The sequence below is a fragment of the Nelumbo nucifera genome, chromosome 1 (assembly GCF_055504915.1).
Source record: "Nelumbo nucifera cultivar China Antique chromosome 1, China Antique-T2T, whole genome shotgun sequence".
NCBI lineage: Eukaryota > Viridiplantae > Streptophyta > Magnoliopsida > Proteales > Nelumbonaceae > Nelumbo > Nelumbo nucifera.
In genome coordinates, this window is record NC_142649.1 from 172,427,793 (window position 1) to 172,493,375 (window position 65,583).

The 65,583-nt window shown below is 38.3% G+C and overlaps 3 protein-coding genes across 3 annotated transcripts; all 3 read right to left on the minus strand.

Moving 5' to 3' along the window:
- Nucleotides 1–9,770: 9,770 nt before the first annotated feature.
- Nucleotides 9,771–17,706, minus strand: LOC104596431 (R3H domain protein). Its single transcript, XM_010257586.3, has 7 exons — nucleotides 17,419–17,706; nucleotides 17,085–17,152; nucleotides 15,955–16,063; nucleotides 14,474–14,556; nucleotides 11,943–12,101; nucleotides 10,927–11,028; nucleotides 9,771–10,404 (listed from the first exon to the last, which is right to left on the minus strand). Exons 1-7 carry the CDS (start codon nucleotides 17,483–17,485, stop codon nucleotides 10,252–10,254), a joined length of 741 nt encoding a protein of 246 aa, XP_010255888.1. The 5' UTR covers nucleotides 17,486–17,706; the 3' UTR covers nucleotides 9,771–10,251.
- Nucleotides 17,707–20,997: 3,291 nt separating this feature from the next.
- Nucleotides 20,998–22,300, minus strand: LOC104596430 (RING zinc finger protein). The gene has a single exon (XM_010257585.3). The coding sequence runs from the start codon at nucleotides 21,704–21,706 to the stop codon at nucleotides 21,260–21,262; it is 447 nt and encodes a 148-aa protein (XP_010255887.1). The 5' UTR covers nucleotides 21,707–22,300; the 3' UTR covers nucleotides 20,998–21,259.
- A 15,656-nt stretch (nucleotides 22,301–37,956) lies between these two features.
- Nucleotides 37,957–59,572, minus strand: LOC104596428 (uncharacterized). The gene is made up of 9 exons (XM_010257583.3): nucleotides 58,745–59,572; nucleotides 56,492–56,553; nucleotides 56,069–56,123; nucleotides 52,530–52,628; nucleotides 51,320–51,406; nucleotides 49,423–49,539; nucleotides 49,122–49,214; nucleotides 48,547–48,577; nucleotides 37,957–38,415 (listed from the first exon to the last, which is right to left on the minus strand). Exons 1-9 carry the CDS (start codon nucleotides 58,838–58,840, stop codon nucleotides 38,231–38,233), a joined length of 825 nt encoding a protein of 274 aa, XP_010255885.1. The 5' UTR covers nucleotides 58,841–59,572; the 3' UTR covers nucleotides 37,957–38,230.
- Nucleotides 59,573–65,583: the final 6,011 nt, after the last annotated feature.

Sequence of the window (65,583 nt, forward strand, 5' to 3'; positions counted from 1 at the left end):
ACTTTAAAATAAAGGACTTTTTACAAAAAAATTAATAAAGTTTAATAAATTTACAAAATCAGATACGTTTTGAAACATTGACGCACAAAAAATAATTCTTTTATGGCCAAATTGCCCTATCAAATCAGCAAATCAAATTGTCTCCCTCCTCCATGGCCGATCTAAATTTTGTTTGGAGCAAAAAGGAGGATGATAATGTTTTTCATTCAATTAGAATTTATAGATACATGACAACTTGCTTATGCCAACTGTAAATGATTCAACAAAAAGAGTAATTGCCTAACCAACTAAATCCCACGTGGATAATGATCCTTTTAGCTAGTAAATTTGGTCATTGACAAAGTGACAATCAATTTTGATGTGCTTTGTCCTCCCATGAAATATTGGGTTTGTTGTTATGTGTAAAGCAACTTTATTATCACAAAAGAGTTGCATGGGTTTAGAATGCTGAAGGCCTAAGTCTAAGAAAAGTTTCTTCAACCATATAAGTTCACTTGTGGCTACAGCCATAGATCAAAATTCTGCTTCAGCTGAGGAATGAGCCACTGTGGTTTGTTTCTTGGTTTTCCAAGAGAGAGGTGAATGCCTTAGAGTAATGAAATGTCCTATGGTGGAACGTCGGCTAGTGGGGCATTCAACCCAATCTGAGTCATAGTAGGCTTTTAAGACCAAATCACATTTGGAAGAGAGTAAGATGCCTTGTTCTAGAGATGCTTTAAGGTAGCAGAGGACATGCATGGCTGCATCTAAGTGAGATTGACACAAATTGCTCATAAATTGGCTTAAAACATGTACCAAGTTGGTGTCGACTGGTTGTAGACATATCCGAGATGGATATTGGTTCGTCCGGGTTGGGTCACTCCTAGCCCGGAGTTGGCAAGCAAACCGGCTGAACCGCTCATTGGATCAAAGGTGATTTGAGTCATTCATTTCCCTTTAAATAGGAAGTTGGTTCAAGGCAAAGATCACCATTTTCCTTCTACATCTTGAGTTTTTAGAGACCTCGACCTTCATCTAAGCCAATCCTTTAACCTTCAGAGACCTCGTTCACTAGGTAAAGACTACGACCTTAGCCATGCCTTACTCTGACTTCGGCCCCAAGTGCTACAAGCTCCCTGACTTGTCGGGCACCAGCTCGCCTTGTACCACCACATCTGTCAGTAGTAGAGAGAGCTATAGTAGTGAGTCTGAGGGCCCACCTCTGAGGCTTGAGATCTAGGTATTGAGGGAGAGGACTGCTCCTATAGGTGCTGAGTACAGCCGATGGGGTGATAACTCTCCTGATGAAAGTGTCGAGTTGACGAGGCCAAGGGATGGTGAAGGTTCCTTTGGGTCACCCAAGGTGGTGGAGGGCGAAGATGTTGAAGAGCCGAGCCCTAGGCTCGTAGCCGGGGCCGCGACCCGAGGTGTAGAAATAATGCACTATCCACGTTCTAACATGGATATAGTACTTAGCATAGAGCAACTGAAGGCTCTTGCTAAGAAGTACCACATTCCAAGGGTATATAGGCTAGAGTCCCCAACACTAGTGATCAGCCGTGGCGGCCAAACGAGGGTGAGGTGTGCATATATGAGCACCATTTCCACTTCGTTCTCAGGTTCCCCCTTCCACCCCTTGTCTCTGAGCAACTGAGGTGCTACAACATCTCACTAAGTCAACTTGCTCCCAACTTCATGAGCATGCTCATTGTAGTGATGGTGATGGGCTGATGGCTCAGATCCGAGGCGTCCGTGTGACTGAGAAGATCTTTCAGTGTATCTTCATTCCGAGGAGGGACTGTATTAATTTTAGGCCCGTCATGGAAGGGTGTTCAACAACCTGTTGGTCATCGTCTGTGCACAATTGGAAGAAGAAGTATTTCTTTATGTCTTGTTTGGAGGGTTGGTCATTCAGGTCGGATTGGGGGAAGCCGGACGTCATGGCCGAGAGGATAAGACCTTAGTACAAGGACGAGGGGGCCGAGGTGATGACCCATATCCGGTTGACCAAGACCATCCGAGCCAAGCCCTTGGTCTCGGAGGAAGCTTTGGTGTGGGATGGCCTCAGCCCAACCCGCCTTAGTTGGGGAGTTCCTGCTGTCGGCTTAACACGTCAGCTTTCACTCTTCATACCACATACTAATGTTCTTGTTGTGCTTTTGTAGAGATGCAAGGGAATACCCAGGAAATGTTGTTGCAGTCAGCCAAGTCCTTGAAGAAAACTCCGGGTGAGGGCCCGTTGAAGAAACAAACGTCGAAGGGAGGGGCGCCAATCGAGAAGACCCCTCGGCCGAAGGCGCTTGCTGATGTTGGAGCCGAGAAGGGGAAAGGGCTTGCCAAGGCCGATCAGCGCAAGGATCCCGCCACCAAGAGGCTAGTTGAGCCCCTTCACCCTCCAAGGGGTAAGAGGTTAGCGACGAAGGAGCGCCCTGCCGAGGGCAGTGAAGGAGGTGTGAAAACACCGAGGGGTCCCTACCAACCGATGGGGTGTAGCTATCTGAGGGCTCGACCATTGGAGAGCATCCCGTGCAAACTAATGCGACCAAGGAGAACGTTGAAGCCTGAAGGGTCATCCTTTGTTGCTCCTTCTATTTTTTTCTTTTTTACCTTGTCACACTTTGTAAGGGGATCGACTTGGTGAGGGCCCGTTGAAGAAACAAACGTCGAAGGGAGGGGCGCCAATCGAGAAGACCCCTCAGCCGAAGGCGCTTGCTGATGTTGGAGCCGAGAAGGGGAAAGGGCTTGCCAAGGCCGATCAGCGCAAGGATCCCGCCACCAAGAGGCTAGTTGAGCCCCTTCACCCTCCAAGGGGTAAGAGGTTAGCGACGAAGGAGCGTCCTGCTGAGGGCAGTGAAGGAGGTGTGAAAACACCAAGGGGTCCCTACCAACCAATGGGGTGTAGCTATCTGAGGGCTCGACCATTGGAGAGCATCCCGTGCAAACTAATGTGACCAAGGGGAACGTTGAAGCCTGAAGGGTCATCCTTTGTTGCTCCTTCTGTTTTTTTCTTTTTTACCTTGTCACACTTTGTAAGGGGATCGACTTCCCCATCTGCGGCCAAACTTTGTAAAGCTACAAAGATCACATCAATGAAATACTCATTTTTCGTAACTTGTGCCTTATTTTTTTTGCTTGTATTTCTTTTATTTATTTTTTTGTGCTAGGGGCCAATGCCCCGTTTCGAGAGGTCACAAGTAGCGAAAAAGGTAGTGGCTTATTACTTGGACATTCTCTTAGGAAACAAAGTTAAGGGAGTTAAGCCAAGGTCGAGCTGTGTCACTGAGGGCTCGGGGCCCCTTTCCTTAGTGGGAAGGAAAGGGAGGCGAATGCCTTAGCTCTCCTGGCTTGTTCATCCCCGTCAAGGTAGCTAGGTCGAGGTCGAGTTGTGCCACTGAGGATTCAAAGCGAGGTGCATGCCTTAGCTTGCCTGGCTTAGCCTTCCTTAGGGACTTGGGGTGTGAGCCTATGGTCAGCTGAAGCCGTAGGGATGTGCCTGGCCGAGGTTACGAGGTACTTCCTGTTTTAGCGAAGTAACTCTTTTGTTTTAGTGTGTTTGTTCATTGGGTAGCGGGCCGAAGTCTCTAGCCGATACCGTAGCCGAGGTCCCTGAGGTTCTCTACCTTAGCGAAAAAGGCAAGTAGGCGTATGACTCTTTGAGAGTCGCGTGCCATGACCGTCATCCACTCCGAGTGTATAACCTTGGTGAAGGTTGTGTGCTTCGACTAGTCGCATGGCTGAGGGGTCTTGGCAGTTGAGCACAGTTAGAACATTTACACTAAAGCTAAAGCCGAGGAGTCTGGCTTCAATCAGGGCAAATCCCGTTCCAACAACCTTTACAACCTTGTGTTGGGAATATCTCCATAGTTATGTGATTTATTTCATGGGAGGTATTCCCAATGCAAGGTTGCAAGGGGCTGCTCGAAGGGTGCAAGCACCGACTTGCCCTAATAGAAGCCGAACTCAAGCTGAGGGGGAAGGACCTTTGCACTTTTCATTGATAAGCCTTTAAAAGATTACATCACATTGGTAGTACATTTGGAGGTTCTTGGAGTTCCAAGTATGAGGAACCGATCTTCCATTCAAGTATTCTAACTGAAAGGTGTCGAGGCCAAGCTTTCCAACACCGAGCTCGGGCACCATGACCTTTCTGAGGACGAAGCCGCTTTCTTTGAAATGTCACTCCTTCACTCGAGAGTTGTAGTAACGAGCGACCCTCTGCTGATAAGCTGCAAACCTGAGTTGAGCTTGCTCTCGGACGCCTTCCAATAGGTTCAAATTATTTCTAAGTTCTTCATAATTCTCGGCTTCATTGTATGCCTCAGTTCGAAGTGTCGGCTGGCTGATCTCTGTTGGAATGACAACCTCGGTTCCATAAGTCAAGAACAATGGGGTCTCACCCGTAGTAGTCCGAGGTGTTGTCCGACAAGCCCATAGGATGCTATATAACTTGTTGGCCCAAAGGCATTTGGCTTCGTCTAATTTTGTCTTTAGCCCGTCCAAGATAGTTTAGTTGGTGACCTCGGCTAAGCCGTTGGTTTGGGGGTAGCCTATTGAGGTGTACTGCTGCTTGATGCCGAGGCTGGCGCACCATTCTCTGAACTTGGCGTTGTCAAATTGCTTGCTATTGTTAGTGATGAGCATGTGGGGGATTTCAAAGTGAAAAATTATGTTCTTCAAAAAGAAATTATGGATCATCTAGGCCGTGATGGTGGCAAAGGGCTCGGCTTCGACCCACTTAGTGAAGTAGCCAATAGCAACGACGAGGTACTTTATATTCCCTGTGGCTTGAGGTAAGGGGCCAACGAGATCAATTCCCCATTTGGAAAAGGGCCATGGACTGTTGAGAGCCAAGAGGGTTGTGGCTGGCCGATGGGAGATGTTGGAGTGTCTCTAGCATCAGTCACACTTCTCCACTAGCTCGGCTGCATCATTTTGTATGGTCGGCCAAAAATACCCTTGCCTTAGTGCTTTTTGGTCCAAGTCTCTACTTCCAAGGTGATTGTCGTAGATGCCTTCATGGATCTCTCGAAGCACATACTCACCCTCCTCCTAGCGAAGGCATTGGAGGTGGGGTAAGGTAAAAGACTCTTGTACAGTTTCCCTTCAATCAAAGCATAATGGGATGCCTGCCATCGGACTCATCTTGCTTCATTTCTGTCAGAGGGGAGTCATTCATGCTATAGGTAGGCAAGGATGAGATCCATCCAACAGGGCTCGGTTTGCACAGGGAGCACCTGAACTTCTTCAATGCTAGGTCCTATTGGATTCTCAACACAGACAGTGTGGCCAAGGGTTGGACCCAAAGTACTTGCCAATTTGGATAGGGTGTTGCCCTCATGTTCTTGGCCCATGGGACTTGCAGCAAGGCGAAGCGTTGAAAGTGGTGGGCTAGCTCTTGTACTTTGGCCAAGTACTTATCCATGTTGGGTTATCTGGCCTCGTACTCACCATTTACATGGTTCACCACCAATTGAGAGTCGATAAAGACTTCAATGTGTTGGGCTTCGAGGTCTTTGGCAAGTTGTAATCCGACGAGCAAGGCCTCATAATCGGCTTAGTTGTTGAACGCCGAGAAGTCAAATCTCAGAGCGTACTCCACCTTGTTACCATTTGGAGTAAGGAGTATGAGGCTTGCTCTACTTCCCTTAGCATTGGAAGATCCACCCACAAACAATTTCCAAGTCGGACGAGGTCCCTCATCTTTTATGGGAGCCTAGCTGAGGGCTTTGCTGAAGGTGCACTCTACTAAGAAATCAGCCAGGGCTTGCGCTTTGATTGTAGGCCTCAGTTGGTACTACAAACGAACTCAGATAACTCAATAGCCCACTTGGTCAGCCGACCCGAGGTCTCGGGTTTGGAGAATACTGACTTGAGGGGTTGGCTGGTCAAGACTATGATGTTGTGGGCTTGAAAATATGGTATGGGTTTTCTAGACAAGACCACTAAGGTGAAGGCCAACTTCTCCACTTTAGGGTACCTTTCTGGGCATTACAGAGGACATTACTGACATAGTAGATAGGTCTCTGCACTCCTCCTTCTCTCACCAGAACAAAACTGACGACCTTGTCTCCGGACGAGAGGTATAGGAATGGTGTGTCTCCCGGAAGCGGCCAAGTGTGCAGAGGGAGCGAGGTGAGGTAAGACTTCATCTCATCAAAGGCTTGTTGGCACTCTTTAGTCCACTATAAGTCCTTTAGTTTTTTGATGGCTCGAAAGAAGGGTAGGCAGTAGTCGGCCGACTTCGACATGAATTGGTTGAAGGCAACCACTCGACCAATGAGTCTCTACAACTCCTTGATTGATTGAGGTGGTGCCATGTCAAGTATAGCTTGAATCTTCTCTGAGTTAGCCTCAATACACCGCTGTGTGACAACAAAGCCCAAGAATTTGCCTGAGGTGACGCCAAAAGCACATTTGATGGGGTTAAGACACATGTTGTACTTCCTCAGTATAGCAAAGGTCTCGACTAGGTTCGAGGTGTGTTGGTCAACCTTCAAGATTTTCACAACCATGTCGCCCACATAGGCTTCAACGTTTCTTCCCATCTGGTGCTTGAAGACTTTGTTCACAAGCCATTGATAGATTGCACCAGCATTCTTCAGGCCGAAGGGCATGACCTTGTAAAAGTACGTGCCATGCTCAGTGATGAATGTGGTCTTCTCCTCATCCTCGGTGTGCATCTTAATCTGGTTGTATCCGGAGAAGGCATCCATGAATCTCAACAGCTCGTACCCTGTGGTGGCATCAATGAGGTAGTCTTTGGGACAGGCTAGGTGAGGTCTCTAAAGTCAATACATATCCGCCATTCTTGTTAACCTTCTTTACCATGACCACATTGGACAACCAATTAGGGTAATGTACATCTCAGATGAAGCTGGTGTCAAACAACTTATCTACCTCCACTTTGATGGCTTTCCAACGCTCTAGTGCAAAGTTCATATTTTTTGTCGAACTAGCCTACAGCTCGGGTTCACGCTTAGCTTGTAAGTAATGATTGAAGGGTTAACTTCGTGCATGTCAGCGACAGACCAAGCAAAGGCGTCGGCATTAGATTTGAGGAAGCTTACCAGTTCAGAAAGAGTGTCTGGAGGAAGGTTGGACCCAACGCACTCTTCTCGGGCTCGGCCTCGTCTACAGGTACTGAGATGAGGTCCTCGGTTGACTGGCCTCGGTTCGCTAGTTCATCCCTGAGATCGAGGCATTGAGCCCTTCCAATGGTAAAGCTTCTTTATTTTTGTCCTTTAGTACTTCCATATAGCATTATTTGGCTGCTTGTTGGTCCCCTTGAACGATTTTGACATCATGCTCGATTGGGAACTTCAAGGAGAGGTGGTAGGAGGAAATGGCCGCCTTGAGTGCATGAAGGGCCGGCCTCCTAATGATGGCGTTGTAAGGGGAGCCTATCTTCATGACCAAAAGCTCGGTCATCCTCGTCACCTGCCGAGGCTCTACTCCTACCGTGACTAGTAGGGTGATTCTTCCCTCCGGTTTAATAACAATTCCAGAGAATCCGACGAGTGGCACGTCAGCTGGTTGTAGCCTCTCTGGAGTCAGGTTCATCTTCTCAAAAGTATCGTAGAAGAGGATGTCGGTTGATGATCTGTTGTCGTTGAGGATCCTCTTCACCATGAAATTGGTGTTCGTCATCGACACCACCAACACATCGTCATGGGGGACTGAGACTCCCTTCAGGTCGTCATTCGAAAAGGAGATGGCCTCGTCTTTCTTTGTCTTCTTGGGATCCGGCCCTAGACGTTGAGTTGCTTGGCGTAAGCCTTTTGAGCGGAGGCCAAGGCTCCACCTGAGGTTGTGTCCCCCACAATGATGCCGATGACCTCGACCAAAGTTCAAAGTATCGACACGTATCGGCCGATACGTATCATTTTGGGACCCCTCCGATATGCCCCTATAGTGGGTGTATCGGGGGTCTAACCAATTCAAGGGGTGGAGGAGCCCTAAACCGGCCCCCCTGAAACGGTTTTAGAAAAAAATAAAAAAAGTAAAAAAAAAATAGTATCGATTCACCCGATATGCCCCTACCGGCATATCGGATGTATCGATATTTTGAACCTTGACCCCAACCAAGTTGTTGTGATGTTGTTGCTGATGTTGTGAGGACTCCTTCAAGTGGCCATGACGGATGAGGGACTCAATCTCGTCCTTGAGGTCATAGCAATCCCCTGTGCCATGGTCGGTGCTGCTGTGGTACTTGCAATACTTCTTTAGGTTACCCCTCTTGTGGTTCTTCTTCATCTTTACCAACCACTTCATATAGGCCTCCTTCCCTACTTGCATGATGATTTGCATTTGGGTGGAGTTGAGTGGTGTATATTTATTGAAGGACAGGACCGGCGACTTCTTGTCGGAGTCCTTGTTGTTGTGGCCATGGCTATGACTGTTTCTATCCTTCCTCTTCTTCTCTAACCCCCCTCGATTGGGGTTGACCTTGCCTTTCTGGCATCGCTGGCCGAGGCCTCCTCGGCAGCAATGTACTTTTCTGCCTTCTTCAAAAATTCCACTTTGGTCTTGGGCGGTGTCTTGGTGATAGACCACTTGAGGGGTCCCAATTGGAGGTCATTGATTGTTGCATGCATTGAGACTAAGGGGTTGATGTCTCGAACATCGAGTTCTTTCTTCTTGAAGCAATCAATGTAGGACCGCAAGCAAGATAGCTCAGACGAGGTCACAAGAGAGTTAGGGAGCTTAGAACAGTAAAAGCCAAGATAGCTTACATAATAAATGAGACACCTATTTATACTTGAGCTTGCTAGGAGTTTGTTAGCAGTGGATGGCCAAGATGCAATCCGGCCCATGTCACGTGTCACCATCATGGGCCTGCCATGTGCGCCTACATCAGTTGTTTCAAAGTCTGCAACAATGGATTTTTAAGCTGGGGTGAATTTACTATACCAAAGAATAGAAACAGGGACTTCTTCGAGTAAAGCTCCATTGTGATAAGTTAAAAGATAGGTTGTGGCTTGTAGAGTTGTTAGCTTTCTATCTTTGGAGCACAGATTGGGGAAGTTTAGATGAACAAGATTTGATAAATTCAGAGAATGGTTGTTTTGACAAATTCAGAGAAACCCATTTTCAAAAAACAAAGAAAGAGGATTTGATAATCAAAAATAAAATGGCAGTTCTATCGTGAACCGTCATACATGTCCTCATACCAGGTTTCTCTCTCTCGTTCTCCCCAACCCCTGTTTTTCCTGTTTTACCATTGAACCACCACCTCACGCCCACCATTGCAACAAGTTGCCGCTCAACCCGACACAATTTGGCAAAGCCCCTCCGGTTTACATTTCACGTACGAACTTGATTAAAATGATGAACAGAGTCGTTCTTCATTGGCTTTTGTGCGAATTTTGGAGCTAACAGGACGAACTAACGTCCGTCCCATTAGCTCCGCATGCATAAAAGGGTGGACTCATGCAGGATGAAAGGTGCCAGCTTTTGATTTAATTCTCCCAATGCACATTAGATGTATTTATTATATATGAAGATGAGGCGCTTGTGGGCATGCTCTATGGTACTCTAGATCTCCTGCCCAAGAGAACTCTGCCTATGTCTAGTCACAACACACTACTCCCGTGAAGTGAGAAGATGATGGGCTACCCCCAAGAACATTGAGTACCGAAAAGGAGGTCCTTGTGGAAAAATCATCAATGTAAATGTCAATCAATGAAAAAATCAGTTTGAGATTTAAAATTTGCATCGACCGTTAGAGTATATTGATTATCGATTGAAAAGTCAGCTGATTAGATAGTTTACATCGGTGTAAACTTTACATTGGAAACAAACATCGAAAAAAAATGAACAAGGTGTGAAGTTTTACACTGATCCACTTTTACACTGAAAATAAACACGTGTCCATGCAAATCGATGGTAGAGTTTTATGTTGATTCGCATTTACACAAAAACACAAAAGCAACTTTTAGGAGGGATAGCAACCCAAATTTGGCTAAATCCACATCACCTACAAATATGCAGAATGCCCAGCCAACACTCACATCGTTAGAAAACCCTCCAATCTCGTATGACATGACCCCATGAATGTTTCAATTATTTTTGAACCTAGGGACAACCAACATAGGGTTAGATAAAACAGCATTCAGTACCTTTCGGTTCGGTAGCAATGCAGAATAGCCTCATCAACGTACTATACGAAGTGGGCTGAAACAGAAATGTATTTTCGCTTCCAAAACAAATAAACACATCAATGCATGATCTTAGTTTACAATACAAGGTCACCCCATCCTAAGGGCAACGCAGTTACCAGATTCCAGCCTTGGACATTTTCAAGAAATGAGATAGAGTGATGTTCGGGAGCTCTACAGAACCAGATTTCTTCTTCTTAATCCTCGTCATCTTCAAAGCGTTTCCATCTTCTAATCTGGTAGCAGTCACCGAGACCAAGCCATAGAACTGTTGCATAAAAGCATCAGAGGATGAATTACTTAATAATTAAAATGTGTGCACAATGATGCTTGTATGGTGCTCCTAAAGCATTTATGAGCCCCACGGAAAATGTTAGGTACAAAATGTGCAATTGCAACTGTTTGGTTGAGTAAACCAACCCAGTAGCGAATCCCTAACCATCACCTTCAATGTGTTAAGCAAGCTAATCTGTTTCGACAATGTCAGATTCAATAAACCACGACCATAGGTCTCAACTACTAGAATGAAACGTTTTCAGTATGCTCAAAGTAAAGGACAAGGCTGGACAAGGCGTTGGATACAGAATTTATACTAAAAATTTAAGTACCCAACAAGATATGGCACCCTTATACAAGTATCCAGTTATCATAGCAATCAAAAGCAATACTAATAATATCTTAGAAAATTCCATATATATCAGCAGAATATAATAGCACTAGGACATCGTGTCATGCTTCGTGACCACAATGGTGACAGATGCCCCTGGCTACAGGTCATCAGAAAAGTTACCTCACAGACGCCATGTAAAAGCAATCTATGAAAGGGGTCTTGAACGTGTAGCACAAGCTCATCTCCATCTCCACTGTCCTTGATAAATGTCCGTATACATTCCTAACATGGAATGAGCTTCAGTAATGAATATTCCAAGAGATGTAAAAAAACTTGAAAAAAGTAAATGCAAAGCAAAATGGAATCTACAGAAATAGCTTCAAAGAAACCAATTGATGTTAATGATAGTCATGAGAAAATTGGGGAAACTACAGACCTGGGCAAAGGAAATAAAAAATCAGATCGTGAGAAGAGCATGAATGGACTATGTAAAGATTAGAAAGGAAAGTTCAAAGGTGAAATCTTGTGAATGAAGTATAGGAAAGCAAGACAATCCATGAGGACATCTTGAATTTACACCACTCTTCAAAGTTATCAGAAAGAGGAATAAGATAAGGCAAGGACATTTAATTGAATGAAGTAAAAATGAAAAAACAATAAATTAATAAACAATGATCTGAAAAACATCTGCATCATCCAGTAAAACTGATTTCCCTTTAGGCTGCATTTGGAAATGATGCGAACAGTGTAAATGCAAATATACATAGTGCATTTCAGTTCATACAAATGCAAAGTTGGGTTAGTTTTGCATTGACAAATTTACATTACCAAACAACTTTTAGTTGTAATAGAGATGTAAACACAAATCCCAATAAAGTAAATATGCCTTTTCTTAACAAAAGCCCACTTTGAATGCAAATTTACTTCTTTTTTTAGAATATAAAAAACATCTCATTTTCAATGTAAACATGTCTTGGAAATTGTGTTTTCTGTCATTGTCAATGCAGAAATGCATTCTTTCCGAACACTAGCAAAACTGAACCAGAGTGCATATTAACACTGAACTGGCATTTACACTCTATTTGCACCGTTTCCAAATGCAGCCTTAGGTAATACAGAAGGCAAATAAAAACTCATTAATGTACCATTAATTAAGGAATTTCAAAATTAGTTAGAGGATTCATTATTCATATTACCTCATAGCTCTCAATAAGTTCTGAAAGGAAGCTGCGCCTAAGTGCCTCTCTTGTTCGAAAATCTACTCTTTGCCACGCATTCAGTACAGCCATCTTATCAGCATCAACATGAGCTTTACTCTTTGTTGGACAACCTTTCAAGGCTTTGATCATGCAAGCCTACCATAAAAAAGGACAAGAGAGGGGGAAAAGAATTAAAGCATGTAGCTACATTTTGTGCCAGATATATGCATGGGCATCTTAACAAAAATATACTGCAAAGAATAGACAAATTTTCTAACATATAACAAACGTGTCAGATGTGATGCAGCAAAACAACACCCAAATTGCACCTGAACAATTAATATTTAATTTGAATAGCTTTATAGAGAGCTTTGCTGGCCATTGCTTTGACACAATGGTAAAACCTCATTTTGGCAAGTGTAAGAACATGGTTCAAATCTAAAAGCAGCCAATTTGTGGGAAAAATGCCAACAGTTGGGTCCACATCCAGTCCACCCTTCCCAAAAACCTTGAGAACCTTGGTGTTGGTGTGGGGCTTGTAGCTTGAGGATTAGACCAAATTGCTACATACCTCATCTTTAGGGGGTTTGAACTCTGCCACAGCTGACTCAAAACTCACTACCTTTCCATTTTATCTCTAGGTGTGGGAAAATCATGTTTGGAACAATGGACACAAAACAGTGTTATTGACAAAATGAAACGACCTAGCACAAACATATGCAAACACATATATAAATAAGCAGAAAAGTCATAGAATATTCATGTGGTAAGAAAATGGAAATTAGGGATTTGAATTATGAGAGGAAGTGGTTCAAATCTGAATAGAGAAAAGAAAGAGAGAAAAAAAAGAAACATTGCAGCATTAGAGGTAAAGAAGGAGAACGAATAAGATATACTCTTTTGGAACAATGGACACAAAACAGTGTTATTGACAAAATGGAACGACCTAGCACAAACATATGCAAACACATATATAAATAAGCAGAAAAGTCCTAGAATATTCATGTGGTAAGAAAATGGAAATTAGGGATTTGAATTATGAGAGGAAGTGGTTCAAATCTGAATAGAGAAAAGAAAGAGAGAAAAAAAAAAAGAAACATTGCAGCATTAGAGGTAAAGAAGGAGAACGAATAAGATATACTCTTACCCAAGGAAATTTAAACCAAACTTTTCATTCCATTAACTCCAAGGGCTCTAATTACAATGATTCTATTTATGGAATAAATGTAAGGGTTTGGATCTCTTTTTACAGACTCCAAATTCAACTAGGAAATTGACTTGAAACAACTATTAACCACTTCAACACTAAGGCAACATGATAGGTAACTACTCATAGGGACACAAAGATATGGACTTCAACCCTTTAAACAACTAAATGACATTCTATAATCCTATTATAATTTATAATTAAAAAAACTGAAAACAATTCTAAGATATACACAATAAATAAAATATTCAAATTCCATCACAATTAACTCTCCCAAAATATGCCAGATTTACAAGATCTTAATTTCATTGGATAGATAACTCAATAACCTATCCATTGACACCAATCGAGCAAAATGATCAAGTTTTAACACCCTATTAATAAAATGGTTGTAACCCTCTTAAAATGTCAGATTTTAAAGATACTTAATTTCATTGGATGGATAAGTCAATAACCTACACATGAAGTGAACAAGTTTTAACCTCTGAAAAATAGGCTGAAAGAAAAACGACATGATTGCAACTTCATTTCAAAATTCCAGAAACTCTCTAAACAGCTAACAAGGGATCTATTAGATACCTTTCTTTGGGTCAATAGATGAGCAATGGTGTGGTTGATTCATTAGCCAAGCAAATGGTAAAAAATAGGGACACTTGTATTGTGGGGACGGGGGGGTAATCGCTCAATGTTGTGATTGTTTTGTTTTTTGTTTTTGTAAGGGGTTTTCTTTAGCTAGGTTGGTCCTGTATGTTGGTTTTTTGTCAGCCTCCTTTGGGTTTTTGCATTGGGCTGTCTTTCTCTTAGGTGATTGCTTATCACCTTCCTTGTATCTTCTTTTCTTTTTTTTGTTTAATAAACTTTTTCTTTTATCTTCAAAAAAAAATCACTCAATATTGTGATGACTAGCCTAACAAAAGGGGCAAATCCTCATTGTACATGGCATTCTTTTATTTATTTATTTATTGTTAGATGGTACTTTATCATCATCATCATCATTATTATTATTATTATTATTATTATTAAAAAAGGGCTTTTTTCAAGCTAACCTGACTTAACCCTATTACTAAGACACCAACAAACTAGAAAGTAACTTTTAAAAAACTAAAACTATCAACATTCTGATGACCCAACCTAAAAGCTTAAGCTGTTAGATGAGGTCCCTGAATAAATTTTATTCTCTCACAAGTACAAGCGGCTTTCTTTCTTTTTCTTCTTAATTAGCTAGTGGATGTCACAAAAGTGTTTGCAACTATTATCACCATTAGATGTGAAATGTGAAACATGTTTCCAAGTCTCAAAGAGGGTAAAAAAGAAAGCAAACCTCTTTATCCATGTCAATGTTCCTGAAAGTGTCCCAGTCTCCCACATTTGTCATGCAAAATGGTGACAACGGCACATTATCACCTATAAGAATGAAATACAAATCAGCAATTCTAGGAAATAATGCTACAGAATATAAAACAGTATAAAGAACTATATTTATTGCAGAGAACAAAATTCAAGAGCTATACACTTGAAAATAATTGCACTCTGATAAAGATTCTACACATACAAAAATTTATTAAAATTTGGCCGAGGTGACAGTATAGAAAACTTATCATTCAAAAGCAATGCACCATCACAAACTCAAGTGGAATATAGCCTCTAGGATGGTGAATATAGACATTGAATACTTTGGCATCAGATGCATAAAGTTGATTAAAGTGAGACAGCCACACAGACCAAGGAACCTCTTAAACTGAAATAGAATGATCAGAGAATGTTTTTCCCAATGCAATTGACTGGCCCAAGTAAGACAACCAAATGACTAATTTAAAGACCAACTTACCAAGTTTGAAAAGAATGTCCTTTGACCTGAGAATGCTTTTTCCAATGTGTCTCATCATGTTATCATGAACCTATTCATCATTGACAGTATCAAAGGCTTTCTTGAAGACCTTTGACATTCTTCACAGTTGAGCCCCTTTTGACCTCCCATCTATAGACACTATACTATATTAGAGGATGGAGATGCTTAGGTGGCACTCCTTTTATATTTTCCTAATTTTTCATTTGAAAATTTCTAGCATTTGTCTCACACATGGGTAGTTGCATCTGAGATATTCTTTTTTGCTTTTTGTTCTTCCATTGTCAATGGCATAGCCAATCTTCCATTTCTCCTTCCCCTATAATCTCTTCCACTCCTATCAAGGATGATGTTGGAGTCCTAAACTTTAGGTAAAATTCCCTCCCCCTCTCTCCCTCTCAATTCCAACTTACAGATATGTCTGATGTCTCTCTATTAAACACTCCAAATTCCTGAGCTCCCTTCCAAAACTGTCTCCTCTAACTTGCTCCCAACCACCAAACCTCCTTTTTTTATCAGTAACTACTAGACTTCATTGCTTTAGGAAAAGCAATGAATTTACAAATTTCCCCCATGCACCCATGATGTTAGGCCAGCAAAGCAGACCAACCATTTTAAGCTAGTTTTTTACTTGGATTACAAATTTCCCCCATGGTAAGTGGTTCCCCAAAGCAAGTGTTCCCTGTTTGTTCCTAACAAGCTAGCTCAAAAAAAGATGCTGTAAGTTACTAGCTGGCAAGGCAAGCTGCAAATACATCTCTAATTTAGTGGAGTAGGAAACTAGTAATTACAGTTTTAAGTATTCTATGTTCATAAGTAAAACATGTTATAGAGAAGGTAGACGTATGCAAGACAACAAATATCAAATGGGCACATGAAAAAATAATCAGTTGTACCTGCATTAAACAACCAGTAAAACTAAAAACATAATAATGTTATTTGAGGTAAGATATTACCCCATGGTGGTGGAGCAAAGAGGCCTCTAATTTCTTCTGCATTCAAACGGGGAACAAGCTCAATCAACAGACGATCATTTAACCATCTGCGAGATCTCCGATTGCTAACCTTTAACAGGTACAAAAATTTACATTGTAATTTGCAGAAAGTACTTTCAATTAATTTAAAGTATGTAACTTCCATTCAGAATACCATCATCATCATCATAATAAGCTATCTTATCCAACTTAAGTGGGATTGGCAGCACCGATCCCATTCTTTAGTTCTACTGTCTGGTGTGGAGGAACTTTAGGCAGTATTTATGTTTAAATAAAGATAAGGATGTAATGAGAATAACATCTTAACAAGCAGTGTAAGCATGATAGTTTCCTGATATATCTATGTTTTTTTTCTTTAATGATTAAAAAAAAGAGTTTGTGTTCTCACTTCTCAAAATGAATATGGATAAAGTATGCTCAATTGTTTAAATTGATAAAGGACCTTCCTGAAAATAGATAAGGAAAATATAAAGGGGAAGAAGAGCTAAAAATATGTAAATATAACGTCTTATACAACACAAATACAACACAAAACTAACTTAAAAGGTTGTACTATTAAAGGAATTGTGCAATGTGTGTGTGTGTGTGTGAGAGAGAGAGAGAGAGAAAGAGCTATTGAATTTTAAAACTTTGGGAAGGAAATTGTTTCTATTCCTTTGGCTATAGAGTTCACAAATTCTTTCCTTCTTTTGCAACCCTGTGTTATCCATTGAACCATGGGAACAATGACGGTAAAAAAATTGCAAGGATAGTTTGGTTGATGCGTCAATTCATTAATTAAAGTGTCATTATAAATTAGAAAATTAGTTGCAAAAGACATAGCATGCATGAAGAAAAAGAAATTCCCTTGGCCTAATGATTTGTAAGAAAATGATTCAATTAAACTTTTGACACCAGTCATCAATTAGTTCCAACTTATCATAAGATGACCAGGGAAAAATTTGAAATTCAAGTAACAATAACTGGTACCAACAACAATATCCTTCATTAATTCAATCTAAAAGAAAGGAAAATATTACTGAATACGATGAAAAATCTGATATCCAATAACCAAAATTGACGCGAAATTTAACGAAGTAAACAAACATTACCCTTCCAGCCAAGCTCTCCAGAAGCTCAATCTTTTTCTCAATTAACTTTCCACGAGAATTAGCCTTCCCTAAAAAATTTAAAGAAGAATTACGAATTTATTACGAAGCATTGCACAATTAAAGAAAACATAATAGAATTTCAAACTTACAAATCAAACCATCGGATTCAAAATTATTCACATTCCCAAAATAAAGAACAATAAAAGAATTCGTAATTACAAACAACTTCATTCACTCCCACAATACATAAAATCGTAAAGAAAAGAAAACTTCCGAATATAAGATTATATCATAATAAATAAAAGTTAACAAAAAGGGGAATATGGAAAGATGCCTTTCGGTTGGTCAAAGATGGACAAGAGAAGGTCTTCCTCTCTTTGCAGAACTTCGGGGGTCGCCATGAAATCGAGAATAACTCTTGTTCTCTCTAGTTTTTGTGTCTCCTCTGCTCTCAAAACTCAGATGCGTTGAGTTGCGGAAAAAAGGATTTGAGGAGAGAAGGTTTTGATTGTTTGGAAGTTGGAAGCCTGCAAATTCCAAGCTGAAATTTTGGAAATAATAAAATGGAAGAAGCACACAGCCACAGATCCGCCAGGACCAAGAGAAAATAGAACAAACAGGGAATATTCTTGCGGAGGAATACAGTTTTATACGGGAAATAGAGCCCGAGACGTCTACAGTTCTACTCGAAATACTGGGCCAATTATGATACGCCACGTCAGTTATATTGCACGTGAGCACGAGCTTTTGTGTCTGAACTCTGGTCTCTGAAGCGTAGTTGGATTCCGGAGTCAACGGGACCTCTCTTATGGTTAAGTTTGACCTGATGGAAATGGATGGTAATGATTTGATCATGAGGCCAATGTCTATAGGTGTTCGTGCACCTTCAACTTGCTCTTCCGTATACAAGAGAACGAAGCCTAACGTATACAGGTATAATTCTTCGTTAACAAGAAAACGCGTGAATGGGTCTGACCACCCATAACTTACAATTTGTCTCGCAACTCAAGCATTGGGCCCATCATCAGATTAGTTGTGCTAAGTTTGAAGCTTAGCATATAAAGAAGATTATGGTGCCGTTTCGTTTGATTAATGTATGTCTTTTTATATGAATATATATTAAAAAAAGTGAAAAATCTTCATTTGGAGCTTTTCAAAAATAATTCAAACCATATTTTACACGTCTTTTTAGGATGATATTGTTTTATAATACAGCTGCATGAAAAGATGTGCCAAATGGTTATATATATATATGATTATACCATTATTAAAGCAAAAATTATACTTAAAAAACCCACATTAATGGTTAGGAATCATCTGATTATATTGATTAAGTTACCAATTGGGAATTTTGGATACATCATAATGCCTAGTTCCATATTCAAATATGGTATAGATTGCAAATGAAAAGATATACTTTAAGGAAACAATTCATAAAGTGCAATTTGAACCGGTGCCCAACTTGGAATTTTACATGGTCTAAAATGAGCTCAATAAGTAAGGGTGGACATGAATAAGCTATTTGCAATCATTTGAGCTCAGTTTATAAAAAGATCACTCGGCCCAAATCAAGTTTTGAGTCAAATTTTAGTCTAATATATAGGTTCAAATACTAATTGAGTCAAGTTGAAATAATATAAAGCTGGGCTCATGAAGAATGCAGGTTTATTTGAGCTTACATAATATTTTATCTTTTATATGTATAGTAAGAAATAATATTTATATACATATTTTTAAATTTTTATTTAAAATTTAGCTCATTGTTGAACTCGAGTTAAACAACATATAAAATTTTGAATTGAGCCAAATTTAAGGTAGTATTTCTAGCTCCGAGCTCAAATATTCCAACATTCAACATGACTCAACTTGTATCCACCCCTATCAAAACCTGAATTGGCCACCCCAAGCTTACTTATCAAAAAAAAAAAAAGACCCAACCCAAACTTACTTATCAAAAAATAGCCCAATCTAACCCAAATTAAACCAACATAGCTTAGGCACAACTGGTTATATATATATAGGAAATTGTCTAAAATTCACCATGTCAGTAAGTTTTTATTTTCCAAAACTCATCTTTCTTAGTGCACTGTTAATGCCTCTTAATAGAGGTGTCCATGTCAGCACAAATGACAATTTTCATGACCAAATTATCCTTGAATGGCGAGTTAGAGGTAAAGGCTCTTTTTCAGTTTTCAATTTTTTTTTTTCATTTCTAGTGTTTTGTTATAATTTTCAATGTTTTTTATAATTTCTGTTTTTTTTTTACATTTTCTATTTTCTACGATCTATAAATTTTCTTATATTTTTTGTTATTTATTTGCAATTTCTGTGTTTTTCTATAATTTTCAGTATTTTTTCTACAATTTTTATTTTCTAATTTTGTTTTTCAACTTCTATAGTTTCTATAATTTGAAAATAATTTTTTATTTTGTTTTCAATTTCTATAATTTTTGTAGTTTCTGTGTTTTTATGTATTTTATATTTGAAAATATTTTTTGATTTTTTTCTTTTTTTTCATGTCTAAATATTAAATATATATATATATATATATATATATATATATATATATATATGTATACATTTCATATTTTTCTATGAAGGCTAAAATGATAATATATTAACACCGTTAGTCTGTTTAACGTCAAGTTAGTGACATGACGAGTTTTAGACATTTTGAAAAGTTGTGGTGAGTTTAAGAAAAATGCTGAAAACTCAAAGTGAGTTTTAGATGAAAGAGAGAGAGAGAGAGAGAGAGTTTGGGGGTCAAGCCTTGATAACATCATTTTTACTTTGGGGTTAAACCTTCATAACATCATTTTTTGGAATTAATTCTTAACTATTGACCCATTCAATAATCCAATAAAAGTCATCCGGTTTCAGAAAACCGCTTAGATCAAAATAGCTTACTTCCCCCCACCACTAGATCACATTTCAAACCAATAAGCTTGGGCAGGTTTGCCAAGTTTTTAAGGTCATTTGGAGTTTATAACCCAATCTATAAATGGAATGAAAATGCATAAAAATACCATTATACAAATTTTACTAGTATATTTAAAAAATATAACATGTACAAGTTGAATTGAAGTTCAATCTTAATTTTCAAGCCGACGTTCAGTCGGAAGCCTGAAAATCCAAACCCAACCCCTTACGCTGCTGCGTCTGGTCAGGCTCAGATGAGGCCCATTCAAGTTGCTGGCCCCAGCAAATTAATAAGACTAGGGGTCCAATTTATGAATCAAAATTCCTCAAATCAGCTGGTACCCAACTTCATTTTGCTCGTGTTAATTATGTCAATGTTGCAAAAGTGTTACGGTTACGGAGTTCAAGCCTCAGGGCCTACATGGCTACACAGGTAAGAAGGACAAACAGCAATTCTCTTATTAACCAAAGTACCATTGGTATAATTGTCTTCTTCCTCGCAGCCACATGAACAAAACGCCCATAGGAGCAGCGCTGCTAGCTTGAGTTTCCTTAACTAAGTTAGCATTCTCATAGATGATAGAACCCCACTCAATATGGGTCAGAAAAGGGGCAATACAAAGGAGAGGGATCAAACCCAGGTCTATGATTGGCTTGTCTTCTATTCAAACATCGATTTGTAATGGTCTTTTCTGCGCGCATCCTGATTTTCGAGTCCAGCTGAATGATGGATCCCACCAGTCGGACCAATCTGCATTCTGATACTGATAGGATTGTTAATGAAGCATTTTACAGGCAAATTATGAATTACTTTTATGTGATTCATGACTCGATCAACACCATTTTTCATTAGATGAGAGTCCAGAGGTGCACGAAAACTAGAATAAATTCTGCATTAAAGTTCAATACCGGTAGAACATTTTGGTGACAAGATGGTGTTTTGCTGCAAAGATTGCTCAGGAGTGATCATCTAATTGTTGGTGAAATATAAACAGATTCTTTTGCCCAAAATAGCTGAGATGGTTTACAATTGGATGCATGGCACCAATTCTTTAATCTTTATCACAAAGAATTGCAATTAATCCTGTGAAATCTAGACACCTGAACCAAAGTTACAACATAAAACCTTTTATCTTATTTTTTGAAATATAATATCAAAAAAAAAATCAAAAGAAGAACAAGAAATCCCATTGGTTGTTTCATACTCCCAAGGAAAATACACCATATATTTAGATGAAAACACCACTCACATTCAATCAACATAAATCTGGCCTTGGTTTCTTGCGCACTGAGATGCAACCTCTCTGATGGTCCCTGAATATCCTGATCTCAGAGCAGTCCCTCAAGTCCTCAAGACTAATATACTGTTGCTTCACCATCCTCGAGAAGTCACTCACACTATCATGTATCCACACGTAAGGGTGGCACGTCTCGTCATAGTAATAGAGCAAGCTTTTCATCCCATCACCACCACCGCTGCTACTGCTCGGCATGTAAGCCTTGTAAATGCTCTTGCACTTGAGTCTCTTTGAAGATCCTGGCTTTAGGGTGCGACCTTTCTTCAATATAGACCCCACCCTTATCTGCAATTCTAAGGGCTTGTCGGTCAGGTTCCAGACCCTTGTGCCCAGTCCAGAGGACTGACTATGGTTGCGGCATCCATCGAAACACTCTCCGATTGAAAGGATGCCAAAGTTCGGCATTTCTTCTTCTTAGCTTGGAGAGACTAGACCTCCGATTAGTTTAATCTTCAATAAGAATTCATAACCCTTTTACTATAAAAAGGCCATTTGGGTAGATATTCTTCAAGTCTAAAAGGCACCCATACAACAAATTGCAGCTTAAACCTTTTACACTGAGATCCTTTAACCCGTTCATCAAGTAATCTGTAGGGTCCCCAACACCCCAACTTGTCTACAACAAGACAATGTGAAATAACAAACTGGGCTTTTGTTTTGCTTTGCTTATTAGAAAGGAAAAGTAGACAGTGAAGGCACACCCATTTATTATATTTTTCGGCCCTAACGGTGGGGTGCCTAATGATGTTGCTTCGACTTTCATCATCAGGGTTTCATGCTTTTGGAAATTGGAATTTCAGCTTTCACTATCAAGGTTTCATACTTTCCGATTACTCCTGTACAGTGTAGTGGTGTACAACAATTGTCTTCTTTGGATGTATTACTGTCCATTCAACCTTTGTAAGCTCGGATGATCTTGACCAGGCTTGAAGCACCCATCTTAAGCAAGAGGCTGTCAGTTGACTGGATTACATGGATTATTGGATTGGATATTTATGGATACAATTTAAATGAGAAGTAGATGTTTGAAGAAAAACTTCTCTACGTAATAACATATGGTCCAAGTCCAAGGACTCAAAAACATACTGGGCAGTAATGGTGGGAGCCTGGAGATTCATCATCTAGGATGGGTAGGTTGTGGGGATAGAGCATAATAGTTTATTTTGGAGAATTTTGTTGGCGTAAGCAAAGGCAGCATTTGAGCCCAAGACTTAAAAAGTAGCTTTGTGAACCTATAGCCTGTAGTGAATCTAATGCAGGTTAAAACGATAGAAAAAGCTCTCCACCATTAGAATAAATCAACAAAATCCTAGTCCAGGTATGATATAAGCAAGGTTTTTAAAATCGGACCGGACAGGGAACCATTCTCGGTCCAGTTCTTAGGTTGAACAGTTTGACCATCCGGTCTAAATGGACGGCCCATTCTGATAAAAAAATGACCAAAAACCATTGTTCAGGTTGACAGTTCGACAGACTGGGTCAGCGATTTACTAACCAAAGCAATGGTTTTTGGCCAAAAGACGGTTTTGGGGTGAAATAGAACCGGTCAGGTCCGACCATCCGGTCTAGTCCAATTTTGAAAACACTGGATATAAGTACCGATCAATCACTGCATTTAGTTTTCTATCTTGCCACAAGTCTAACATTACCCTAACGAGTCCATGCTTTTTGTAGTCATGGTTCAAGGTATTGATATTCACTGTGCAAGTTTTACATATCCAGAGTTTTGTTTGATCAAAATAACTATCATCTTAATTTTTTGGGTAAAATACAAAAACCTCCCCTGAATTTTCTGACAGTCATACAAACCTCCCCTATAGTTTCGTTTTAACAAATATATCTCCTGAACTTTTGAGAAATTCGACAAAAACCTCCCTTTCATAACCTTTCCAAACAGGAAACGTTAGACTGATGTACCCGTTTTTTTCAAATGTCCATTCTACCCTTTTATAAATTACTTGACATACAAAATTACTGAAATAACCCTATTTTAATTTGACAAAAACCTCCTTTAGTGGTTATCTTCTAATGTTTTTTGTCGAATTAACAGGGTTATTTCAATAATTTTGTATGTAAAATAATTTGTAAAAGGGTAGAATGGGTATTTGAAAAAACCGATGCATCAATTTAATGTTTTCCGTCTAGGAAGGTGACAAAAGGAAGGTTTTTATTGAATTTATCAAGCGTTCATGGGAAGTATTTGTAAAAATAAAACTATAGAGGAAGTTTTTATGGTTATCAGAAACTTTAAGGGAGATTTTTATATTTTTCCTAATTTTTTTTAGTGCTTGATAGGAGACTGACAGTCAAGCTGTCACATCATATAATATTATTTGAAACACTAAAATTTTTAAATTAAAATGTATCACTGACCTTGTACAATATACTTATTTTTGGTATTAGTTAGTGGTTATGGGAATCGAATCTACATGTATGCTAGAGAGCCAATTAATATACCAGTTAACATAGCTAACCTACTTTGAACCTTGTTTGTTGTACAGTCCAACAAATACAAATGCAAATACTTAACATCTTTATAATCCTAAAGGGTGCATCATATCAGTATTCGAAGTTATGAGAATGTGGTACGGGGAAAATGGCATGAAGGTCATACTCATTTAAGTATTAATGGATCTATGGTGACTGTCATGACTACGGCTAAAAGTTTTTGACTATCAAAGTAGGTCAATAAATTATCATTTAATATTCATTCAAACTTCTTGATAGTTTTATGGGCCTTCTTAGCAGTTTAGATCATTGATGTATATCCAATTATAATAGGGATTAAATTTGTTAGAACCATGAACTTTTCTCAACAAATTTTAAAAAATCCAAAATTATAAAGCATATGTTTTGTATGTTTAGATGATTTTCATCGTAGGAAAAGAATGGATGATCTATCAAACATTGGGAAAACAACAATTAGGAGGCGTTCTACAACATGAATGCCTTCGCTTTCATTCATTTTTGGAATCACCACATCAACATAAAAACAAAAACATGTTCTTGAACTTTGTTTTTGTTTACAAAGAGAATAATAAATTGGTTTTTTTTTCAAACAAAAAGACATATTTTTGGAACATTAAAATAATGGTTTTTAAAACAAAAATAATTTTTCTAATGTAGAAATTATATACTTTATAAAACATGATATTAAATGACCAGATGAAAACATATTTTTGAAATATTTTTCTATTTCAATCTTAAAAACAAAAAACATGTATATAATGAAGAACATGTTCTTTGTGTTTTTGTTTTGAGAAACAATATATTTTCAAATCATATGGTTTTGATTTATTTTTGAAACCAACAAGAAAAACAATTCACATTGTAGAACACCCCCTTAATGTGCCATTCAATGATTTTTGTTTTTTGTAGATTAGAAATATTATTAGTAAAGTTGTTATATGACATCTACATGTTCTGAATTCCTAATATTATTGATTGTGATGTATCTCTTCATATAAATCATTAAATTATGCATTTATTATATGATTGTATCTTAGTCATGGTTATTTCCATGTTGGATTTAGTGTTATTGATGTATTTATGATATTTGGAAGAACTTCTCCATCCTAATATGTCCATATCTTTCCACCATATCCATGTATGTCCAAAATCATCTTAATATATATTCATATTTAAGCCTTATCAGTACAATACATAATACCGATATTTTGAATCCCAAGATTCAATTTGAAGCATTATCTTAGAGATCTTTAATAAAAATTGAATTGCAGGGAATATATTCACCAGGTGGATCATTTTTAAATAGTCAGAAAATAAGGGTATTCTTCAAGATTAAACGTTTTTGGGGATACATACATATTTGGCAAAAAAAAAAAACTTTTATTTTTTTTCTTTTTATAAAAAACGGCACATCAGCTAAAAACAAGAATACGCTGTTAAATATGTATTACTTAAAATAAAGTGAAAATGTTTCCAGTTTTTATTACAGAAAATAATCAAGCCAATAAAAAGATTCTCTCAAAAAATACATATTTTCATTCTCAAAGACTGACAGGGCTAAATGCAATAAAGGATTTGTAACTGGAGATATGGTGGAGAGTGACTTGAGTCATTGTTCTCTTCATCGGACTCGAAGATTCTTCGTTCTTCCCTTATATTTTATCAATATAGAGGATGAAAAGGAGAAAAAAGAAAAGAGATGGACAATCAAGAATTCTTTTCCAAGAGAATTCTTGTACTAACTAATGAACCCTTATAGTTACAAGGAAAGCAATTCAGGGAATTAAACCCGGAAACAGAGGTAAACAACGGAAGTTCTGTATTGAAGCAATGCCATAATTCACTACAACGAAGGATTTATATTAATAAAGAAATAGACTCCTAGTAGGAAACAAATACTTTCGTGGCAGAATAACAAAAGGAAACTAATAAAAAGAAACCTAATTAGGGGTGGATTCGATCCGAGCCAAGCCGAATAGTACCAGGCTCGAGCTCGGTTCGAGCCAGAACCTTGAGCTCAAGCTTGGCTCGAGTAAAAAATTTATAAGCTCGAGCTCGGCTCGGTTCGAACTCGATTTTGAGAAAAAATATTTTATAAAAATAAAAAATTATATATAAAAATATTTTTAGTTGATATTTAAAAATTTAAGAATTATAATATTTTTATTATATATATTATTTTCTATAATTTTATTATATATATTAAATATCAAAAATTTACACACACACACACACACACACACATATATATATATATATATATATATATTCGAGCCGGCTCACAAGCCAAGCTCTAGTATGCTTGAGTTCGCCTCATTTAATAATCGAGCCAATGAATTGGGCTTGAGAGCCGAGCTCGAGCAGCTCGTGAAAAGCAAGACTCGTTGCCACCCCTAAACCTAACCAATAGTATTATCCTACTAATTCTAATTTGTACATGGCTTTCTCTTAGATTGTTGCTAATCCCACTTCTCTTGAAACTTTCTAGAGGTTTGTTCTATATCAGTAATGAAAGTACTGAGTTTTTAACTGCAAAAAGGAGACAAGTCCTTAAAATAAGGAATGCAAAATGCAGCCTAAATTGAAAAGATTTTACTTTTTTACACCATCTATATCCATTTAATGTAGGGGAAAGGAGGCTAGTATAGAGATAAAGAGATTTAGTCAAAAGGGTTATATCTATAATTTATATCTTGTTGCTTGTATTTTATTTTCTTTATAACTATCTTCTCTTGTACTCTAAGGACAATTTGGTCCTTTTACCTTTTTTAATATAAGGTTCTCTTCTAGGGTGTCATGCTCCACATTGGACACACCCACAAATTTGTTGTTGTCTTTTTCTCCTCTGTTTTACTAAACCTAGACCAGCCTCTGATATGGTATCAAAGCGGGCCACGATCTGAACTACTGAGATTACCTCTTTGTCTCTTAATTTCTTTAGCATTCAGGGGTCTTCCTAACAATACTTGGGAAGCCTTTTGTGCCCTAAGCCATATAATTTTATTGCATATGGAGGACATGGCTTTATATTCAGCTTCAGTAGAAAATTTCAAGACTATAGAGCCATGTCCTCCATATGCAATGAAATTATATGGTTTAGAGCTCTACTACATGATATACTACAAGAGTCACCGCCATTAGTTCCCCTCTTTGCAAATAATGTCAGTGCCAGATAACAAAAGGAAACTAATAAAAAGAAACCTAATTAGGGGTGGATTAGATCCGAGCCAAGCCGAATAGGACCAGGCTCGAGCTCGGTTCGAGCCAGAACCTTGAGCTCAAGCTTGGCTCGAGTAAAAAATTTATAAGCTCGAGCTCGGCTCGGTTCGAACTCGATTTTGAGAAAAAATATTTTATAAAAATAAAAAATTATATATAAAAATATTTTTAGTTGATATTTAAAAATTTAAGAATTATAATATTTTTATTATATATATTATTTTCTATAATTTTATTATATATATTAAATATCAAAAATTTACACACACACACACACACACACATATATATATTCGAGCCGGCTCACAAGCCAAGCTCTAGTATGCTTGAGTTCGCCTCATTTAATAATCGAGCCAATGAATTGGGCTTGAGAGCCGAGCTCAAGCAGCTCGTGAAAAGCAAGACTCGTTGCCACCCCTAAACCTAACCAATAGTATTATCCTACTAATTCTAATTTGTACATGGCTTTCTCTTAGATTGTTGCTAATCCCACTTCTCTTGAAACTTTCTAGAGGTTTGTTCTATATCAGTAATGAAAGTACTGAGTTTTTAATTGCAAAAAGGAGACAAGTCCTTAAAATAAGGAATGCAAAATGCAGCCTAAATTGAAAAGATTTTACTTTTTTACACCATCTATATTCATTTAATGTAGGGGAAAGGAGGCTAGTGTAGAGATAAAGAGATTTAGTCAAAAGGGTTATTTCTATAATTTATATCTTGTTGCTTGTATTTTATTTTCTTTATAACTATCTTCTCTTGTACTCTAAGGACAATTTGGTCCTTTTACCTTTTTTAATATAAGGTTCTCTTCTAGGGTGTCATGCTCCACATTGGACACACCCACAAATTTGTTGTTGTCTTTTTCTCCTCTGTTTTACTAAACCTAGACCAGCCTCTGACATGGTATCAAAGCGGGCCACGATCTGAACTACTGAGATTACCTCTTTGTCTCTTAATTTCTTTGGCATTCAGGGGTCTTCCTAACAATACTTGGGAAGCCTTTGGTGCCCTAAGCCATATAATTTTATTGCATATGGAGGACATGGCTTTATATTCAGCTTCAGTAGAAAATTTCAAGACTATAGAGCCATGTCCTCCATATGCAATGAAATTATATGGTTTAGAGCTCTACTACATGATATACTACAAGAGTCACCGCCATTAGTTCCCCTCTTTGCAAATAATGTCAGTGCCATCAAGATTACCTCCAATCCTATTTTCCATGAATGCACAAAGCACATTGAAGTTGATTGCCACTTTATTTGCGATCTTCCGATCTTCTTTGAGCTGGTACCATTTCTCTTCCCCGCGTGTCCTCTGGGTTCCAACTTGCATATCTCTTGACGAAAGCTATGACGCGGGCATGACACTTTTTCCTTAGGCTACGTTTGGTGGAGGTGTAAAATCGAACCAGGGTAAACTTTGCACCCCGGTTCGATTTTGCAGGCATTTGGTAAACATGCAATTTCCAATGTATTTATTACATCACTCACTCTCTCTCTCTCTCTCTTCTCCTTCTCTCTTCTTCTCTATCGCTCACTCTTCTCTGTCTCTCTCCTAATGTTCTTCCCCATACCTTGTGTCTATCCGCTCTGATCGTGTAAATGGTTCCATCAACAGAAACAACAACGACGTTTATGGCATCTTCGTGCGCTTTCGCAGACTCCAAGCAACGGAGATCCAATGCCCTCCATACTTTCAAGCACTTGTCCCAGAAAACGGAGTACTCTCGCTCTCTTCTTCTTCCTCTCTATCGCTATCTCTGCTCTGCTCTACTCCAACAACAAGGACGGAATAGGGCACCCACAAGCCAACGGACACGACTGCCTTGAGTCCAGTCTCAACCATGGCTTCCGCTTCCCACTCCAATGCAGTAGATTCACCGGCCCGGGGTGCAGATCCTGCACAAACCTTCCAGATTATCCCCACCAAGACCATGCTGGTTTCACCTGTGCTCCACCCTTCTCACATCTCCGACAAAGACCAACAAAAATGGAGGCAAGGAGCCCAATACGCTGCCGCTTCTGAATCCTCATCCATGATTCTAGCTTCTTTGTGTATTTCCCTTCCCTCCACCCCTCTCTTTCTTCCTCACAGAGCAAAGCAGGGATGGGACCCATGACAAGATTCAGAGTAGAGCAGAGTTTCTGTGTCATAGCAGAGCTGAGTTTCAGAGTTTCACTTTTACATCGGAACAACCAAACAACATGAGAGAAATTTTCTAAAATACTTCAGTTTAATTTTCCATCGATTACTAAACTGGGATCAAATTTTCCATCCGTGTAAATTTGAATTTACACCTCTACCAAACATAGCCTTATGGACAAATTGATGTTGATTCCTAGGCATCAATTTGAGGGGGAGTGTAGAGATAAAGAGCGTTAATCGAGAGGGCTATTTCTATAATTTACATCTTGTTGCTTGTTGTATTTTATTTTCTTCTTGTAAACTATCCTCTCTTGTACTCTAAGGACAACTTGGTCCTTTTACCTTTTTTTAATATAAAATTCTCTTCTAGGGTGTCGTGCTCCACATTGGACACACCCACAAACTTGCTGATGTCTTTTTCTCCTCTATTTTACTAAATATAGACCAGCCTCTGGCAGCTAGACCCCTTGTTTGGGTTAGGAGTCCTCTCATAGTCTCATCCCAAAGGTCGATGCTTACATAGACCTCTACTCATGTGGTTTATTTAATTTCAAGTTAAATGTTTAAAAAACACAATAAAATCCCTATCAAGTCTTAATTTTCTCTGATAAAATCCTTCGTAACTCTCTCTTCACCCATCCCCTCCCCCCGTAATGTTCAAGAGTATTGTATATGGAGCATAGCCTCAAAGCTCATATTTTTTTCTATTTATAAAATTCTACTAAATTATCAATAACATAGTGTATATAACCTCTTCCCTCCCCAATTAAATCATTATTTTCTCTCCTCTTAAATCTCTTTTGAATCCATCGTAATTCTAAGTGATGAAGGATATAAATTGGATGGGTTGACCAAGGTCAAAGCCCAAGTTGGCTAATTCAAACCCCACCACGACTTTAGATGGGCCCTAGTGGGTTTGAACAGGCTTGGACAGATTATACAAGTTTGAAAGTTTTTTTTTCTTTCTCTTTTTTCTTTTTTCTTTCTTTTTTATTTTATTTTCTTTCTCTTTTTTTTTGTTCCAATCAACCTATTTCGGAAATCTCATTGTAACATTAACTTGGTAAAAACGAATTAAGATAAAAATTCTGTGAGGGTGCTAACTTGGTAAAAATGAACTAAGATAGGTTGTTGAAACCAACTTAGTAATTCTTTACGCAGTTGGGCCGAATCTTGTACCACATTATCCTCCTCGAGTTGGAGAGAATCTGACCACGGATTCATGTTACTATCTGACAGATTGCCAACATATGGTGTTGCATTTCCATTGTGCTTCTCTAACTTTCTCATAAGTAATTGGTGGTGTAATCCTCTAATATGAATTGAAATATCTTCATAGCATCTCTTAACTTTTGAAACATTTTTCTTGATCTTCAAATAACTTAATTCTTCCTTTATTGACCATATTGGACATTGCAAAATTTCTTGCCAATAAGGATCTTTATAGACATATATGTAAACAATGTGAAGTTCAAATCATCCCCCCACAACGTCCCACAACACATTCCCGTTGTGTATTGGGAACATCTCTCGATGATGACATCATCATTTCTGGTATTATCATCGAGATGTTCCCAATACACGACGGAGATATGCTGTGGAACGTTGTGGGGGCTGATTTGATCTCGACAATGTGATCATAATCCCAAGATGATAAGTATAATCCCCATCATTTTGGAATTTATTATGAATGTTAGAAGATTCCCCCTTAGCAATTAGATCTTCATCAAAGATTGGAAGTTTGTTCCAATCAGAAAGTTTCTCTTCAATAGATATTGTAGAGGAGAACGACCATGCAATATTTTCGTTACAATCCTCAACAATATTAAAGCAATCAATAAAGCTATAAGATTTGATTTTACTTCAAACTCTGAAACTAATAACTTTACCATGGAACTCCATTCCATGAATTTATTTAGGTCTATACTTCCATGAAATTCCGTGAACTCAAACTTGAGATATGTTTCCCATCGCTTCTGTTCACCACTTGTAACTATAATTAGTTTTTGGTTGCTTGTAGAGTAGAAAAACCTCCATAAAACTTTGGGATCTCAAAATTAAAACCCGTTTCCCATTGTTTCTGTTCACCACCAGCAACTACAACCAACTTAGATACTTACCTTGATGATGAAAGGAACGAGTGGAGGCACTTGCATTGGAACCATTGTTCCCTATTTTGAAATAAGAATGTAGCAATCTCAACTCTTGAGCAAGTGTATTGACTTGTCTTTTCAACTCTGCCACCTCTTTTTATGTTTTTTTGTTGAGTTTTTGCTCCATGATGCGAACCACTTGTGTCTTCTTAGAAGCCATAATCCAAAGAATGATCAAACTTAAGCTCTTATACTAAATGATGCAGGTCGGAAACAAACCTAGTTCAAAGAAACTTCAAAGAAAAAAACCAAAGCCAAAATAAACAGGAAGAACAACTCTTCATCGAATACTTAAGAGAAAATCAACCAAAACTCTCCTAACTTTGCCCTAGCTACTCTTTATATAAATTTCTTTACACCCTTATGCCTCCTATAAAGAAGTTTCTTAATCTAATAAAACACTCATTATTATAATCCTACTAAATCTCTTTAAAAAAGAAATTTATAATTGAATACAAATTCAGAAATCTCATTGTAACGCTAATTTGGTAAATACAAACTAAGATAGAAATTATGTGGTGGTGCTAACTTGGTAAAAACAAAGTAAGATGGATTGTTAAAGTCAATTTAGTAATTGTTTACTCAACTGGGCCGAATCTCGTACTGCATCAATAGGGGGGAGGGGGGAAGACGGAGTTGGTCAATGTGGAAATTGACCAGCTTCCTTGTGTTCTTTTGTAGGGAGGTGTATGTGTATCCCTCTAATAAAATTTTGAGCCATTATTAATAAAAACACTTCCTAGAGAAGTTTTACCCTTCTCCTAGGTGGTTAAATCATATACCCATTAAGGAAAATTGGACAAACTATGCCCCTACCAATACACAAATGTGAGAACTCTTTTGAAAAATTATCTAATTTACCCAACTAACATTTTCCAACAAAAGAATTAAGATAAATGCATTTACCAAAGTAAACAACTTCCCGACAAACAAATGATATTAGAGTGAAATTGAATACCACTACAACCATAAAACTTAAGCAAAGCCATCCATGAGGATGTTTTTCCTTTTCTTTGGTTTTACTTCTTTTGAGGAAAGGGACAAAAAGCTGAGGAAAAACTTGGAGGATATCCTCTTCAAAGAAGAAATCAAGAGGCAAAAGTCTAGACATAAAGTGGGTAAAGGAAGGTGATAGGAACACAATTTTTTCATGCTATAGCTAATGGCATGAGGAAGAAGAATTTCATTTCTAAGCTCGTGATTAATGGTCTAACCTTAACCCAACAAAATGAGATTGAAGGGGGCTTTTGTGGACCACTTCAAGTCTATCTTCAGAAGGACTCTATTTAGCAGGCTACAGATTGAAAGTTTGATTTGGCCTAGGCTCCCTAAAGAGTCAAGGGTGTGGTTGGAAAGAAGATTTCAGTTAGAAGAAATAAGGGTTGCTATTTTCTCTATGGATAAATTTAAAGCACCTAGTCCTGATGGTTTTACGATGGCTTTTTATCAAAACTACTGGGAGATTCTTAGGATGATGTTCAAAGTGTTTTCTGAATTTTTTGAAAGAGGGTGAACAATTTAGGATTAAATTCTACCTTCCTTGCCTTGATCCCAAAAAAGGTAGGAGCTTGCATCTCAAAGAATTCAGACCCATCAGTTTAATAAATAGTCTTTATAAAACAATTGCCAAGGTGTTATCTCAAAGGATTAGAGAGGTGCTACCCTTAATCATCTCTCCAAATTAAAGTGCCTTTTTGAAGAATAGGAAAATTGTGAATCAAATCCTAATTGCAAATGAGAGCATAAAAGGCTTAAAAAGAAGTGGAAAGAAAGGGTTGGTGTGTAAATTGGATCTCGAAAAGACATATGATTTGGTGGATTGGTCGTTCTTATTGAAAGTCCTAAAGTCTTTTAGGTTTCAACAGAAATGGTGCAGTTGAGCGAAAGGATGTATTAGGGCATACCACTATCCTATATTGGTGAATGGTAAGATGGTAGATCACTTCCTGGCTATTAGTTGTATTAGGCAAGGGGACCCTCTTTCTCCTTTCCTATTTACCCTAATTGTTGAAATCTTAGGGAAGCTCATTGAGAGGGCAGATTTTAGAAACTTGGTGAAAGGTTGGAGAATAGGGAGGGATAGGGTCCCAGTAACCAATTTATAATTTGCTGATGACACAATTCTTTTTCTGTGACGGGAACAAGGTAAGTTGGGTTAGTAATTTAAAGCTAGTGATCAATGTATTTGAACAAATGACTAACATCAAAGTTAATTTTGATAAGAGTTGTGTGATTGGCATTAATTTGAGTGATAGAGAAGTGGAGGAAAGGGCCCAAATTTTGGGTTACGAGATTGCCCAATGGTCACTGAACTATTTGGGGCTGCCAGTAAGGGATAACCCAAGTAGAAGGAGCTTTTGGAAACCGATGATTGACAAATTCACAAAGAGGTTAGCCTCTTGGAAGAAAAATTACCTCTCTCTGGGTGGCAAGATAATAATGATCAAGTCAACATTGGCTAACCTACTTGTTTACTTTTTTTTCTATGTTTAAAATCCTTGAAGGAGTATGCGGGACTTTGAAAAAGTTAATGAGAGATTTCTTATGGGAACCAAGGGAGGAGAAAAGAGATCGTAGAGTCAGGTGGGATATAGTTACCAAAACCAAAAGTGATGGTGGGCTTGCATTAAGTAATCTATAGAAAAAGGACGAAGCTCTATTGGGGAAATGGCTTTGGAGATTGACTTTGGAGATGGGCTCAAATAGTTTTCAATGTTAATGGGCAAGCGACAGATGGTTGGGACATGGGAGTATCATCTAGGACTACAAGAGCTTCTCCTTGGAAATTTATTCATGCCATGCTTCTTTCCTTCTTTTAATCAAATACAACCTTTGCTCTAGTAACCTTGTGAAATTTTAAGAATATATTTGGGTGGGAAGCACACCGTTGAAAGAGCTAATCCCCTCCTTGTATTTCCTTTCGATAATTAAAAATGAGCAAGTCTCCACCTTTTTGACCATTTCTAATTCTATTGTTGATTGGAACTTAGGTTTTAGAAGGGCCCTTAAAGACTCTGAATTGAACCTTATTTCTAACCTGCTCAAAATCCTGGATGAGGTGGGTATTAATCCCTCTAGGAGGGACAATAGGATTTGGGTTCATTTTCCCTCGGATGTTTTTTCTTGCTCTTCCCTTTTCAAAGAATTAGCTCATTCCTCACCTATTTTTGGACACCCATTCCCGATTTTGGAAGTTTGGGGCAGACCAATCCCTCCTAGAATTAGTGTTTTTTATTGTGAAGCCTTCTTAGAAAAGTGTAACAGTTGCAATTTACTTCAAAGAAAAAGGCCTAATTGGTGTTTATCCCCACACTGGTGCATCCTTTGTAAGGAGAATAGTGAGACTTGTCATCACTTACTGATATCTTGCTCATTTATTTCAAAGATCTAGTGTTGGTTTTCCTCTCTTTTTGGTTGCAAGTGGACCCCTCCTTCAAATGTGCAAAGTTTGTTTCATTCTACTTCAGTTAGGGAGTTAAAAAAGAGAGGGAAAATCTTGTGGAGATGCATAAGAGCAGCTATCTATTGGACAGATTGGGAGGAAAGAAATCAAATGACCTTTCATGGGAAAGAAAGAAATAAGGATGCCATCATTGAATTAATTTCTATTAGGATGACTCATTGGGCTAAGACTATGAAGCTTTTTGAAGACAATTCGGAAGGAGACATTATCAAGAATTTGAAAGATGTGGTGTGGTCAACTCCAACAAAGACTTCATCTAACCCAATTTGGTCTCCTCTAGCTTAGGGATTCACTAAACTGAACTTTGATGGTAGCAATGAAGGAAATCCAGGCCCGTTAGGTATAAGAGGGGTTTTTAAGGATGAAAAGGTTGAATTATTGCCATGTATTCTGGTTCTATTGGATGGGGGATTCTCTAAGAGCTGAAATATTGGCTGCTTTGGAAGGAGTAAAAAGAGCCTAGAAGCTAAATATCAGAAAACTTATGGTGGAAGGTGATTCTAAAGTTGGTTATCAGTTGGCTATAGAATGACGATTTCAGTTTGTGGAAATATCTAAATGACAAAAAGAAAGTTAAATAGTTTACTCAAAACATGGAAATCAAGTTTCAGAGGACTAAGAGGAGTGCCAATTCCTTTGCAGATTAACTAGCCAAACAAGGGGTGGGAATAGTCAATCTATTCTGGACAGTATTGTAAATTTAAATGTACCTTTAGGGAGGGTTAAGAGATTTTACCCCTCCCCTTGTATCTTTTTCTCTTAATATCTATTAATGAAAGTTTATGTTAATTATAAAAAAAAATATAAATTATATATCGTTACTTATCTTACTTCTCATATTTCTTAGTTACTCAAAAATTTGTAAGACATTAGTTTAATGATATTTTATACCATTTTTAAAATCTTTCATACTCCTCAAAAACTTCCTTTGTTAGTTGGTATGTGCACAAGATTTGTTTTACCAAATTCTAGTTAACCCATGCATTATATCGATTCAATTAAGGTTTTAAATATCGATGTGATACACTGGTATCCGTCATGAGTAATATGGGATATTTATTCCAAATAGAAGTGTATCTTGTGAGTCGTGCATAACGACACCTGTATCACATTGTATTGGCCAATACGCAATGATATGCCAAATCTCTCTATTTAAAAACCAAGCATATAGGTGATTCAATAGATTTGATGGATTATCAATAGAATTGTATATCTATGCATCCCATCATATTAATTGTAATGTATCTTTTCATATACACCATTAAAATATACATTTCCTATCTATTTATACACTATTTGTGACTATTTGGTCTTAAATTTAGTATTACCAATGTATTTATGGAATTTGTACACATTTCCCTAATGCATCCAAGAGCTTCCATAATTTTTATCCATATCCATGCATTTTCAAAGTGTTTGTATATGTATCCATATCCGAGTTATCCGATACAATACCTGCTACCGATACTTTAATAATTGGGTTAAATCACTAGTTCATTATAAACCACATATGATAGGGTAGTTGAATGCCTCTCCTTTGTATAATACAATATTTTTCTTTCCAACTAATTTAGTATTGGTGAAAGTGCAATAATTACATTAATAGGTATATTGCTATCGATGAACTCTGAATGTAAAGAATGTTATTATGAATTCTAAATTATGATTTCTAAAAATTGTTAAATGTCCATTTTAACCCTATATATGAGACTTTGTTTGTCTATGTAATTCAATAAAGAAACAATATTAAAAATAATGACATTTTAATAGTACATTATAATTAATAATTTATTATTATAACATATTATAATTAATATTATAATATTATACTATATTATATTATCAATTTTATAATATTATACTATCATAATATTATTACCATTATAATAACATTATGTTACAATATTATATTAATATTATAATAACATTAATAATTTATTATTTTTATTATTAATTATTAGTTATTAATAATCAATAATTAATTAAATAAATATAAAATGATTAAGAATAATAAATTGATAAAAATTGTAAATAATTAAATATTTTTAAAGAGCTTAGAATTTACTAATTAATGAATAAATAATAATTATTATTAGATGTTTAAAATAAATAGTTAAATCATAATTTCAATAAACATATAATTAGCAATCATTACTACTTTATAATTTATAATTAATTATAAAATAGTTAAGTAATTAATTAATTATAAGTAAAAGTTAATAAAAGTAATTATTAAATAATTAACTAAAAATTAAATACTAATTACATAATTGAGTAATTAATTATTTTTCTTAATAATAATAAATAAAATATTTAATTATTATTATTATTAATATTAATATTATTATTATTATTTTGTGTTTTGGGGATATCATTGGAAAACAAAATAAAATTTGCTACTAACAAAAAGTTACAAGATTCCTCTTTAAGAGATAAAAAGTGAGAGGAAACAAACGCCCATTTTCCTCTTAAAGTTGTAAGATTTCTCTTGAGAGATAAGAGTTAGAAGAAACGAACAAGCCCTTACTCTAGCATTAAAAAACAATTCTTCTAATCAGCCCAAGATTCTCAAATTTTCTTTGTTGTTCCTTCTTTACTCCTAGTATTTTAAAAGAATAAACCTGTTAGAGAATAAAAACCTATTCAGGGACCTCACCTAATAGCTTAAGTTTTTAGGTTAAATGGTTCTTTAAGATGGTATTATTCAATCCTCACGGCTCCCCATTAAGCTTAAGCTTTTAGGTTGAACTGTTCTTTGAGGGTGAGGTCCCTGAATAGGTTTTTATTCTTTAACAAACCCTAATGTTGAATCAACTCCAAGACCTAGATTGAACACAATTAAAAACGTAGTCCATAAATACATAAAATAAATATATACATAAATAACTGTGCCTACAACAAATTAAATTAAAAACCAATAATGTAATGATATTTTTTCATTCATAAAGGAGAACCCATAAAAAAGAAAGGTCACTTCGACTTGACCGGTTTATAATATGTAGTCTACAACTTATTGTGAACAAAAAAAGGAATCCCAATACAACTAATACATTTAAAAGAGAATTCTTTTAATAAATTTAAAAGAGAAAATTAAGTATAGTGCAAGTTTTTTCATGTTGCTTATAATTTATTTAAGAAAGGAACTTGAATGCTAAGAAGTGAGTACTTCAAATAGGATGTACTCATGTGCCTGTGATAAATTACTTGAATAATGGGGTGGTTTATATTTCCTACATAGCAGTTGAACAAGATAATTTACATTTTAAAGTACCATTTTCACTTGTAGAACAGCTCATTTCTTTCTAAAATTACAAATGTAAAAAATATGGAACCCCATAGTTCAGGAATGGCAAGCATGAGAACTGTAGCTTAGGATGAAAGGAAAGCATGACTTTTTTCTTTCTTTTACAATTATGATTTAGATCTAAACAAATTCATATAAAGAACTAAGGAAAGAATGTACAAAGGATAGAGGCTTCACTTTTCATGATTGTCTGCAGACACGTCTATCTTGACTATGAGAGGTTGGTGAAGATCCATTGGTGGATCAGCTACAATGGGCAACTGTGGCGAGGCTAAAACACCCTCTATCTCTAAGTTTTCAGCAAGTGCTTTGTCTAAAGATGCCTTCGCAACTTTTGTTACAGCCACCATCAGAACCACTGGAAAAAAACGAAAGAGTTTTAATAATTGTAAATAAAAATAGTTAAAAGACGTGGTGTATGAGTGTAGCTTGTTTATCTTAAAACATATAAGGTAGCATAAAAGGGCTTTGCTCTATTAATGAGCAATCTGAGTTGCAAATTTGTTTCCTGTCTTTCTCCTAAACCTTTTATTTAACAACTTTGTAAATAATGATAGACTAAGATACTTACCAATCTTTAAAGACAAGACCCCAAAAGCTCATTATATCGGAAGATCTTCCTAAAAAGACTTGCAAAACAGCACCTATGTAAATAAATCCTTACTAAGTGTAAGAGAATGGACTCGCATATCTACATTGTAACGTAGAAGAATATCCTGAACTGTGGACACAGACAAACATACTCATCTCTAAGAAAGCCAAGGTTATTTAACGCAGCATTTCAGTAAAGGCCGGACCACTAACCGCGGATGGCCACTATAGTAATTGATAAACTGTGACACCTGTGGAAGAAGCCCATGCAGGCCCATAGATAGAAAAGCAATAAGCATCAAACAACACATGCGCTCAATGCTCTGCAAAAGCTTCCAGCTTATGACAAATGGTAAGATCATGAAAGGGTGGCAACGACAGCTTGCACAGGCCAATAGTTGGTCCCACTTTGCAATTCGACACGTGTCCCCATCAAATCAGCCTAGGGATATGAGTTTTTTTTTTTTTGAAAAAAGGTAAGGTAAATTTATTAACTGAAACAGAACCATACAAATAAGCCCCCAAAAAGGAGCAAAAACTGGGAACAGACTCCCAGCTTACATTACAACTCAAATACACTTCTGGACTTCAACTGAGTTCCAAATACCCTAGGCTGGAAGCCTTTCACACCTGCAGTCCATGACACTAATTTTCCCACGGCACAGGAGATAAGACAGTCTACATCCTTAGCTTTATTTTGAAAGATTCTTCTGTTTCTCTCCATCCAGATGGAACTGATCACAGCTGCAGGGATAGCCCACCACACACTTCTAGTTGGCTTAGAGAGACCTTGCAGGTCCCAGCTTCAAAACACAGAGGCGTGACGCGAGACGTTCCACTACCTAGAGGTGTGAGGCGTAGTTCAGAACGTAAGAGGCATAAGCCTCCCAAACACAAAGAGGTGTAAGCCTACTTAAGAGGAGGGGGATGAGGAGGAAGGAGGAGGGAGAAGAGGAAGGAGGATCTCATTTTTCTTTATTTTTAATAAAAATATTTTATATTAAGAAGAATGAAGATGCATATCACTAGTTAAAAGGAGGGGTCTTGTCGAAGTGGAGGTGAAAGAGCCGGAGTCGAGCAAGACCCCCCTAACACAAAAAAACCAAATTGAGCTGCATTGAAAAGGGAGGCTGGGGGGCTGGGGGCTTAGTCCCCAGCTCACTTTCTTTCCCCTTGTCTTTTCTTTCCTTCCCTTTCCTTTTCTTTTATTTCTTTCCCTTCCCTTTCTTTCCTTTCCTTTCCTTTCCTTTTTTTTTCTTTTTTCTTTTTTTTTCTATCTTTTTACATGGGGTGTGCATGAGGCGCATGAGGCGTATGCCTCTAGCACACCTCATGAAAAAAGTGTACGAGGCGTACACCTCTTGCACCTAAGGCGTATGTCGTACGCCTCAGAGGTGTCAGCGCCTCTGGCATACACCTCAGGGTGTTTTGGGGGCGCCTCGCCTGGAGGCACGGCGTACACCTCCCACACCTTTTAAAACACTGGTTTGAAGTTGTGTCAGGTCTTAAAGTGAATTTGGGAAAAAGTGTAATTTTTCCTATAGGGCAAGTTAACAATTTGGAGGTTTTTCTGAGAGTATTGGTGTGCCAAGTGAATTATCTCCCAGGAAAATATTTGGGGATTTCCTCTTGGGGAAAATGTAATTCCAGTTCTATTTGGGATCCAGTTGTGGAGAGAATGGAAAAGAAGCTGGCCTCATGGAAGGCAAAATACCTCTCCTTGGGGGGGGGTAGAGTGATTCTTAGAAAAAGCACTTTGTCGAACTCGAACCTTTCCACTTATTTTCTTTCCCTCTTTCCCATCCCCTCCAAAATATCCAAGAAATAAGAATTTCTTTAGAGAAACTTTCTGTGGAGGGGCTGGGAAGAGGAAAGGAAAATCCATCCTGCAAACCGGGATCAGGTCTGCTTGCTAGTGGAGGAAGGGGGATTGGGAATAAGGAAATTAAAGGTTTTTAATTCTGCTCTCCTGAGCAAGTGGCTTTGGACATTCAAGTCGGAAAGGGATGCTTGGTGGAGGACACTAATAGCTTCAAAATATGGTGTGGATTGGGGCAACTAGAAATCTTTGGATCCCTTTCAAGTCTGGGGGTGCCATTTGTGGAAGGGTATCATGAAGGCCTTCCCTGCCTTCTCAGAAGACTGGAATACAAAATTGGGGGTGGAAATAGGTTGAGATTTTGGAAAGACCCCTGGTGCTTAGATATTCCTCTTGCTGGGGTTTTTCCTGATCTCTTTCAGTGTTCCCTTAGTACTGATGCTTCAGTTGCTGAGTCCTATGATTTGTCAGAAATTTCAGTTACTTGGTACCCTCTCTTTAGATGAAATCTCTTTGATTGGGAATTGGACCAGTTGTTGGAGTTGTTGCAAAGACAGGTAGAAATGGAGTGGAGATGGTTTCTTTTCAGTCAAGTCCATGGCTTCTAAACTGAGTAAAGGCAACATTATTGGCTTTCCCAGTAAACAGGTGTGGAATCCAATTAGCCCTTCCAAATCCAACTTTCTTGTCTGGGTGCTGGCTTTAAATAAATGCTTGTCGAGAGTCAATTTGGATAGGTGTGGAGTTCAGACTTCAGACTTGAACCGTGGCTTATGTGGGCTCCTGCCTGAGACTGTGGACCATCTCAGCATTCACTGCTCTGTCTCTGCTAAAGTTTTGGGAGCATTTCCTCAAGGCGGCAGGTGTAAATTGGGCCATGTCTGGTTCTATCAAGGAGTTATTGTGCTGTTGGAAGCTGCCTGGTCTGAGGAAGAAGGGGAAACTGGTCTGGAAAACAATTCCTGCAGTTGTTTTAGTGCCTTTATGGCCACAGAGAAATAACCGGATTTTCTGTAACAAACAGATTCTGAAGACCTAATTCAGGTTGCAGTGAATAGACTTGCTTCTTGGTTATCTGTTGCACCAGAATGCTTTTCAGTTGCTTTGCTCTAATTCTGTATGGGATTTGTAAGTTGGCTTTCTCCTTGGTGAGGTCCACTGGGTAGCTGTTGTAACATTTCCATCTGTTATCAATAAAAGTTCTTACCTTACCTTTCAAAAAAACAGAAATATAGGAGAGAGAAGAGAGAAAGGAGAAAGGAGAGAGAAAAAGAGAGAAGAATAAAGAAGAGAGAGAGAGAGAAAGAGTTTAGAAGAGGAGAAGAAATAGGCAATGGGAAGGAGAAAGCAAGTATATGAGAGAGCAAAGAGAGAGGAGAGAGAAAAGTGGAGAGAATTTTGGAAGGAGAGAGGAGAAAAATATGAAGGGACAAGGAGAAAGAAAAAAGAGAGAATTTGTAGGAGACTAGAAAAAAAAAAGAAAGAGGGAATAGAGACGAAAGGGGAGAGAGAATCTATGAGAGAGAAGAGAGAGGAAATTTTGTGAAAATGGTGATATACAACTTCTTTTAAGTAGTCGACTCAAATAGATACACTTGAAAGAAGAAGAACTGTTTACTGTATTAGAGAAGTAATACAGGTTCGAAGAGAAGAAAGAGAGAGAGAGAGAGAGAGAGAAGAAGAAGAAGAAGAGTGAAGAAAGGAGAAAAGAAAGAAGGGGCTCGGTAGTTAATAATCTGCCGCCCCATACACTTCTTTATTTATAGCTTTAGGTTCCTTACAAGAATAGGAAATAAACAAAAATTAGAAACAATAAGGCCAGCAGGCCCAACTTAAAAGAAATTAGAAACTACTAATAAAAGAAATTATAAACAACTAGGTGTGGGTATGAAACCACACACACTAGAGCCTGAGTGTGGTTATGGAACCCCACTCGTGGCTAACTGGACCTGTTCATGGGCCGGGTAGCCCGATGGCCCGGCCCGCACCCCGGTCGGGCTTGGTCATGTAATTAGGCCCGCGGGCCTGACCTCGGGCCTAACACAGTAAGCCCGACTGTGTTTCGGGCCGGGCTCGGGATTTGTCAAAAAAGCTCGGCCCGACTCAGCATTATATATTTTATAAAATATATAATATGTATTTTATATATTATATAAAATATATAAATAATATAATATTTATTAAAATATATATTTATAATTTAATATATACATTTTTATTCTTTTCTCTCTCTCTTTATATATATATTATATATATATATATATATATATATATATATATATATATTCAGCCGCTTCAGCAGTAGTAACAGTATGGGCTAAATTTCGGGCTCGGGCCCAGGCCCGGCCTTCGGGCTTTTTATGAGGGTTGGGCTCGGGCCCAAGTTGTAGGCTCGATGGTTGGGCCGGGCTCGGGCTCGGGCCTTAGAAAAATCTGTTAATACAGAGTGAAAGCCCGTCCCGGCCGGCCCATGAACAGGTCTATGGCTAACCAACTATTTCTTCACTCCCCCTCAAGTTGGGAGTAGATATTTGTCATGCCCAACTTGCGTAGATCTGTCTCCAATTTGCTTTTTGTGACTACTTTGGTGAAGAGATCAGCTAACTGCATGTCTGAGGCAATGTAAGGAAGGCATACTTCTTGAGATGCGACTCACTTTCGGATAAAATGTATGTCAACCTCGATATGCTTAGTCCTATCATGCTATATTGGGTTGTGGGCAATATTAATTGCAGCTTGATTATCACAATACAGCATCAAAGGCTTCTCATAATCAACCTCCAACTCATTAAGCAAGGATCTCAGCCATAACACTTCTGCAACACCTTTGGCCATGGATCTGTATTCTGCTTCTGCACTGGAGCGAGTAACAACATTTTGTTTCTTGCTTCTCCAGGAAACAAGATTTCCCCCCCCAAATGCACAATATCCAGAGGTAGACCTCCTAATATCAACACATCCAACCCAATCCACATCTATATACACTTCTATTTTCATATGACCATTATTATTGAAGAGTATACCTCTCCTTGGACATCTCTTTAAGTAGGCAAGGATCATTTCTACTACAAGGAGATGGTTGGTCCTAGGAGTGCATGTATTGACTGACAACACTTATGGCATAAGAAATATCTGGTCGAGTTAGACAGAGATAAAGAAGTTTCCCAACCAGCCTTTGGTACATTGCCCTGTCCTCAAGGAATTCTCCACTTTTTGCACTTATCTTATGGTTAGGCTCAATGGGAGTATCAGCATGTTTCACTCCTAACTTGCTAGTTTCTTCCAATAAGTCTAAAACATACTTCCTTTGGGAGATGAAAATGCCATGCTTAGATCGAGCTACCTCAATTCTTAGGAAATAGTGTAACTTTCCTAGGTCTTTCACTTCAAATTCCTTGTGAAGGTGTTGTTTAAGGGTTTCAATTTCACTAGTGTCACATCCTGTTATCACAATGTCATCTACATAGACTGCAAGTAGAGTCAGGGAATGACCTGTCTTCTTAAAGAAGAGAGTGTGATCTGACTGAGTCTGTATGTATTCGAATTTGTCCAAAGCCAGTGTAAACCTATCTAACCAAGCTCTCGGGGATTGTTTCAGCCCGTACAAGGCCTTCTTCAAAAGACAAACTTTCTTTCCTGCTTCTGTACTATAAAAACCAGGGGGTAACTCCATGTATACTTCCTCTTGCAAGTATCCGTTGAGGAAGGCATTCTTAACATCCAACTGAAATAGTGGCCATGAGAAGTTTGCAGCAATGGATAGAAGAACTCTGATAGTGTTCATTTTTGTAGCAGGTGCAAAGGTTTCTATATAGTCTATGCCATAAGTTTGTGTGAATCTCTTTGCAACCAATCTAGCCTTATACCTCTCTACAGTACCATCAGCATTATATTTCACATTAAACACCCATCTGCATCCAACAGGTTTCTTCCCTTCAGGCTGGTTAACTAGTTCCCATGTGTTGTTCTTAACAAGAGCATCCATCTCTACTTGCATTGCTTCCTTCCATTCAGGTATCAAAAGAGTTTCTTGCACTTTTCTAAGTATAGGAATAGCAGAAATAGATGCCAAGTAAGATATGTAGGATTCTAAGAGACAATTATAGGAAATGAACTTTGAGATGCAATGGGCAGTGGATGAGGTGCAACGGTGCTTCCCTTTACGAATAGCAATTGGAAGATCAAGGTCATCTGTCGGTGAAGGCTAAACATCTGTAACAGTGGGATCAATAATGGGATTTGTAGTAGTGTCTGGATTTAGAGCTGTAGAAGATGTTGGAACTGGCCTGGATTGCTGTTGAGTACGAGAATCAACCTGCCTCCACCACTTTCTGTGATACACTCTTAACTCCCTGCATTTTTGACAACCTTCTTCGCAACTCCCCCCCAGTAACCGGGACAGGTAAAGGAACTCTTGGAGCTGAAACTGAAATCCCTTCCTCACTATTCTCCCCCTAAGGAGAAGCCTTATGATAGTAGGGCATATCCTCAAAGAATGTGACATCCATGGACACAAAGCGCTTCCCTGAAACTGGCTCATAACAACAATATCCCTTTTGATTTTGTGCATACCCAAGGAAAATACACTTGGTGGCTTTGGGATCAAACTTGGAGCGATGAGGTCTAAGGATTTGAACTAAAAGTACACCCAAAAGTTTTGAGGGGAATAGTGAATAGGTCCTTATTTGGGTATGGAAGATTGAACGGGTTTGCATGTTTAGGACCCGTGAAGGAACCCTGTTAATGAGGTATATGGCTATACAGATTGCATCTCCCTAGAAGCATATGGGAACATTGGAGTTGAGCATGATGCTTTTGGCTACCTCTAAAATATGCCTGTTTTTTCTATCAGCAACCCCGTTTTGTTGAGGTGTGTGAGGACAGGTGCTCTGATGAATGATCCCATGATCAAGGAGATAGGATGCCAAGGGTTTTGCAAAGTATTCATTGGCATTATCAAATCTAAGAATCTTGATCTTGGTTTCAAATTGAGTTAGGATCATCTGATGGAAAGCTTGGGTCAAAGAGGGGACCTCATCTCAAGAGTGCATAAGATAGACCCATGAAAAGCGGGTATAATCATCAACAAATAATAAGAAATGTTTGTACCCCCCATGGTGAAAGTATGGTAGGGCCCCCAAACATCGGTATGCACAATCTCAAAAGGGAGGTTGCTTCTTTTATTACTTAAAAGATAAGATGATCTACTATGTTTTGCAAGTTCACAACTTTCACATTTTAACCCAGACACTTCTACTGACTCAAACAAGTTTGGAAAAAGACTCTTTAAAGACCCAAAAGATAAATGACCTAAGTGGTTGTGCCAAAGGATAATCTTACTACAAGACTGAGAAACAAACAATTTTCCTGCTTCACTCTGCTCCCTTTGGGAATGTTCCAGCAGGTAGACTCCATTCATCTCACGGCCAATCCCAATCACCTTCTTCGTTTCTAGATCCTGAAAAATACATTGATCGGAGAAAAAGGTTACCGAACAATTTTGATTTTTAGTAATACTACTAACTAAAAGTAAGTTAGCACTAAGCTTGGGAACATGCAAAACTGAGGATAGGGTGATGGTATCTGATAATCTTATGTCTCCCTTGCCAGAAATTGGTACAAGAGAGTCATCAGCAATAGAAACTTTGTCTCTCCCAGACGATAAACAATAGGGGCTAAATAGAGTAGATATGCTAGTCATATGATCTGAAGCACCTGAATCTATTACCCAAGAAGGTCTAGTATTACTTGGGACAGAAGCATGGCAAGCAGTAGCTCTTGTACCTGTATGAGCAAGGGTTGAAGTAGGCTGTTGAGCTGATGTAGGCTGAGCTGAATTACTAAATTCATTTTCTAGCCGAGTCAGAGCAGCTCGGATTGTAGCTAGTGTATCTAGAGGAGTGCCTCTTGTGCCTGATGAAGTTGTACTATCAATGTTGACAGCCATATTAGCATTCCCTTTCTTATTTCTGAGCTTTACTGAAACTAGATGAGGGTGCAACTTCCAACAGGTGTCCTTAGTATGTTTAGGTTTCTTGCAGTGTTCACATACTAAGTCCTTCTTAGCTTCCTTCTTCTCCTTATCCCCCCCCCCCCCCCCAAATTTAGGTCTAACTACTGCCAAGGCTGATTCGGAGGGTTGTTGCTACAACATAACCTTTCTCCTAGTTTTTTCACTATGCACTAGAGAATAGGCTTGTGATAAAGTCATACTATCTCTTGTCAACAACTGTTGTCTCACAATGTCATATTCAGAATTCAGACCAACTAGGAACTCAAAAACTCTGTTAGTTCCAACCTACTTTCTATATGTTTGTGCATCTTTCTGACTCTCCCACTCAATTGTTTTAAGATGGTCAATTTCATGCCACAGGGATTTTAAGGTTGAAAAGTAAACAAAGACCTGCTTCTGTCCTTGCCTCAAATTTTTAACCTCACATTTTAACTCATATGCCCTAGCAACATTAAGTGGCTGAGAGTAGGTTTCCTTCATAACATCCCATATTTCCTTAGTTGTTTTGGCCCATAAGTAGTTTCAACTGATGTGTGGCTACATAGAGTTGCACAGCCATGTCATCACCAAAAAATTCTCTTGGACCCACCTAGCATAAGTAGGGTCCTCCTTGGGCGGTTCCTTCACATCCCTTAGCAAGAAGTTCAATTTTCCTCTACCCCCAATAGCCATCATGGCTGATTGAGCCCATTCCAAGTAGTTTGATCCATAAAACTTAACAGTTGTAATCTGAAACGTGTTTTCAGTCATGTTACCTGAACCACCAGTCCCAAAAGCACATTCCCCTTGGTTCTTGTACTCCATTCTAAGTTAAGAAGAGGCTTTTAAACTACTGTGACAAGAAAAAACTGTATTTCAAGGCTGATAACAACCGACCTAGGACAATGATTTTGCAGTTAGATAACAGTCAACTACTGTCCTAGGATTGATATCAGTCCTGAGATTCTCTCTGAATGAATAACAAAGTCCTTTTGAGTATCAATCTCAAGAAAAGGTACTTACTTTATGAAGGAAAATGCCCAGAAAACTGATTGCTACCTTCGGTCTTCAAACTTGATCAATCGATTACTGTCAGTACCTTGAATCTTGATCAAAGAACCAAGAAAAAGCTGATCGGCACCTCCACTCTTGATCAAGAATTGATCTTGATCACTTAATTCCTGCTTGATTCCTCCTGATTACAAGCAGGAATTAAGACAACTACTAAAGCCTTCTTGCAACCTCCAAGAATCAGCCAAAGTAAGGATCTTTCTTAACTTTCAACCCTAAACAATTCTCATGTGGTCGGCTGAATTAAATCCACATGAGAAACCCTAGATCAAAGGCTCTGATACCAACTTGAAAGAAGAAGAAAAACTGTTTACTGTATTAGAGAAGTAATACAGGTTCGAAGAGAAGAGAGAGAGAGAGAGAGAGAGAGAGAAGAGTGAAGAGAGGAGAAAAGAAAGAAGGGGTTCGGTAGTTAATAATCTGCCGCCCCATACACTTCTTTATTTATAGCTTTAGGTTCCTTACAAGAATAGGAAATAAACAAAAATTAGAAACAATAAGGCCAGCCGGCCCAACTTAAAAGAAATTAGAAACTACTAATAAAAGAAATTAGAAACAAGTAGGTGTGGGTATGAAACCACACACACTAGAGCCTGAGTGTGGGTATGGAACCCCACACTCATGGCTAACCAACTATTTCTTCAGATACTTCTGATTCAACCTAACCCAACCCTTTTAAGACAATTATGTAAACGGTAAGGTAAGGATAGAGTTAGTCAATTTCCTAAACCTTAGCCCTTAGGGGTACTTTAAGAGATTTGCCCTTTTCAAAACAAAGAGGTTTAACAAATGTGCAATTAATCGGATTTCTTTTATGAAATGAATGTTTCTTAAAATCCCTTCTCACCCTCCTTTCAGAATTAGTTGCATTTTATTGCTACAACAACCCCAACTACAAGCAAAGATAGCTCCCAAGAAAACTTCGGCTGAGTAAAGTAGCAGTATGAGTGACTATCTAAATAAAGCATAATCCATTAGGAGGGAAAAGAATCGGATCTATGATAATTTTAACTTACCAGATATCACAAGACCCAATGCAATAACAACCTGCACCCACCAGAATGGAGAAAAAAGAATCAGAAACTAATATAGACCATAATGGAGAATAAAGGATATCAGAACGCCTAGAAGTATCTACTCTAACAGTCTAATGGAAACTAATATAGATCTATTTGACCATAATGTGATGTCATGATTCCATTAAACCCAGAGACTAAAATAGGCTTACCAAGAAACTATCTAAGATTTATTTGACGGGATAATTTGGGGAGTACCGATCTTTGATGCCCTTAACCATTAGTTACAAGCATACTTTCCAATGACAAGAATACTCCCATGTATTATTTTTAATCATTATAACCAGTGCTATGTTTTTGTCTTTTCACCAAGGATCTACCAGTTAATTAAAAAATGGGATGTGCCTAAATAAGTTGTCAACTTTAGTCTGATGTGTTATGCATATGGTGGACTTCACCATATCAAACATTTGTAAGCCTATTGACTTGATCAGATTATTTCTGTAAGAACTCAATAAAAAGTTACTCATGTCTAATTACACCTGAAAAGGGAAAAATAACAAGATGGTTCTTACCCAATGAGTTGTTGAAACCTCATCCCATCCATGTGTTACATCAGAAAGATCCTTGAGAGTTGTTCCAACATATACTAGGGCAAGAGTAATCGGCTGAAATGGAAGGAAACCAGATACATCAGCTTTGCATGTAGACCAGATCACCAGATCATTCAACAAATTATAAAGGATTGGCATGGATATTTGGCATAAAATTTTTGGAACAGCCCTGTTGTTTGGACAGAATTAAGTAGCAGGAGTGATGGAAGGAAGTAATGGCCTTTTTACTAAATTAATGGATAATACAAGGGTTGAGGGATACCATCATTCCCAACCAGGAAGCTAACATGTACTCCCATATGCTAACAGGAGTGACAGACAGGAGGTAATTCAGCATGTTAAATGGAAGCAAAGGAACAAGCCGAAGCAGCAAAACAATCTGTCAAATGAGAAATGAAATGTCAGAAGTCTTACAGTAAGTTATTAAACATATTTGTCTTTCACTTGAAAAAGAATACTCATGGGTGATAACAAGACAGCATGAAGGCCCGTCAACTATCACATATCCATAAGTCCATTCAATTAGTACAAACCCAGCCAATTTCCAAATTCCTATCAAGTACATGACCAATGTCCATCCCCACACCACTGGCCTTTACCTTTTGGTAGTGATTTTCTTTGGGGTTGGAAAAGGATTTTGGGCAATGTTCAGAGAACTAGACTGGGCATAGAACCGGAGAAGGGAAAGTTCACAGGTCAGAGGTTCAACTGGGGTCAAACCGGAAGTCAAACCGTGATGACATCACATATACGTATATATACTTATATACTTATATGGTGGATGGATGGCAAGTTCCTTAATTTTTCAAGCAAATGACCAGGGTTCAAGTCTCTTGATTTACATTTTCTTTAAAATATGTGCATAATAAAGTAATATATACAACAAAGAGTCATTAATTAACATAAGTGGTGGACTAGTGGTAATTAAACAATATAAAATAAGAGGTCATGGGTTCAAGTCTTATTAAACACGTTTTAAATTTTCAATTATTTAGGGACCCAGGTGATTTCATGAAACTGGGACTGGTTCATCGGTTTTACAGTTAAACTGACCGATCAGCCGGTTTTCACCAGGTTGTTAGTAAATATGGTTATTGAGGCATGAGAGGACCAGCCAGGGACCCGGTCACAGTTCAAACGGTCTGATCGGATGGTCCAGCCCGGTTTCCTAAACACTGGTTTTGGGAGGGGGAGCAAAAGGTTTGGTCACGGTTTTTTGAGTTCTATGCAAGGAATGAATTCCTCTTATGGTGGAGAAACTCCATGATCCCTTTGGATGAGAAAATTTAGGCTGTCCATGTTTAACAATTTGGGCTGTCCAGAGGGCTCTCCACTCCCAGTTGACACCTTAGTCCACATAGACTCCATATGATAGTAAAGTTATGTCATAGAGAGAGCCTGTGGACAGCCCAGGCCGTCAAAAATGGGCAGCCAAAATGTTCTCCCCTTTGGATTAACCTTGGATTAGAGCTGGGCATTGAAAAACGTATCCTCCTAACTTTTTTCTATTTCATAAAATCACTCTGCTTTCTTTCCTCTTCCTCCATTTATGTGTAGACAATTGTTTTTTTTTTTTTTTTTGAGAAAGGTAACTTGTATTCAAAAGAGTGAAGGATGTACACAAGGGATGCACAAAAGGCCCAAGCAATGAACTGTAGTATATGCTCTAATCAGTTTAATATGTGTAGGCAATTGTTGAAGTTGCAGCAACTGACTTGAATTTGGAATGTTGGCCTATCCCCTTTGTCACTGACATATCCACCTTAACCATTTTTGTTTGTCTTTTCTTGTATTCTCAAATTGGTCCTGTATGTCTTTCCTTGTGAAAGTCTTGACAACTGTATTCTCCCTTGTTTATATCTAAATAAGTTTTCTCATTCTTGATCAGAATAATTTAGAAATGCATATACATACATTACCATTATTAAATAGACACTGAGTTAGGCGCATCCTTATTAAAAACATAAAAAACATTGTTTGCAATGACAAAAATCAATACATAGCCATGCTTTGGTCTTTTAAACATTTATTTCCTGACTAGTCAATAGTGATTAGGGTGTACCCCCTTCAACACTGAGGAAAGTAACCATAAGTACAAAGAAAACATGCAACCAGCACAAGAATCAGATTTAGTAAGTGCAAATATGTAATATTCAGACCTTAAATCCAGATCTCTGAATTGCAATAGCAACTGCTTGAAATTGTGGATAATCCTTCAATTTAGAAATAACATATGACCTCCCAATCTGCAAAGAGTAACAAAATAATGCATAAAGGAGAAAACCTTCTTCAACTAAAATGAATTCAGGGTCAATTAAGAAAGAAAAACAAAATACATTTCATCCATTCTGCAACAAGATGGTTTGTCAAATGCAAGATGATTCTGTGCAAGCCAGAAAAATACTCAACTATGATTACTATTCAAGTGAGGAAATAAAAATATTTGTTGACATCTGCACATGTAACAATAATAAAATTCAGCAGCTCTTGAAAAATGTTTAGCCATTGGCAATCTCAATGGGAAAGGGAAGGAGCTCAACGACACAGATTGTATTCTCCACTCCAACACCCTAGAATCAGTAAATCATCTATTCTTACATTGTCCAATTTCAGCCATACTTTGGTCAAATCTACTGGGGGATTTTCAGACTGCAATGTTGTTTTCCAGAGAATACAGAAGGTTAGTAAGAGGGGAAAAGTCCTCTGGCCTATGATGCATTTTGCTCATTTGCTGTACTTTGGACCATATGACGTGAACTTCTAGTTATTTGAACACGAGCTCAGTCATATAGAAGTGGTAGCAGGAAGAGCCATGGATATGATGAGGTGTTGGATGATTGTGCAGGAGTTCAGGGAAATCATCCTTTCCTCCCCTTTGATTTTGATTCTCTGTTTATAAAAGAAATTGATACATAGATACAGAAGCTTCCCAAAGGAGTTATGTATGTAGAATACAACAAGGGGCTAGCACTACCAATTCATTAGGGTGCATGGTACACATGTATTGCACACCAATCTTCTCAAACATTGTTTCTCATGCTTTTTGCATGATCCCCATTGTACAGAGCCTTCCTGATAAGGGCCATTTCTCAATTAAGGTCTGTGCTATATGGGATCTTAGGAGGGGTGTAGACTGGATATAGATCTAGCATTTGGCTTTAGTCCACATTTTCAAACTTGTCAGTGCAGGTTCTACCAATGCACTAAGCAATGCTGCAATGGTCCCTACATGGGTGCTGATAATACATGTATTTCTGATATATCATTAATAGAAATCAGATAATTTACCTTCTTAAGAAAAAGTAAGTGCACATGCATATATTAATAGATTGTTAAGCCTAAATCTATCAACAAGTTTTAGAAACTCACTGTTCTACCAAGAAGGAAAGCAGCTGTTGCACCTATGGTAGCACCAATGGAATCAGCAATAAAGCCAATGGGCAACCCAAAAAGATAACCACCTCCAAGCTGGTATATATTGAGAAAAGGTTTCATTAGGTTGTACTCATGAATAAAATTTGGTAAAAAAATCAACTTCAATAAATGCATTTGTCAGAAGGCACCAGCACAGAAGGAAATTGTAGAACATAAAGATAGGAAGCCAATGATGAATGGACATAAAGATAGGTATAGCATGGCAGTTGGCTATTTAAAGGTCCAATATACAAATAAATGAACATACAGAAAATCAAATAATGGGATCAAAATTTATAAACAACAACCTCATTATTTACTTTTTGTATTTTATTTTTGGAAAAGCAATGACAAGAATTGTATTAATAGTATGGAACATAACAAAAGATGATATGGATGATGGACATCAGAGAAGACAAACGTGAGCCCATTGCAGAACTTTAGAAGCAGTTAGGTTTACAAAATTTCCTGATGGCACTTGAGGAATCCCATTTAGTCAACAGGACTAAGGCCCTAAGGCCAAATACAAAAGCCATCACCTCTGCAATTGTGGCATCTGCCTTGCTAATGAGGCATCTGATAGCCCAAACCACATAAAATTCCTGTCTTAAAAAAATTATAAATCTTTCAGGATAGGGATACCATTGAAACTCAATCTCATCTCCCCATTGAATTACTCAAATTGATAATCAACATGGGGAGTGAAGGGATAAGACTGCGAATTTGCTAGCAATTTCCTACATCTGATCTAGGGGTGATCATGGATCGGGCCTAGTGCATTAAAAGCAAAAGGCGCAAAAAAAGCGCAAGGGCCATTTTGCTCCTGAGGCACAAGGCACAAAAAATGCAAAAAAAAAAAAAAATCAAAAAAACTCCAAAAAAATGCAAACTATTAAAATATTAAACAAATAATTAATTAAAAATACAAACTTAAGTTTTAAAATAAATGCTTTGAAAAAACCTATTATATCAAATTAAAATACATAAACATAACATGTAAAACATATTTAAAATGAAAACTTAAAAATAAAATCAAGCATAATATATAAAACATATTCAAGCATGTAAACTATTGATCTCTTTATTTTTTTTCCCCAACTGCATTACTTCAAATAGCTAATATGGTGTTCAACATTATGCATTCTTGATTCTATGAGCTGCCTATGTACCAAGCCCCTAAAGGCAAGCCCAAACAAGTCCATATTAGGGTCTTAAATTCTTAATCCCTATTAAAAAAAAAAAAAAAAAAAAAAAAAAAAAAGAAGAAGAAGAAGAAGAAGATGAAGAAGAAGAAAGGTTTTGTAACTTTAAGTGTCTTTTAAAAAATATCTTTTATTAGGATGAATGAATGAACAACATTAGCAAATATGGACTTGTTGTTCATTCATTCATCCCATAGTTTTCAAGGTGCCAAGGCAAGGCTAGGCGAGGCGGGCACCTAGGCATCGCCTAGGCGATGGATTTTTTTATGTAGAAAACATAGATCCTAGGGTAGTTCCCTAGGTACCATAACCATGTTTCCTTAACAATAGTAGTAGAAAATGTGTTGATTAGACAAAACTGTTTGGTGATTAGGCAAGGTGAGCCTCAAAGGGCGCCTTGTCGCCTTGGCGTCACCTTGACAACTATGATTCATCCTAATAAAAGATATTTTTAGAAGACACTTAAAGTTATAAAAATATCCTAATAAAAAATATTTTTAAAACACACACACAAAAAAAAAACTGAAAAAATGCACAGATTTTCAAAAGGTGCACACCTGGGCTGAAGTGCAAGGTGCACGAGGCGTGCGCCTTTTGAAAATACTCACCCTGGGACCTAGGCGAGGAGCATACCCTAAAATGCACCTAGAGGTGTAAACGGTATTCGAAAATCCAATTTCGAATTCGATATTCAACATAATCGAATGGAATTCAGATAATTCGAATATCTAATCGGTCGAATTCGGATATCCTATTCATACCGAATAGTTAATCGGATTCAAATTCGGATATGACCTGATTCGATTCAATAAATATCCGAATTCGAATTCAATAAATATTTTATATATAATATATAAAAATATTTTATATAATTTATATAATAAATAAGTTATATAAATAATTTATATATTTATATACTTCATATCAAAAAAATATTTATTTTATATATTTTTTTAATTATCTAAAATAATTAATTAATCAAATTCGAATAGAATATTCGAATATTCAAATATTTAATTCGAATTTGGATATTAGTTTTCGATATCTGTCGGATCGAATTCGGATATCGGATTTTCTAATCGGATTTGAATTCGGATATTACCTTATCCGATTCGAATTCGATCCGTTTACACCCCTAAATGCACCTCGCCTCTGTGCCTAGGCGCGCCTTTTAAATCATTGGTTGGGCCGGGCTGGGCTTAGCACCTTTATCAACTGTCAAGGGCTTTAAACTAGCCTAGGCCTGGCCCGAGCAGGGCTTGATTCCAGACCTAGCCAAAAAGCTGAGAAGAAACAATGTTTTAAAAGCACAAGGCGCAAGGGCCAAATTGTGCCCAAGGCACAAGGCAAGGTGCACGTCTTTTTGAAGCAAGAGGCAAAAATACAAAAAATTTCTAAAAAATAAAAAAGTCAAATTTCCAAAAAATGCAAAAAAAAATCAAAAATATTAATAAGAAATATAAGCCTAAATTTTAAAATTAATGTTTTAAAAAACCTATTATCTAAAATTAAAATACATAAACATAACATGTAAAGCATATTCAAATGAAAATTTAAAAATAAAATTAAACATATAAAACATTTTTCAAGCATGTAAAGCCCACAATCTCTTTTTCCTCAATTGCATTACTTCAAGTAGCTAATGTGATGTAAAACATATTACATTCCTGATTCTACAAGTCACCTTTGTGCCATGCCCCTCGAGGCAAGCCCAAACAAGTCCATGTTAGGGTCTTATATTCTTAATTCTCACACAAAAAATAATAATTTTATAATTTTAATTGCCTTTTAAGAAGATATTTTATTACAATGAATGAATGAACAACATTAGCAAATAGGGGGTTCTCGGAGCTTCAGTGAGCAAACGCATCAGGCGCACCAGGCGTGTGCCTTTTGAAAGTGCTGCGCCTGGGACCTAGGCGAGGTGCCTACCCTAAAATGCACCTCGCCTATGCGCCTAGGCATGCTTGAGGTGTGCCTTTTAAATCACTGAGAAAAACGTGATTGGAAGTGTCTCAAATATGCATTTATAGTTGAGTTCTTGTTGTCCCCTTTCTCATCCTAGGCTCCTACTGATGTGGGACAAAAAGTCTAGTTTTCAACTTCTAACACAACTAGACATCATTTGCTAAACAAACAAACCAATAATCCTCTTGTGTATTTTGAATTTTGAAAAAGACATTTATATCTTGCAAAGCTGCAAAGGGATTTATGTTTTGAAAAGTTCAATGCACTTTCTACTTCAAACAAATTATTAGATTCATAAATCAACAGTAGGTGATTAATGCTTACAGTTAGAACTGAAGCTGGAACTGCCAATACTGTCAGAGGAATGTAAGCAACAGCCCTGCACAAATTTCAACAAAATGTCAATTTAAAAGCAACAAACTAAAGGCAAAAAGTTGAAAGAAAATGATCAGTGGAAGTTGAAACATTTTATTAAAAAATGATCAGTGGAATTTAAAATTTTAATTACCAGTTTATTAATGACCATGTGTAGTAGTATCATTAACAGGATTTCTGATATGATACTGCTAGATCTATACATGCATGGAATGTATGTAGATATGGAAGAGTTCCTTCAATTTAATGATTTATAGTGCTAAATAAATGCCACATTTAAACTGCACAAAACTTGTCGGCGTATGATGAAAATTCAGTACTAACAAGGTAGGTAAAAACCAATGCAAATAAACATCTAAGGAACAGACTTACAAAACAAGTGGACCCCAAGGCCCTAGATTGTGCTCGATCCAAAATAAAAAATCCTTCAAGATCTGGAAAGAACAATTTAATTTAGGACATAATGATAGACAAGAAGGGAGGTGAACAAGTATACAATACAATAAATAGAATTTAGTAACAATTTCTAAAACATCAAAATATTTGGAATATGATAATGTACTGATGGCAATAAGCATTATCATGCAAAATAAATCCATTTCTCATAATCAAACAACTAAAAGCTTATGCGCTAATAGTTGTCCAAGTCAGAGAAGCAAAATAAATAAACAAATAGTAAGGTTTGAGTTATAAGATACTGATGAAAGAAATTGCACAGGTTATCAATCCTAAGAAGATAATGTTGGAGGTAGTGAGCAATAAGTTAAATAAATGATTGCTGATCAAAAAAAGTTAAATAAATGATAAAACAATGGATAGGAGGCCAAAAAGACGGTGACAACTTCACGAGATGACATTGACTCAAGATAAGACCATGGTGCAGGGGATTAACCTATTTCCTTAACCACACCACTCTTTTTTGGCATGACCATTGCATACTCTTCTATGTCCTTATAAGGGATGAGATGATGACAGTAGCATCCAGTGCTAGAATTTTGATTAATTCTTATCGGATCAATTCTTACCCCTGAATATAAAAAAAGGGCAGCCCAGTGCATGTGCATGAGGCTCCTGCTAATGTGGGGTCTGGGGAGGACAGATGTATGCAGCCTTACCCCTGCACATACAGAGAGGCTGTTCCCAAGATTTGAACCCAAGTCACCCAGGTTGCAATGGGTGACAATGGATCTTAAAAAAAAAAAAAATCAATTCTTATCCTGGAATATATAAAAAGATCAATTCTTACTGTACATACCCTAGTCAGAACCAGACTGTGGGTAGAGAAAGCCCATCTATTTCAGAATCACAGTTTGCAATCTAGATTGTTCCTATTGTGTTATTAACTTATCATGATTCTTACTGTACATACCCAAGTCACCCAGGTTGCAATCAATTTTTATCTGCCTAACTATTGTGTTATTAACTTATCATGATTCACTTGGCCAAGTGAATGGACTTGCTAATGTTATTATGATTCACTTAGCAAGCCCAAATGAATATTTTTAAATTTCACCTCAAAATAGGCTTCAATTTACTAGAAACTGAAAATACCCAAACTGCAGAAATATTATGAAATCAAGCGCACACTATAACAAAGGTAGTGGTAAAAAGAAAATGGTTTAAATTCTTCATCATTATCTTCTACATTTTAGATCTTTTTTCCTCTTTTTTCTGTTTCATCCTATTGTGGTATAAAAATGGAGAAATTTTCTTTTCTAAGATAGGTCCTTCGACTTGGATTTTGTTTAAAAAAGTCTATGCATCATAGGCCCCCCACTAGATTAGATAGGTCAATTTAATTAATGTAGCCTAATTAGCTATGCTAATGTGGTTTATATTGAATTAAAAAACACTTAGATTAATTATATCTATACGTAGTTAGTTCATATATTGATTTAGTTTAGATTAGTAGTGATTGGAGATTAAAAAAACATTGATGTTAATAAAGGCCTGCCCTACTTTTTTAGTAAATATATTATCCTAAACTAATTGTTAGTAAATATATAGATTCTGTTTCTATTAATAGTAAACTAATTAATTAATTATCTTAGATTAATCAATGATCTATTTAACTATTGGGTAAAATACTTTTTTTCCAGGGCAATGATACAATGTTTACATTTCTTTTTAATCCCTTCGCTCATCATATTGGATATCAGTATTCCCGTGTCACATGGCCCCGGCTAGCAATATAATATAATGATATCAGTATTCCCAAATTTCATTCAAAAAAACGACTAAAAAAGGTAACACAAAATTTCAAATGCCCGATAATAATGGAAGTCAAATAAATAAATGGAAGCAGTAATGACGCAATCGATATTATACAATATCAATATTCATGTGTTAATGGAATCCTCTAATTTCACAGAATCAAACATATCAACATTGAAGTACCACTACCATGACGAAATACAATTATTAAGCGATCAATTAAACCCCCAAAAAACACAAAATTAGACATATTAGTAATGAAATTCAGCTCCCGAAAAGAAAATTTAAAAAAAAATAAGTTCACAAAGCTTCCAAGAAAACCGCCAAATAGAAGGATGTAATGCAGAATTAACAGAAGAAAAAGAATGGAATAAAAGAAATCCAATTGAGATGAAAAAGAAATGGATGAACCTTCTCAATACGAAGAGTAAAGCAAGCGGTGATAATGGCAGCCAAGAGGAGGAGGAGAAGGGCGATCCTGAAGACGGAGGCCCAAGTGACCGCCATTGATAGCCTTCGGCGCCAAGGCCTGCACTCCTCCTCGTCGTCTTCCGTTAGGGCTTGCTTGAGGGAGGACCTTGCTCTCAATCCTCCAAAGGTTGCCAGATTTAAGGTCCCAAAATTTAGCCGATTATCCCTTCAGCACTACACTAACTCTTCTGCATCTCTCCTTTTCTGTGCATGTATTTGTCAAATGAAAAAGGAAGCTTCGCCAATTTTATCAGAGTTTCTACCACCATAACCCCTGCTCTCTCACACTCTCTCTCCCCTTAGTCCCTTCCACTAATAACTAATTCCCCTTACGAAGTCGCACTCCCACCTTCGATCAGAAGCGTGTGATCAACTTTGGATCGTATTCATAACGAGAAGACAAAAAGGAATTACAGTGATAGATATGTTAATTTACTGAAAAATCCTCCGCCATCCTTCGAATTTATATGCGTAAGAGATTGTTTTGTGAATACGAAGAAAACTCGCTTTGGATCAGGAAAAAAAATGACAACCATGATAGCTTCACTCCGACTGTTCGAGTTTAGTAGGACGCAGGACGCAAGTGTATTAAAGTTGAAGAGAAACTCATGAATTGCATGTAGGTCCCTTGTAAATTGTTATGCGGGGTAGTCTCACGTTAGGGCGTCCATGGTCAATGTGCCACTTTACTTTCAACACAGCACCGTTTTCTCATGAGTGCTGGTCAACATGCCGCTTATTTTTTTGTTTAAGCGGTGCTGCTGGTACATAGGTTGTTTTCCGAGAAAACAGCAATGTTTTTGTTTGCTATAGTGCTGTAAAATTAATTTCAGCATTGGTCATATTATCCAAAATTGAAGATGTTATATTTATGCCACATCATTGCACTGCTTGATGCCATGTTAATGTCACATTATTGTACCACCGGATAGGGGTGAGAAAAAAAATCGAAAATCGAATTGATCGAAACCGAATTGAAAAATCGATTAAAGTTTGATATTCTTAAAAAACCAATAGTTTCGGTTATATTTCTTTCAACCATTTAAAAAATTGATAATTAACCGAACCGATCAATAAATACAGTAATATATTTATATAATATTATATATATATATTTTTTAAATTGAATAAAAAAGTTCGGCAATCTAAGACTTCAAGCCTTTCTCTTCAAACCTTTCAATTGAAAATTGAAATATATTATATTTTATTTCAATTGAAAATCGAACACTGCCAAAGTGCCAGACTACCAGTCTCTCAGTCTCTTCAAAAATCAAAAACTTTTAGCCTTTCTCTTTTGTCTCTTCGTAGTTCGAAACCTAAACCTTCTCTCCGTTCTCTGTTTCTCACTCTCTCAGTCTCTCTTACTCTTAGTCTTCAACTCTTCATATTCCCCAAACAACCAGACCCCAATCCCAAGTGACCAGTTCGGCAGTCAACGCTGCAGTTCCCTTTGCTTTCCTTTGGCGCTGGTTGTCCTTCAACCGATGACCTCTCCGGCTCTCCCCCAGTGTCTTGTCTCTCTATTCTCTATGAGTGTCTGAGTGATTATCTCTCTCTTCTCGCCTGTCATCTCCGCCGCGCGGCCCACGCCAACCACTAGCACCAAGCGGCAACGCCAATCGCTGCCTTGCCGACAAGCAAGCACCAACACCATCTCTATATCTCTCTTTTCTCTCTCTCTCATCTCTCCTCTCTCCTCTCTGCGGCTCCGCCAAGTGCCACCTCTCAAGCTCTCACTTCAGGTGACAGCCAATAGCAACCATCGGTACCAACTAGTCCGGCACCGACAGCAACCACCGATAGTTTTAGGTATTTTTATATTTTAACTGCATAAAAAACTGAACTGCGGTTAACCAGTCCAACCGGTTGCATCGGTTCAGTTTTGGTTTTGATATTTAAAAAACCAATCAGGTCGGTTTGATTTGAAAAAATACCCCATAGTTCGGTTAGTTGTTATGGGCATGCCAGCCGGAAGCACACTGCGGCGCAATCATAAGGCAATAGCACGCACAGCGGGCCGCCCAGCCGCACGCACCGCCTGGCAGCGTGCAACACGCACCTGTTATGGGCCACCGCCCGGCAGCGCGCACCGCACCACACGGCAGCAGCAGAGGCAGCAGCACGTAGTCATAGGCAGCAGTACGCACAGCGGGCCGCCCAGCCGCACGCACCGCCCGGCAGCGTGCACCACACCACACGGCAGCAACAGAGGCAGCAGCGCGCACCGCACGGCAGCACCGACCGCGCACACAGCCGGCACCGCATGGCAGCGGCACCATGAGCCGCGCGCACGCACTGCGCTGCGACACCGCGCGGCGGCAGCACCATGAGCCGCGCGCACGCACCCGGGCAGCAACAGCAGAGCGGAGCCACATGACAGCTCATAGGGGTGGGCCCACCCTTATCAGGACACATCAAAGAGAACTCGCCACCAGCCTTCCTTATCTTAACCTTTATCCTTATCTTATCTTATCTTTATCTTTATCTTAAGTAAGGGTGAGTTACCATTAGGAATAGGTAATTAGGAGTTTGAGTTCAAATTGGAGTTTGAGTTTAATTAGGAATTTCCTTCTGTAATCTCCTATTTAAGGAGCTACGAATTGAAATAAAACATTATTCAGTTTTTCAGCCAAGAAAAGAGTGAGGAGAGTTTGGGTGGTCTCTTGGACAAATCACCCCAAGGGAGAGTTCGGGTGGTCTCTTGGACAAATCACCCATTCAGTTTCCGTAATCGGGTCTGCAAGCAAGGGAAGGCGCAAGGGGAAGCAGGGCTTTCGCACCGTGGACCGACCCGTGACGGGATCCTACATGCGGGACCATAACAATTGGTATCAGAGCCAAACGTCATGGGCGATATGAAGCAGTTGTCTTCCAAGGTCCACGAACTGGAACACCAACTTGCAGAAACCAGCATGGAGGTTCGTGAAGTCAGGGAGGACGTCAGGAAGATGCGGCGCCTGCTGGAAGCATTCCTCTCCAACAAAGAAATGAGTTCGGAGGGAATCGCCAACACGAACAGACGCCATCCAGACTGGGCAGAGGCATGCAGCGAACAACAAATCGCTGCCCCTACAGCTGCAGTTATTTCCAAGGATCAGCGCACGGAGGATGAAACTGTAAAGTCTCCTCTTTTGGCCAGGGACGATGTCACGAACATTATAGTAGAACCTGCAAAATGCGCTCCTTTGACGAAGACAGATGGGCTTGGCGATGTTGCTGGGGCTTTACCGAAGGCCTTGGCTCGGCGTGGACATAAAGTTATGGTTGCGGCACCACCGTATGGTAACTATACAGAAATCCAAGAAACAAGATTGCGCAAGAGATGTAAGGTGGAGGGGCAGGATATAGAGGTAATTTTCTTCCAAGCTTATATTGATGGCATAGATTTTGTGTTCATGGACAGCCCTATGTTTCATAATATTGAGGAAAATATATATGGGGAAGGCCGAGAGGATATTTTAAAACGCATGGTCCCCTTCGGTAAGGCCGCTTTTGAGGTCCTCTATTGTACGCATACCCGGTGCATTCTTATGATTCACAACATAGCACACCGGGGTTGTGGTTCAGTACGTGATTTCTGTTATGTGGACCTTCCACAAAACGACTTCAAACTATATGACCCAGGAGGTAGGGAACACTTCAATGTCCTTGCGGCTGGCCTGAGTGCAGCAGAGCATGCAATCACTGTAAGCCATGGCTACGCCTGGGAGAGGGAAATAAAAGAACGTGGCTGGGGTCTGCATCAAATAATCCAGCGTTATGCACTGAGAGACGGGGCAGTCCCTATTGTTCATACTGTTGGTGGACCGAGAAATTGTGTGCAGCCGTTTGATCCATTCGCAGAATTCCAAGCCATGTATTCAGAACACGAGCTTGAGGACAAGCTCGTAGTCCGGGAGGGGTGTAATGTTATGGGCATGCCAGCCGGAAGCACACTGCGGCGCAGTCATAAGGCAATAGCACGCACAGCGGGCCGCCCAGCCGCACGCACCGCCTGGCAGCGTGCAACACGCACCTGTTATGGGCCACCGCCCGGCAGCGCGCACCGCACCACACGGCAGCAGCAGAGGCAGCAGCACGCACAGCGGGCCGCCCAGCCGCACGCACCGCCCGACAGCGTGCACCACACCACACGGCAGCAACAGAGGCAGCAACGCGCACCGCACGGCAGCACCGACCGCGCACACAGCCGGCACCGCATGGCAGCGGCACCATGAGCCACGCGCACGCACTACGCTGCAATGGCACCGCGCACACGCACCGCGCGGCGGCAGCACCATGAGCCGCGTGCACGCACCCGGGCAGCAACAACAGAGCGGGGCCACATGACAGCTCATAGGGGTGGGCCCACCCTTATCAGGACACATCAAAGAGAACTCGCCACCAGCCTTCCTTATCTTAACCTTTATCCTTATCTTATCTTATCTTTATCTTTATCTTTATCTTTATCTTAAGTAAGAGTGAGTTACCATTAGGAATAGGTAATTAGGAGTTTGAGTTCAAATTGGAGTTTGAGTTTAATTAGGAATTTCCTTCTGTAATCTCCTATTTAAGGAGCTACGAATTGAAATAAAACATTATTCAGTTTTTCAGCCAAGAAAAGAGTGAGGAGAGTTTGGGTGGTCTCTTGGACAAATCACCCCAAGGGAGAGTTCGGGTGGTCTCTTGGACAAATCACCCATTCAGTTTCCGTAATCAGGTCTGCAAGCAAGGGAAGGCGCAAGGGGAAGCAAGGCTTTCGCACCGTGGACCGACCCGTGACGGGATCCTACGTGCGGGACCATAACATTAGTTCGGTTAACCGAACCGTGAGCACCCCTATCGCTTGAAGCAACGAGTTGTTTTCAAAGAAAACATCAAATTTGGCATTGCTTTAGACCATACTTTCCTGATTTCCAAGGCGTGGTCTAAAATAGGGGTGTCAATTGGATTGGATTTGGTCCAATCTAGTCCAGTCCAATGTGAATCAATTACAAATGGATGGTCCAATCCTATCCAATGAATATTTTAGACCATTTTGGACCGGTCCAGAGACTATCCAATCTATTCAAATTTAGATTGGTTTCACCTCAAACTTGGTCCATTGACACCTATGTTCTTATCTTCTATCAATGGACCAGATATTGGCTCAGTCTAATATAAGTTCATTATGGACGGACCAGGTCCAATCCAATATGTCATATTGGTTTGTCCAGTTTGTCCAAATTCAATATGTCTTATTGGTCCATCCAATCCATCCAAATGGATTTTGATTTGGATGGAATCCAACCCAAAACTAGTCCATTGACACCCCTAGTCTAAAGCAATGTTTTTTATGGAAAAACAGTACCAAATAAGAGGCCATTTTTTGAAGCACCACTTTTTTCTGATGTGGCATTTACATGACATCGTTTTCTCAAAAAACGGCATCGATGCCAAACACCACCTTAAGTCCAATTAGAAAAATTAATGTTATGGTTAAAATTATGAAAATTGGAAGCTAATTTTTATGCTCACCCACAAATCTATATATCTATCTATATGTATGTATGTGTTTATGTGTCTATGTATATTATATTATAATATATATATATATATATATTAAAGTAGAAACATGTCATGTCATGCCATGAGCTTTTTCCCTTACCCCAACCCCCAATCGAGAACTTTAAAACCCTCTTCATTTTAGCCTTTCTTGCTCCCCTCATGAAGCCAACACGTCACTCCCTTCTTCCTTTCTCATAATGACACCTTAGCAGGCTCAGCCCAGGTCATAAAAGAATTGCCACCTATCAAATTTCGGTAACATCTAACGCAATCAGGATTCTAGAAAACCCAATATATCATGTCTCTTCTAATTGTTTTCAACTAGGAAACTAATTTCTGTATTTATTTTTATTCCAACTCTTCTTACTTGCTATTTTCACCATTAGAACCCATATCATCTTCTTTGTTTCAAACGAGAATCAGTATCGGGAAGACATTATTATTATTATTTTTTTTTTTGTTGTTGTTGTAAACCATTTCTATTTCGTATGAACAACAACAATTGCGGGAAGTCTTTGTTTTTGACAAATACAGGAGCCGAAGGTCAGCCCAGTTCTTATTGCTTATATTTCTCTATTCTTTAGTTTATCATTTTGAAGGTCAGTTTCATCACCCAAGTTCTTTCTTATGTCTTTCACAATCATTTGTCTCAAGTTCTTTTTTATAGGGAAAATTCCACTTTAGTACCCTAAATTTTGGGAGTAGTGTAAGTTAGTATCTAAACTTTCAAATGTATCACTATAGTGTCCAAACTTTCAGAAAATGTTAAATTGGTCCAAAACCACAAAAATACCCTTTAAAACCAGCAATGTCGTCAATTTAAATGTTAGGGGAAACATGGAACCAAATGCCATCAATCACGTCTGTCGCTTATGTAGTGTGCACCCACACAATATGGCTTTGCGCCTTTGCCCCACCCACCCACACATCATACTCATCTCTAATATTCATTGTAATTGGGGGTGGAGGCACCCTCATTCACATCCTTCCTGGAAGCGGTTTCAACAAAATAATTCATCTTCCCATGAATTTGGTTATTCACTTGAAAACTCGTTTGTCTTGGCATCATTAAAAGGAAAACTCGCTTGTCTTTTCTTGGCTCTCACCCCCACCATTTCGCTCCACATTCTATTATATACTAGCGGGGACCTGTGCAATATACGGGATTTATTAAGCGAAAGCTAAATAATAGAAAGGGTCATTTATGAAAATACCCCTTATAGTTTCATGGATTTATAAAAATTTACCCTATA

Bases quoted from the DNA above. Each gene is read 5' to 3' on its own strand.
- LOC104596431 (XM_010257586.3), bottom strand. From the start codon at position 17,485: ATGGCGACCCCCGAAGTTCTGCAAAGAGAGGAAGACCTTCTCTTGTCC. The intron at 16,064-17,084 runs GTAATGTTTGTT...TACCTGTTAAAG, and splicing joins TGGAGAGCTTGGCTGGAAGG to GTTAGCAATCGGAGATCTCG. The intron at 12,102-14,473 runs GTTTGCTTTCTT...TTTTTATGGTAG, and splicing joins ACATTGACATGGATAAAGAG to GCTTGCATGATCAAAGCCTT.
- LOC104596430 (XM_010257585.3), bottom strand. From the start codon at position 21,706: ATGCCGAACTTTGGCATCCTTTCAATCGGAGAGTGTTTCGATGGATGC.
- LOC104596428 (XM_010257583.3), bottom strand. From the start codon at position 58,840: ATGGCGGTCACTTGGGCCTCCGTCTTCAGGATCGCCCTTCTCCTCCTC. The intron at 52,629-56,068 runs GTAAGCATTAAT...AATATATACCAG, and splicing joins TTCCAGCTTCAGTTCTAACT to CTTGGAGGTGGTTATCTTTT. The intron at 49,540-51,319 runs GTCTGAATATTA...CTCATTTGACAG, and splicing joins TTCAGAGATCTGGATTTAAG to ATTGTTTTGCTGCTTCGGCT.